Source organism: Macaca nemestrina, chromosome 3, assembly GCF_043159975.1.
Source record: "Macaca nemestrina isolate mMacNem1 chromosome 3, mMacNem.hap1, whole genome shotgun sequence".
NCBI lineage: Eukaryota > Metazoa > Chordata > Mammalia > Primates > Cercopithecidae > Macaca > Macaca nemestrina.
Genome location: NC_092127.1, coordinates 120,548,835 through 120,620,923, shown reverse-complemented (window position 1 = coordinate 120,620,923; position 72,089 = coordinate 120,548,835). Strand labels below are relative to the sequence as shown.

Below are 72,089 nucleotides of genomic sequence, written 5' to 3'. Positions count from 1 at the left end.
AAGCATATGTTACTTCTGTCAAATGTGAAGTGAACAAGCCTAATCATAATTACACTATCACATTTAGTTAATCTGAGAACATCATTCTAAAACAACATATCAGTAGTTCATCTGTCCATCTACTGTTTCCCAACATCTTGTACTTCTCAACATTGCAAGTGCTCCAAATTGAGCAGAGTGGTGACAAGCTACTGACACTGACATTTATGCCTTAAACATCTACACATATAAAATAGTTCTCCTGTTATTTTCTTAGAGATTCAAACATTCATGTCAATTTGCTTTCCTTAATTGCTTTTTTGCTTAGTTTTCAAGACTTTTAAAAGCTATTCATAGTATGAAGCAATGTTTGAAGACGTTTGTCATCTAAAATAGCTTTTATTCTCACTTAACACTTTGAAGCAGAAAGAATTTTTAACATATTAACTAAAACAGTGTGGCTTTAATATATTTAATTAAAAGAGATATTGGGTGAAGATGTAACCATTCACTCATTCATTCATTCATCTATCTGCGCAACAAACTTTTTGAGCACCTACTAGATACTATACTAAGATAATAAAACATGGTTCTGACTCTTACGGATTTCCAAATCTAGTAGGAAAAAATAAGTGAGCAATAATTACAATGAAGTCTGAGAATTGTTGTAATAGAGATTTACATATAGCATAGGAAATAGGAATAAAAAATTCCACCTGTGTGGGGTGAATGGTTAAGAGATTTGTAGACGTCGCAGCTTAACCTATGTATGGTGTGCTTTTTTTTCTCATATAAATTTATCTGTTTTTCAGAATAACTCAGGATTCAACTCTGTCTTTGGAAAATGAGATACTAAAAGAGACAATCATGAGAACAGTTATAGTGTCTAACATACCTTTTCCCAAGGAGGTTATTGCAAAAAACCATTCCATTTTACATTTTTGACTGTCCAAAATAATTTTTTCCTTAATTTAAATATTTAGGAGATAGCCTTACCATCAAGAAAAGAACCTCACAATTTAACTGGAGAGAAAGATTTCTGCACAACTAATCATAATATAAATATAAATAATTATAAAAAGCACAAGAGCAAAACACGACACTTTTCAGGATAAAAAGACAAAAGCAGTTAGGCACAGTGGCTCATACCTGTATAATCCCAGCACCTTGGGAGGCCAAGGCAGGAGGATTGCTTGAGCCTAGAAGTTTGAGACCAGCCTGGGCAACATAGTAAGACCCAGTCTCTAAAAAAAGTAAAAAAATATATATATATATAGGAAGGCATGGTGGCACATGCCTGCAGTCCCAGCTACTCAGAGGCTGAGGTGGGAGGATTGTTTGAGCCTAGATGATTGAGACTGCAGCAAGCTGTGATTGTGCCACTGCACTCCAGCCTGAGTGACAGAGCGAAACCCTGTTTTGAAAAAATAAATAAACAAAAGTCAAAAATGAGTATCTTGTAGGGGAAAAATACAGATTACATTAGGAGTAAAATTGAGAAATAGAGCTGGAAAAGCAGATTGGATGAGAGGTAGCATCTTGAACGAAAGGCTACGAAATTTACACTTTTTTCTGTAGTCATCTAGGAAATAATCAATTGTTTCTTAATTACAAAGGTAACATCATAGTATACTTTCAAAATATAATTTATGTAGAAGTTAGAGAATGAATTCAGGAATTAAGAGTTTCCTGTGAAAAGCACAGTAAGAAAACTCTTATTACAAAGAACTAAACTAGATAAATGGCAGGAAGGAATAGAAAATTTGATAAACATTCCTAGAGGGGTGAGGGCAGCTGGTGAAACTTGAGGATAATGCATCCTGAAAAATCAGGGATAGGAATAATTAAAGTAAACCATCATTTTGCAGAAGAGCTTCCCCTGTTGCAATGCTGCAGCAAGACTAATTCTCGAAATCTAATCTAAAGAAATTGCCAACACTTCATGGATTTAAGGAAGCATATAAATAATGATAGCTACAACCACTCTCCTGAATGCTTAAGATATCCTAGATAATATGCTAACTGCCTCATATATATATAGTCACATAAATATATTCACATATATATAGTCACATAAATATATTCACATATACCTATATATATAAATGAATGGGCAAGGGTGTGTTCTTATAAAATTTTATTTACAAAACAGGTGGTAGGCCAGATTTGGCCCTTGAGCCAACCCCTGCTTTAGAGTCAGACAAATCTAGTCTTTGAAACTAGCTCTATTGCATACCAGCCATAGAAATGGCATATATCATATAATCCTTATAACAACAGTGAAAAATAAATAACTACTTTCATTTTACAAATAAAAAAAACCTATGTACAGATAAATCACATGACCTTCTAAGAGTCCTATGACTGGCATGCAATAGAGGTAGTTTCAAAGCCTAGATTTGTCTGACTCTAAAGCACGGGTTGGTCCATGGGCCAAATCTGGCCTACCACCTGTTTTGTAAATAAAATTTTATAGGAGCACAGCCATGCCCATTCATTTACATATTGTCTATGTCTGTTTTCATGCTACCTCAACAGAGTTAAGTATTTGTAACAGAAACCAAATATTTGATTTCTAAAACATGTGCCTAAAATATTTACCATCTTTACCATGCCTTTAGAAGAAAAGTTTGCCAACCTCTGCTCTACAACTCTCACTCATAACCATTAAACAAATATGTATTGAGTACCTGTTATGTCCCAGGCACTGAGCCAGACACTGTTCCTTATAGCTACTCAGGCAAGCTCTAAGCAGTTAAAAATGGAGGTGACAACAAGAATGCTCCTAACTCTAAAACACTCACCACATTAATAAATAGCCCATCTTGACTTTGACGCTTCTCACCTTGAATGGCACTGCTAGGCAATCCAGACCATAAATAGAAGAGAGAGCAGTTTTTTCACTATCATTGCTTTCTTATCTGCCCCTAGATATACAGAAAGTCCTTGAGATTTGCAAGAAATGCTACCCAGTCCTTCACAGATCCTCAAATTATCAGATATAACTATAGAAAAAACTCAAGTCAAACAAAATTGAACATTCTACATGATTCCTGCAAATCAATAATGAGTCTATAAATACAAGATTAGCAATTATAAAGCTATTACACGAATTTATTAGCAAAATAAAGTTAATAAATTATATCCCATCTAATAGGATATTAAAATAAGACTCTACATTTCAATAAAAAGTACCAGCAATTGGGCAGCAAAGCAAGTGTGAGCAAACTTGCCAGAGCTGAATTTACAGAGAAATGTTTGGAGCATGTTTCTTGACTCTTGTGCTCTTCACTCTGGAGCCCTTCACCCACTTTAAGGGTCAAGAGAGGAAACCAGGGAAGAGGGACATTTGTGAGAAAAACTTCTTTGGAGATGACTGTGTTGTGGATCCCACTCTCTTCTTGGGTCATAGGAGTTGCCCCTAGAAAGTATCAAAAGGGAACCTCTAACAATGACTGAGAACAAGAGTCAATTTTAAACATTTACCAGGCCCAGAGACCATAAAAATACCTGAACTAACGAGTTCAAGTTCAGTACCAGTAAGAAAATCCTTGCCCTCTGTAATTATCTATTACAGCGTAATGACACCCTGAATTTAGCAACATAACACATCAGTTTTATTATGTTCATGGATTCTGTGAGTTGAATATTCCAACAGTGAACAGTGAGGATGGCGTTTTTGCTCCAAGGTATCAGGACCTTCTTCCAGGAAAACTGGAATGACTCGGGGTATTTCAAACAAATAGGAGCTGGGCAAGACCAGACCAGGATAAAGCAAGTAGGATGCCTAGGGAGCAAAATTTAAGGAGGCACCCCCTCTCACTTTCATGCAAGTGTCCACGTTACACTTGGAAGACTCTAAAAGTGAATCGCACCCTAAATTGTGTGCCTTTGGTGCCTCACTTTCCTGGACGTAGTCCTGGTCCTGGGGTCTCATTGGGCTGCTCAAAAGCTGGGTTTCGCTAGGACACTTAAGTGAAGCAATTACATTCAACCTTTTCATGTACCTTGGGTTTTTCTCATCACGATGACTATGTTCTGAGAGACAGCATTCTAAAGAATAATCTATCCCAAGAACACCAAGAAGACACCACACAGCCTCTTATGACCTAGCCTCACGAGTCCCATAATGTCACTTCCACTGTGCCCTCTTGGGAAAAACAGTCCCAAGTCCACCAAGATCATAAGGTACTGCAAACATATCCTGCCTCTGAATGAGAACAGCAAAGGATTTGTGTTCGTGTTTGGAAACCACTACCACACGTTCCTTTCCTCTCCTGTCTCCCCGTGTTTCCATCCCCAAGGAGTCTGAAACTGTCTTTACTCAGCTAGATTAGAAGGACTGAGGAGGGAAAGAGAAAAGGGCTGCCTTCCTTTCCTATTTTAAATGACCTGCCCATGTGGGCCTGATTGGGGGAGTGTAAAAGATTTGACTTTGAATCAAATTCAGGGTTTTACTATCAAGGACAGGGCATTCTAATTTCTTTTTCTTTAAGCTTCAGAACAGCTTGGAAGATTCTAATTTTTAATGCGAATAATCAGAGAGATTGTAAAACTAACTATTACTCAAGATAGACAAGAAAAGCCAGGGAAGTTGACCATATTTTCATCCAGGAATTTAATGGGGTAGTGAGAGATAAAAATAAATCTTGTTTTGATCATATTGCATAAGTATGCCTTTTCATCAAACTGGTTGCATACAACATTACTAGAATAATATTAACCATAAGCTTATCTGAACTACAAAATGGAAGCAATGGTGATGTGTCATGATGATAGCTGTTGTTTAGCACATGCAGTTTTTGAATGAGGAAGATCATGTTGAAATTCACCATACCTTCGTAGCAAGGTGAAATTAGGAGGCTGCAGTGCAACAAGGCCCCCTGATCCTGTGGTGAGTCACTGGTATCAGTGTTGGTAGAAAACGTAAAGCAAAGGACAGAGAAGTTACAGGAGCTCTCAGAGAGGCAGAGTGCCAAGGACCAGCCATGGGAGCACTAGGAAAGAACATGATGGCTGGCAACATTTTAACATTTTAACCTGCCTATGTCTATATGTCCCACTGGATGTTCTGGATGCATCCAATGGTTCTGGAAGTTTTGTGGACACTTGCATGAAAGTGAGAGGGAGTGCCTCCTTAAATCTGCTTTTTGTTTTAAAATTATCATCCTGACTTGCTATGTGGAGAACAGAAAAATAGAAGGGTGTGTGTGGGTGTGTGTGGGTGTATCTGTGTGCATTTATGTGTGCGTGTGAAAGAGAGAGAGAGAGAGAGAGTAGGGGTTGAGAAAGAGAGTGAGAAGTTGCAGAAGTAAGCAGGGGTGGGAACAATTAAGCTAGGAGATGGTTCAGGTGAAAGATAATGTTATTTGGGACTAGGATGTTAGCAGTGGACATAGTGAGAAGTGGTAAAAATTGGCATGTAGCAAAGTAGTCCAAATGTGGGTCCGTGTTGAAGAGAAAACTAAAAGCTAAAAGGACATATTGGTGGACAAATGGTGCATTGTCTGTGACACTGTTTATGAAAGCATTCTCTGTGGGATGAGCAACAAGTATTACTCTTCATTGTGTGAGATGAGTCTAACCATTTGCACATGTGAAAATCCTCAGATGGAGTTATTTAGTCACAGAAATTCATATCTTCATAGTAATTTTACAAGTTAGAGCAACACCATTACAGAAATCATTTCACTTGTTCTCTGAAATAACTCTGTCTATGCTCATTAAATTGATGCCAAATAAACAAGTTTAGTATTTGGTAAAGAATAAAGAAGGAGAGAAGGAATTATAAAGTTTTGCTTTTTCTCTGCCATCTTTTAACATAATGTTAGTTTTTCTGAGTTTGAGTCGATCTCTTTCTTGTTTCTTAGCTTGTTCCACATGCAGTTTTTAGGACTTTTGTGGTCATTAGCATTTCTCACAGTCTTTCTGGACTTTTAGGCTTGCTGACTCTACTTTTTAGATATGTGCCACTCTTTTGTGCTTGTCCTTGGCCATGTGCCTCTTTTATACGTGATCTTTTATGTCTGAGCTCAAAGAGCTCTCTATAAAGACACATTATGCTTTTTCTATCTTTCCTCGGCTCCCTTTCTGAGATTATCTATGATGGTACAGTCAAGACTCTTATTTAGGAGCCCTTCATTCCTATGTATTATATCTGTCCAAAGACACCTTCCAACATTTACTCCAAGCTTTTGGAAACTGCTTTCCTAAAGCTATGGGGTATTTTTTAGTCTTAGTAATGGATCATTGAATTATGTCACATATTGTTAACTCTTTGCAGGATTATATTTCCGTAAGGACACAATACAAGCACTTTTATTATTATACAAATATTTCTTTTTAATTTTTTTGAGACCGAGTCTTGCTCTGTCACCCAGGCTGGAGTGCAGTGGTGTGGTCTCGAGTCACTGCAACCTCCGCTTCCTGAGTTCAAGCGATTCCCCTGCCTCAGCCTCCTGAGTAGCTGGGATTACAGGCATGCACCACCACACCCCATTAATTTTTGTATTTTTAGTAGAATCGGGGTTTCTCCATGTTGGTCAGGCTGGTCTTAAACTCCTGACCTCGTGATCCACCCACCTCCGCCTCCCAAAGTGCTGGGATTACAGATGTGAGTCAACTTTGGTTTGCTATTTCAATTTGTTTCAGGTTATAACAGGGACTTGTGTTTCATGTAAAGGCTTTTAATTGAATTTGGTGGTAATTTACCATTGTCAGATTCTACGTTTGCAACTAGTACTGACATATAGAAAAAAAATAGCGCACACACACACACATGCACACAAACATGCATGCACAAAGTTAAAAAGTAAAGTTCTTACAGAAATGAGACTAATTCTCCAAAACCAGCAATATTATTAATAAGGATAACATTCAAATGTTTATAGTGTTTCTTCTTCCAGCCCCTGTTGCTATATGACAAAGTTTGCAGTTTTGTTTTTTAACAGAAATCATATTGAAAGCAGCATTCTACCCCCCTCCCCCGCAGGGTGTTAACAACAAGGACATCCGCCTTCACATTTCAATCCCATCTCAACTAATGCAGCTTTCACCACACTCATTCGACACTCAATTTTTAAAGTTTTCTTGTTATCAAGTTTCCTACACAAAAACTCCTGAAAAAAACTGTGACCAATAATGAGGATGTGCTCCATCTCCTTTACCTTCAAACAACATGAAACATCTTCATTGCTAGGTGACATGTTGTTAGGTTTTACCTCTATTTTTTTTTCATCCCTTTCTTTTTCAATTTCAATTATTTCCAATACTCTATATCATTCACATGTGTTACTGCTTGTCCTTTCTCCACAAATAAAATTTTTTAAATTGATTTCTTGAGTTCAAGAGGTTGAGATATCAAACCAATAAAACAAGTGAGATGCATTACTTTTCAAATGTTTTCCCTTTACTTTTCTTAAAAATATGTAAAAAGGTAGTTTTAAGCTTCTGTACTCTCCTCAGGCACAGCTCCAAAAGAAAACAATGTCATCTAAAAGAGAAAAAATTTTTAAAATCAATCTATCACACTTTAATATGCATTACACATATATCTGGCATATTATCACTTTGTGTTTCCAAGGTCTAGTATTAACACATTTGCCAGGTTTTTATTCCATTTATTTTAAGATACAGTCAAAATAATTTGACAGAGAAACTAAATGATTTTTTAAAATATACCTCCCACTTTTCCAGTTGCCTTGCCTTGAAGGTTATAGATAGATGAAACTTAATAACCAATAACTCAGAATATCTCTTCTCTTTCTGAAGCACAACTGTCATAAAAATATACTCTCCACTTAGGGTTACTATGAGTAATCGATTATAAATGACAAAGAGGAAAATGGATATACTCCCTAGCCAAACATTTTCATCATTAACAATAATAGAAATATTTCTTCCAACAAACCCTTGGGTATTGCTAATACTTAGAACCTGAAAGTCATTGCTTATAGATAGGGCTGGTCTGGCAGGGAAGCTTCCAGGACATTTTTTTTCTTAAAATAATGATTACATAAAATAGTTCAAATATTTCTCAGTAAAACATTTGTAAAAATGCTAGGTATAGCTACACTTCAGGGAAACTACTTTAGGAGAAAAGGTACTGTTTCAGGGGTGGAGGATCCAGGGGAAAGTAGTCTATTGTGGAAGTTCATGGTGTAAATCCTTTTGGACTAGTAATTGTCTAAAAAAGGTGATATCTGGGACTTATTTCATAGTAGCGTTCCATGTGCTACGGGTCAGCTGCTTGATAATTTGACTTCCATACAGGGCTTATTTTTAAAAATTTTAACTTTTATTTTAGATACAGGAAATCATCTGCAGATTTGTTACACAGGAATAGCGTGTAATGTTGAGGTTTAAAGTACAGATCTCATGACCCAAGTAATGAGCATAGTACCCAAGAGATAGTTTTTAGCCCACTCCTCCCCTCCCTCCACCCTGTAGTAGTCCTCAGAGTCTATTGTTCCATATTTATGGAGATGTGCGCTCGATGTTTAGCTCCCAATTATTATTGAGAAGATGCAGTATTTGGTTTTTCTGTTCCAGTGTTAATTTGCTTAGGATCTTGCCCTCCGGTTCCATCCACGTTGCTGCAAAGGACATGATTTCATTCTTTTTATGGCTATACAGTATTCCATGGTGTATATGTACCACATTTTCTTTTCTTTTCTTTTTTTTTTTTTTTTTTTTTTTTTTGAGACAGAGTCTCGCTCTGTTGCCCAGGCTGGAATAAAGTGGTGTGGTCTCAGCTCACTGCAACCTCTGCCTGCTGGGTTCAAGTGATTCTCCTGCCTCAGCCTCCAAAGTAGCTGGGATTACAGGTGCCTGCCACCATGCCCAGCTAATTTTTTGTATTTTTAGTAGGGACAGGGTTTCACCATGTTGGCCAGGTTGGTCTTGAACTCCTGACCTCGTGATCTGCCTGCGTTGGCCTCACATGTACCACATTTTCTTTATTCAGTCTACCATTGATGGGAACCTGGATTAGTTCCATGTCTTTGCTACTGTGAATAGTGCAGTGATGAATATATGAGTGCATGTGTCTTTTTGGTAAAATGAAATATTTTATTTTGGGTATACACCTTGCAGTGGGATTTTTGGAATGAATGGTAGTTCTGTTTTAAGTTATTTGAGAAATCTTCAGACTGCTTTCCACAGTGGCTGAAGTAACTTACATTCCCACCAGCGGTATATAAGCATTCCCTCTTCTCTGCAGCCTCGCCAACATATGATGTTTTTTGACTTTCTAATAATGGCCACTCTGACTGACTTGACATGGTAACTTATTGTGGCTTTGCTTGGCATTTCTCTGATGATTAGTGAAGCTGAGGGTTTCAGTATTTTTTCCTGTTTTTTGGCCACCTATATGTCTCGCTTTGTCACCCAGGCTGGAGTGCAGTGGTGCAATCTCAGCTCACTGCCACCTCTGCTTCCCAGGTTCAAGTGATTCTCCTGCCTCAGCCTCCTGAGTAACTGAGACTACAGGTGTGTGTCACCATGCCTGGCTAATTGTTCTGTATTTTTAGTAGTGACAGGGTTTCATCATGTTACCCAGGATGGTCTCAATCTCCTGACTTCGTGATCCACCTGCCTTGGCCTCCCAAACTGCTGGGATTACAGGTATGAGCCACGATGCCTGGCCCCATGTCTTCTATTGAGAAGTGTGTGTTCATGTCCTTTGCACATTTTTAATGGGGTTGTTTCTTACTTGTTAATTTCTTTGTTCTCTATAGATTCTGGATATTAGGTCTTTGTTGGATATATGGTTTGCAAACATCTTCTCTCATTCTGTAGGTTGTCTGTCTGCTCTGTTGATAGTTTCTTTTGCTGTGCAGAAGCTCCTTAGTTTAATTAGGTTCCACTTGTCTCTTTTTGCTTTGAGTAGGCAAAGCAATCCTAAGCAAGAGAACAAAGCCAGAGACATCACACTACTCGACTTCAAACTACACTATAAAGCCATAGTAACTAAAACAGCTTGATAGTGGTACAAAAACAGACACATAGACCAGTGGAATGGGAATAGAAAATTCAGAAGCAAATTGGCACACCTAAAACCATCTGATCTTTGACAAGGCCAACAAAATCAAGCAATGAGGAAAGGACTGTCTATTCAACAAATGGTGCTGGGATAACTGGAGGGTCATATGCAGAAGATTGAAATTGAATCTCTACCTCTCACCACATACAAAGATTAGCTCAAAATGGATTAAAGATTTAAATATAAGACTTCAAACTATAAAAATCCTGGAAGACAAGCAAGGAAACACTTTTCTCACATCATCATTGGCATAAAGGAATTTTAAACTGAGCCCACGCATTATCTCCAAGAAAAGAGAGAGTTGGCAGAGTGGGGAAGTACAAGGTGAGTTTCCAGCTACTTCTCTACCTGGAGTATTCTGCTAACTTGACCATGGCACCCTTAGTGACTTGGACTACTTTTTAGTACTCAAATAGTGAGACCAAGAGCGATAAGCACCGTGTTATTTCTCCTCTAAATGACAGCTGAAGTAAGATGAAGGCTTGGAGTGGAAATGTGGCTCCTGCTTGACTGAAGTTCCTTTATGTCATCTTTTTGGTTTCAAGACTTCTTCACACTCTTAAAAGCTATTGAGAACCCCAAAAAGCTTTCCTTTATGTGGATTGTATTTGTTGATATTTACATCCAAACTTAAAACTGATAATATTTTTTAATATTTATTAATTTTTTTAAAAAATAATGAAACCATCATATATCAATATAAATTTTGTATTTTATGAAAAATAACATGTTTTCCAAAAAGATACTTAAAAGAGTAGCAGCAGTTTATATATTTTTAGATCTCCTTAATGTATGGCTTAATAAATGACAATTGGATCCTGATAGTTGCTTCTGCATTCCATCTATTGGGTATAAACTCTACTTTATACTTGTGAGACAATCAGTGAACAAAAGGCAAAAAACATTTTATGGAGATAGTTTTGACCTCACAGGCCTCACCTCAACCCCCAAAAGATCACTGAGACTTTCAGGAGTAACTAAATCACATTTTGAGAACCACTACTCTACACAAAATTCAGCACCATGAAAATAAGGTTGAGAATTCAAAATGCTTATGATAAAATAAGGTAGTCAGAAATAAAATCTCTTCAGTTGAAGGATATATGGGAAAGATTAAAGCTTACCTACAGAAGTATAAGTTTACAAATAACTTACAACTTAAGTCTGGAGGATAATGATCAGGGACTCACAGAGGACCTGATGTTGAACTTTACATAACAGTAGAGACTTGCTTGAAGTGAAGACTCACACACACAAGGTTCAACAAGTTTATTGGAGACCAGTGACTCCAGTTGTAAAATATAAAAACATCTGAGCTACAAGGCTTCATAGAAGTCATCTATTACCATTTTTACTCTTTTCTATATGATAAAATTGAGGTTCATTCAGATTTCCTCAATCCCAATTAAGCATTCTTTACTCTGCACCAAGTTACAGAACTGAAAAGCAGCATTTCAAATATGCCCACCACAGGCTAATTTTATTTTTCATAACATTTGGAGGAAGGGGTAGTTAGTGATCCCTTTGAATGGTTAATGAAATCTAAGAATCTATTTGTTAGAAAAATATATAGATGCACATATACATAGGTCCCTGAAGCTCAAGTATGAACTATACATTCCCAGTGAAAATTGTTTATTGTCATCCAGAACATCTCAAATATGAGTTTTTTCTACTGGAATCTGAGGATCACGGCTATTCTCCAAAGGTAGTTTAAGAGATAATGGCATTTCCTGTCACCAAGATGATATAGATAAGAGACTAGCCTCATATCCTGAAGGTAAGAGGATGGATTACATACAGCCCTCTGAAAATTCACTTTCTGACATTGAGTCAGTAGTTCATAGCTTATTCTCTCCTATAAGAATATACTCATACATATTCTCCTCTGAGAAAATATATATAAATACTCAAATGAGAATACATACTCATACATCATTAATACATATCAATGATATACAGTGTAGCCAGCTTTCTTAGAGATTATTCTGAGTTTATCAAGTGCAGGAGTGATAGATTATGATCATATCAAATCCCCAATGTAAGGCACACCTTGGAAATGAAAGAACAATAGTAAATCTTAAACCACTAAGTTTGGAGTTCAACAACAATAAATTATGATGCTCTTTTGTTTGGTAATTTCAGAAGAGAAAATATTGCAGGCAAAGTCCACTAATGTACAACAGCTATGTAAGGTAATGAAAGAATAATAGTCTAGACAGATGATGGTTTTAGCTGCAGCAATACCACTGGATGCACTTTCTCTATTTCAAATAAATTCAGTTCAATAGATGTTTATGAGCCAAGATTGTATGCAAGGCACATACTCTAGTAAAATGATCTATTTTGAATCAAAATATTTAAGATGAGACATCGTCTAATCTGGTAATCACTTTTTTACAGATAAAGAAGCAGAAACAAGTGAGTTTGGTGATGTTTTGAACAAGGTTAGCCTAATTTACTGAAATGTGGGAACAACATCAAAAAGATGGTCAAACACTCTCACCATGGTATATGCCCACCAATATTTTTCACCCTTTCTGGGAAACCTTCCCTGACTATTCAAGTAAATCTGATCATTTATCTTCTGTGCCACAATTGGGCCAAGTACATAGATCCATCATTGTAATTACTCACAGTATTACAATTATTTACATCTCCCCATTTATCTGGAAAAGAGATTAAGAGTATGGACACTGAAGCTCCAATCTCAAACACTTACAAGCTGAACAACTTGGAAGAAGTCTCTTTAGCTCTCCATGCTTCAGTTCCTTTTTTAACTTTTTTTTTATTGTTTCTTTCTTTCTTTTTTTCATGCTTCGTTCTCTTTATCTGCAAAGTGGAGTGGATATGGTACCCAAATCATAGAGGTGTTAACGAGATTTAAATGAGAGAATCTATATAAAATGTTTAGCACAGTGCCTGGCACATGCTAAGAGCTGAAAAATGAGATGTCGTTATTTTTCTTATTTTTAAGGTATTTCTTGAGTGCCAACAATATTTCTGGTTCCAAGGATACCTTGGATGTTCAGTCAAAAAAAAAATTGTTGGGTATCTAATATATGCTAAGTGCTATGCCAAACACTGGATGTTCACAAAACAGTAAAATACAGTATTTTGCATGATAATAATTGTAATTGAAATGAAGTGATGTTATAATAGTAAACACAAATGAAAATACGATTAACAGCTAGGGAAGGTAGAGACAAATTGCATGGGGAAAGGAAATTCTCCTTATTATCCCCCTTCTTTTTTCTGTATTTCCTTTTGTTGTGGTAAGAAAAACTGAAATTTTCCCTACACTTCTGTAAGGGCTGGAGAGAAATCTAAAGCAAAGGAAAGTTATTTGGGCAGAGTGGCATGTGTTTTCAGCTAATATATATGAGCTTGTAATGCAATGCAGAGCAAGAAGGGACAAATGCACCATTAACATAAGGCCGGGAATATTGTTTCACAGAAAAAAATATAACCAGGTAATCAGAAGAACACAAATTACTCATGTAGATGAGAGAGGATGGTCTTTGGAAAATAACGTATATTATCACCAATCATTTGTGTCCTATTTCAAGAGGGAACTAAATAAAACCCACTGTGGAGACCCCATTTTCCTTTCCTCAACACACATCTATTTCCAGCTACAGATCAGAGAGTCCCTGTCTTGGGTCCCAGATACTTCATTCCCAAGAGCAATTAGACAAAGTTATCATATCTTCCCTTGGCCACCTGGATTACATGACTATTAAAACATAACTTCTATGATTTACAAAAATTTTGTTAGGCTTATATTCTTGTAACATGCCCAAAATATAATTATGGCATGAAGAACAATCCTTGGAAGCAATTCCAAATAATTGCATGACAATATGAATATCAGACTAATTATCAGTGATCACATCCAAAAAGAAGTCATAAAAATTTTTAACCAAGGTATATCATTGAACACCAAAAAAAAGTACAGTGGTAGATTTTATGACATGTGTATCTGCTCAGTTGAAGGTGAGAAAATGCAATTAACTCCTTTTTCATAGGCCAGTGTATTTTTCCCATGATCATTACTTAGCTAAGCTACTTAAGGATAACTGTCCTTTAGCGAAAGGACTCTGATTCTCATTAACTAGATTTCTGACCCATAGAGGAGTTTTAGCATTTATTTTCAGGTACTTTATTTTTTTCAATTAAGCACTTCATCAAAATTTAAAGTAGTAGTGTGATTTTGTATTATTTTATCAAAAGTCCTTATTAATAAATCCAATCAGACCATTGGATTAAGTCCAAAAAATAAAGGTCAAGCTTCTTGGCATTGCTGTTCTTCAAAAATGTATTAAAACATATTCTGAAATATTCTCCAAAGTAGGTTTGCTTTGAGACAGGTTGACTTTGAAATTTCGAAATCAGAATAACCAATAATCATCAGAGCTTCTACAAAATAAGCAAAAAAGTCAGTTAAAGTCATGTAAGCATGTCATAGACATTATTAATAATCCAATGTGAAAGAGAACCATGATACAGTATACATAATTATAGATAATAGATCCAAGAATACTGTATTTGAGATCATCAAAGAGTGGATTAATAAAGAATGACTGGCATTTACACTCTCTGCTCTTTCAGAGAGAATACAGTAATTGTAGTTTTGGTCAAATCTTTAATAGTGTGCCTTTCAAATTTATTAGCACAATATTTTCAAAATAAAAAATACACATTTGAAGAATGTCTCATATCTTTCCTACAACTTAAAAGAATTTAATGAACTAAAATTCTGTTATATTGTAGATCTTTCATATTTACTTTAAAATCTATTATGTGTACATTTCAAATGCTATTCGTTCAAGTGATTGGGTCCCCACACCCACACCAAAAGGAAAAGAGTAAATGGCAGGGAAGGCAAAAGAAGGAAATGGTCTCTCCTGTATGCTCTTTAGAAATGAAAGTGTTATGGGTGAGTTACTGCATTTTGTCTTTGTTTGCAGCTTTCCAGATCCCTACCTAGTAAAAAAAAAAGTTGCTATTAAAGTCTGTGTTGACGCAGGGAGAAAAAGATCGGAGGCACATTTGCAAAGGTCCAGAGGTGAGAAAGGCAGAGAAGAGCTATATTCGTGGAATGCCAAGCTGTTCAGAATGTAGGAAGTGCCTGTTGAAAAGAGGGCAGTAAGAACAGGAGGTGAGACTGAGAGGCTGCATGCCTAAAGAGCATCCTGTGATGGCTGAGGAGCCTGGGCTTCATACTACAGCAAATGGGAGCCATTTTAATTTTCATTAAAAGAATTTTCAGTTCTGTGCTCTGAAAAGATCTCTCAGGCTGCAGTGTGGACAAGATAAAGGAAACAATATTGGAGGAAGGCAGAGCAATTGGGTGGGGCTATTGCAATAATTTAGGGGAAGATTAACTTGTTATGAACAAAGTTTATGACAGTGAGGATGGAGAGAAGCAGCTGGCTGTGAGAGATATTAAGGAGGTAGAAGCTGCCAGACCTGATGATTGATCAGGCAACAATGAGGTGGAGGCACTAGAATGAACTCAGGGCACTCGAGCTTTTCCCTCCAGCAACGGGATAAATAATACTGCTTTAGTTTCCTTTGGAACATTCAGTAGTGATATCTACAAAGCAGACTGACACACAGATCAAATGCTCAGAAGAATGATCTGGGCGGGAGCTAAAGACCCCTATGGAAGATGCATTTCTTCTGTACTTCTAGAGCAAATTGTATCTATTTCTATTGTTACATTAATCCTGTTACTGAAATTATATGTTTACTCCCTGTCTCCTGTGCTAGACTGTGCATTCATTGGAACGGAGATCATTTATATTCATCTTTTTTTCTCCAGTGCCTAACAAGCAATTATTATAATAGCTAACTATGATTGAGAGCTTTTTATTTGCAAGGCAATGTTCTTACATACATTAATTAATTCAATCCTCACAACAACCTATGAGGTAGTAGTATTATTACTCCCATATTAAGGTGAAGAAACTGAGACTGAGAGTCAATAAATAAATTTACCAAAGTCATGCTGCTAGTAAAACACTGAACATAGATTGTCTGGTCAACAGTCCATGCTATGTCACCTTGGACACACACATAGTAGGCTCTTACCTGTTTATTAAAATAAGTTAACCCAATGATGATATGGAAAATGTGTTAACTAAAGCAATGGAAGAAACGAGATAAGGGAGCATTGTCAGTGCTTAGAGCTCCTGAGAAGAAAGGAGGTGATAGCAAAAGATGTTAGATAAAATGAATGCCTCTACTGTTACCTAAGTGCAGTGATGGTCAGGACAGCTGGGTTGCTTGGGGTGACTCCCTTTCCCCAGTTATCAAGCTACTACTTTCAGGCTAGAGAGAACAAGCACTAAGTGGAGCATCTCCATTGACTTCTGTGAGCAATAAGGGTTGGCCCACTTCTATTACCTCCTACAACCTGAGCCCCACCCAACGTCTGCTCAGTTATTAGGAAGTTCTCACTAACTTGCCTTCACTTGTCAGCCTTTCTCCAGCTTCCTGTTTTCTTCTAAACACCTCATATGACTTCCCTTGTTTGTGCACAAGATGCCAAAGTGCCTGTCACTTCTGATCATCCATAGAAAGGAGGAATCTTTCTTTGCCTGGTTGTTTCTCTGCCTACTACTCCAAAGCCTATTCCAGTCCACTGCATAGTCATAACCATGTTTCAAACATACAAAGCTGATCACATCATTCCCTCGTTATATCCTTCAGTGGCTTGTTATTACTCTTAGAACAAGGATTTAAATCCCCCAAAGGCCTACAAAACCCTGCATACTATGGCCCCTGGTTACCTTGGTGCATTCTAGGTCCTAAAAAATTAAATACTATCTGACTTTTGCTCAGTCCTCTTTATTGCTAGATACAAACTTCTGGAATTTCATAGGGTCAGGCTTCATAAGTTGCATATTGTGTGAAGGTTTCTCAAGCTTGGCACTGTTGACTTTTGAACTAGATAATTCTTTGTTGGAGGAAGGCAGTCCTACACTTCTCAGGGTTTTTAGCAGCATCTCTGGCCTCTACCCACTAGAGGCCAGTAACATTGACTCCTCCAAGTCATGGCAATCAAAACTGTCTCCAGTCATTGCCAGCTGTCTCATGGTAGGGGGAGCAAAATTACCCCAGGATAACAACTGTCTCAGGGGCTGAAGTGAGAAACTGGTCAGGGAAAAAGAAGAAGATTTGCTTTAAAAGAGACAGAATCCCCTTGCAATCTTCTTGATTTTTTTTTTTTGTCGAGATAAATGAATGTTTTCATTCCCTATGTGCCAAGCCTTTGACGTTCCTCAATGTTGTCAGTTAACCTCAAAACTATTGTCTTCTCATGTACTGAATTAACTTCTTAATCATATGTCAATGTCTCTCTCTGTCTTTCTCTTTCTCTCCACCCTCCTCACCTGTTTGTATGTGTGTTTGTGTTTGTCCCTCTCTCTTTCTCCCCGTCTCCCTCACTCTCATTTCCCCCCAGATGCTAACATTAGCTAGGATCTTTCTCTTCAGCCTGCAATTACCCATATTATTAGTTATCTAATGTCACTTCATTGCTGCATCATAAACCACACCAGAATTCAGTGGCTGAAAATCATCGGAGGGATGGCTGCTCCTAACTGGGCTTGTCAGGTGTGGTCTGGCTCTCTACCCTCCTATCTCTCATCCTTCTGGGATTACAGAACTAACCAAGACATGTTCTTCTCATGGTGAGTGCAGAGTATAGCAAGTCCAATTGAGCAAGCACTTTTCAAGCTTTTGGCCACGTCACACCTGCTAACATGCAATTGATCAAAGCAAATCATATGAACAAACTCAAATAAGGGTAGGAAGAAACTGCAAAGCCACATGGTAAAAGGTGTGGTTACAAAGAAGAATGAGAAACTGAGGCCATTGTAATCTACTGCATGCTCCATTCAAATTATTATTATTATTTCCAATATTTTAATCAATCCCCTCAGTCTCATACTTGTGCTTTATTTCTCTCCAAAATTATGAGTAGTCCTGATTGTGCCAGCAAATGTTACGATAAAATAATAGCCCAGTCCTCAGCCACTAAGTCATACATCGTAATACTCAGTGCAGGTGCTAAAGGCTTACCTATCAACTTTTGATTTATAAATAAAACAGATTTGTCCCTTGATGCCACTGTGCAATTTCACTCAATTTTCAGAATAGATGGTGCTACATGAGAGGAGTAATTATCACTATTTTTAACCTTTGGCTCTTCTAAAATTAGTCATTTTCTACAAATGAGATGATTAGGAATGGCTAAAATATAATAATCGAACACCTAAGGAAGAGAGTGTTTCATCTGCAGTTTCTCTTTTAAAGACAAGAGATTTGTAAAACATATGTCAATGAAAAGGAGAAGGAAATCTCAAGCAATCCTTTATGTAGAATAGGTAAGATATCGCTACACCACATAATTGTGTTTGTGTCACAACATGCCCAAATATTAATTGTATTTAGCACCAATAAAACCAAATAGCGTATTTCTCTCCAGATTTGGCCTTCATTCTCCTACTGGAATTCTGGATTATCCAAGTTAAAATTCTCATCTTTTGCCTTGTATTTTGAAATTGGAAAACCTGAGCTGGCGAGGCCTATTCCCAGTCTAGCAGTCCCTGTGAGGAGTTAGGCATGCACTTGGTAAAACAGCTGTCCATCTTCCCAAGAAAGAGCAATGGAAGGATTGAAATTAGCAGCCCACAAGGCTTTGGCCCTCTTCTTGCGTGCCTGTTCCTTCTTATGCTTCATCCGTTCATCACACTGTCCAAACAATAGTACTGGCTTTATAGCAGCCTGGAAAATTACAAAGCTAACCCAGACCCTTAAGCCTTGAGTACTTAACATCTCCATCTCCACATATCACAGGAACATAAACATGATCATATCCAAGTCAAACTTGCTCTTCTTTCTGTGTTGTCTATTTCAACAAATAGGTCTACAACCACCCAGCTGCTCCAGAGTAACATCTTTGAACGATTCCTTTTCCCTTAACCCCTGTCTATATCCAAGTTTCTCCAAATACATTGAGTTCCTTCTCCCAAGTATTACGTGATCACCTTTCCTCTCTATCTTTGCCATCATCCTTAGTCCAATCCACTGTAAACCTTCAGTGGAAAATTACAGTACTTTCCACCTTATCTCTTCGTATTAAATCTCATCCTCCTCTAATCCATTCTATAGGCTATGGGGCCTTGTTAAAAAGTAAATCTAAGCATTTCTCTTCCTGTCTTAAAATTCCACAAAGCCTTTCCTCTGTCCATAGGAGGCAGTTCAAAATCCTTTATCTAGACTTTTGACTCATTTCACAAGGTAACTGCAGGGATAGTAAAATAGAAGTTTACTAAAGAAATTTATGGCAGCACAAGTGACTTCGTTGGTCTCCCCACATAAGTCAAAAGTTGTCTCAAGTTGTCCACCTCTAGGAAGAGGAAAGCTCTGCTCTTTAGGCTGCCTTCCTAATAGGAGCTGAGTGACAAGAAAGCATTTGTAGATTCGTAGGAAACTGGAGAAGACAGGTATTCTAATCTACCTCCCATTACAGTACCTGATACTTAATAGGTATCCAATAAATGTTTAATTAATTAAAAGTGTTGTAACAATGATGTTATTATTCTTGCATTAGGAGAAAAGAAAATTAAGGTCGGTTAAGTTCCTTGACAAAGACTGGAGAGCTTGCAAATGAGTGAGCCAGCAGATCTCAGAGGCAGCATCTGCAAGGTTCAGTCGGTGTATAGAAACACACATCCCTTCTCTGTTACCTTACTCCACAGAACACTGGAAAGTGCAACCAGCAAGAGGGTTATATTCTGACATTATGGAGCTAACTGTGATGTATTTGAACCTAGAAAATATTGGGGGATTTAAAAGAAACCTCAAAGAAGTAAAATATTCCAATTCAATACAACAACATCTTCTATAAGCTGAAGTTAAGAAAGACAATGGTATGGAGCATGGAGCTCACACTCTACTAGAAAAGATAGGCATGTAAACAAATGACTGTAATAAAATATCATAAAATAATAAACAAATGACTAAGATAAATATCATGAGATAACGTGACCCATTCCTCCATCCTCTGCAGAGTTGGAGCGCTTTAAAAATCTGGCCTGTTGGCCGGGCGCGGTGGCTCAAGCCTGTAATCCCAGCACTTTGGGAGGCCGAGATGGGCGGATCATGAGGTCAGGAGATCGAGACCATCCTGGCTAACACAATGAAACCCCGTCTCCACTAAAAATACAAAAAAATTAGCCGGGCGTGGTGGCGGCGCCTGTAGTCCCAGCTACTCGGGAGGCTGAGGCAGGAGAATGGCGGGAACCCGGGAGGCGGAGCTTGCAGTGAGCCGAGATCGCGCCACTGCACTCCAGCCTGGGCGACAGAGCGAGACTCCGCCTCAAAAAAAAAAAAAAAAAAAAAAAATCTGGCCTGCAAATATCAAAAATTCTGTAGCTCACTTGGGAAATACGTATTTGCCCAAAGAAGACCAATCCTGGGTAAGTTGTGAGGTATTGAAGAACAGTGAAAGGTCTCATTAAGCCCCATTTCTACACTGAGACCTCTCAAAAGGTATCTCCAGCTCAGATTTTCCTACTGAGCTACAGACCAGTACATACTCCTGGATGTCCCACAGGTAAGAAAGTTAAGTTCTCTATGGAAATTATAATCTTCTCTCCCAAGTCTGTTTCTCTTCCTGCATTTGCATTTGCAATGCTGGTGTGGAGCAGCCGTATCCACTCTGGGAGGCATTCTGGACATGGCCTATAGTAAAGCTAGCTTACCTCTGTAAAATCAAACTGATCCCATTAATCACCAGGGGGAAAAAAGTCCATCCCTGATTCCATTTTTCTTCAATATACATTCCAGACACCTTCGAATTCCTTGGTTCTACTTGCACCACTACCTGGCACCGAGCCCTAGTCAGTTTCCTCCGATCACTTCCATTGCCTCCTTCACATGCCTCTCTCCAAGGAGCGCCACAGTTTTGTGGTCATCTTCTTATCCTCCAACTTTTATAGCACCACGACTAGGGCTTCATACAGGTCTAGTGGCAATAGTTATGTATTAGTCAAATGAATGAAGGAATGAAAGTCAAAGTTTTAGGGTCATTGTTTACTGACTGTGAAATCTTGGACAGGTAATCACCTAACCTCTCTTTATGTTAAGTCTCTCATCTCTAAAATGGCAATTGTATCCATCCTCCTAAGCCACTGTGAGGATTTTAAAAATGTTACATAAGTGAATGGACTTTGTAACAAATAAAGTGCCATGTAGCATAAGTTGCTATTTTAATTTTGGTACTTTATTAGGTAATCCTATCATTTTGAGACTGGTAAAAAAAAAAAAAAAAAAAAAAAAAAAAAAAAAAATCCAGTATCTGTTTAACTTCAAGAATAAGCCTTCAAAATTTCTTGGTGAACAGAATTTTAGGACATAAAGTTGTCCATGCCAGTGTTATCAGTGCCCTTAATTACAGAGACACTAGAAGTGGCTGAGTTGTCAGGGTTCTAAGAGTACAATTTCTCCCCACTCCACCACTCTATTTACATAGAGAGTTCTCATGTACTTGCAGTTTGGTAGGGGAAGAGAAGTGGAAAATGATACAAGGTATTATAATAAAGTCCACTTTTAAATAATTATAACAAGTTAATTACATTGACATTTCTCAGCAAGGATTAAGTAAATCAGAAGGAAAAAGCGGATGAGAAAGTAAAAAGCAAGGGATGGACTACAAGAGCAACTCTTTTGTCTTTCATTCAGGAGTATAATTAAATTAAGTAGGATTGATTGAGTGTCAAACATCTGTGGGAGTCATTTCCTAACTTCATTAATGCTATTGTGCCTGAAGACGCCTCGGTGGTAATTTCTCTCACAAGTATCTAATGAGAGTCTAGCAATGTGATAGGAAAGCATGACACCCAGACACTGTGTCCTATGCGGCTGCCTGTCTGTAGGTGAGGAATTTATTAGGAATGTGGCCTGGCAACAGCAAAGCTTACATTATCCACCTCAGCAGTGGGAGTGGGGCAGCAGGCAGCAGAGAGCGGGGGTAATGGAGTCATAAAGTTGAGAGTTTAGACAGCAAGCATAACAGAATAAAAACAGAACTGCTAAGGAGAACTAAACGGTCATAAAATAGATCATATATAATGAGGTACAGCAGATAATGAGGTGCATTTATATGGAAAACACTAAATAAAAATTATGACCATTCTCTCTTTAACCCCACAACCATCAGAGCTTCTCTCAGCAGCTGGGTTTGCAAGGTAAACTAGGGAGAGTGAATTAATTGGAAGGAGAAAAATATATATTGGCCAGCTTAGATCATTATTGCAAGCATTGCTAATTACACAGTGGGCCCCAGTAGAATACTTGGCACTGGGAAAAACATTATGAAAAATCTTTAATTCCTATCCTTTTTGTAGAATTATGATAAAAATATTATAATACTGCTATATAAAGCAATTAAATAGGGATAAATGTAAGTTTGCTTCTGTTTTATTCATTTTACCATTGCGATTAGAAGTTGCCTGCTTCCAAGCTTTGTTCATTCATTCATTTATCAGTTAATGAGCATTTACTATGTAGTGGGAGTTCTGGCCGGCTCTAAGGATGCCAAGTTGTGAAAGAACAGTCTCTGCCTTTGAGGAGCTTTTAGTCCCATGCAGAAAACTTACAAGCAATCAAATCACTAAAATAAAAATGTAAATGGACAAATAGAGGTAAGCACCGAGTCCCTTGGGAGCACAGAGAATGCAACACTTGGAAGGACACAGAGTACTAAAAAATGAAGTCAGCTTGATTTGAGATGTCTTGGTAGACAAAGGAGAGGAGAAGAGGAGGATAGGTTTCAACTTGAGAAAACAGCATTTATAAAGACACCCGGGTGTGACATGGCAAGACAAGATTAAGGAAGAACCAGGAAAATTTAAAAAAAAAAAAAAAAAAAGGACCAATATAAGGGGAAAACCTGAGTTCTGAGGTTAGAGAACCCAGCTATGAAGCAGAGCAAAGATTTCTATCTTGCTATCTCTCCCCTTCTCTCTCACATCCCCCACAACATAAATGGACATCTCCCAACATAGCATATGCCCCTCTGGCAAGGTAATCTACACTTGCAGAACTAAAGCTAGAAATGTATCAATTTCACTGAATTTTCAGTAATCTCTAGGCACTAGTACCATCTGAAAGTTTCTTTGATATATGATACTAATGATATACGGTACTAACATGAACAGAGCAGCTCTGCAGTTTTATAAAGTTTTCCTCATTTAAGATTTCACCAGCCGGGCGCGGTGGCTCATGCCTGTAATCCCAGCATTTTGGAAGGCTGAAGCAGGCAGATCACAAGGTCAGGAGATCGAGACCATCCTGGCAAGCATGGTGAAACCCCGTCTCTACTAAAATACAAAAAATTAGCCAGGCGTGACGGTGTGTGCCTGTAGTTCCAGCTACTCAAGAGGCTGAGGCAGGAGAACAGCTCGATCCCGGGAGGCAGAGCTTGCAGTGAGCCGAGATCATGCCACTGCACTCCAGCCTGGGAGACAGAGCAAGACACCATCTCAAAAAAAAAAAAAAAAAAAAAAAAAAGAAAAGATTTTCAAAAATTCAATTTCATGCCAGGCACGGTGGCTTGTGCCTGTAATCCCAGCACTTTGGGAGGCCAAGGCTGGTGGATCACCTGCGGTCAGGAGTTCAAGACCAGCCTGACCAATGTGGTGAAACTCCGTCTCCACTAAATACAAAAAATTAGCCAGGAGTGTTGGTCTCCCTGTAATCCCAGCTACTTGGGAGGCTGAAGCAGGAGAATCTCCGGAACCTGGGAGACGGAGGCTGCAGTCAGCAGAGATTGTGCCATTGCACTCCAGCCTGCGCAACAAGAGCGAAACTTGGTCTCAAAAAAAAAAAAAAAAAATTCCATTTTATTTTTCTCAGGGGCTAGAATGGCAAAGATGAAACCAAGAATGCAAATATCTTACCCAGAAAAATATATGGCATGAGGCCTACTTGTCTGCACTAAGTGCCTCAAATGGTATGGCTTAGTCAGACCACAACTCCATGGAACTTAATGAAGCAGAACACTTTAGTGAAAAGGGAAAAGAAGAAAGAAAATAAAGAAGGAAGGAAAAGGGGAGCAAGGTAAGAAATGGCCTCTTGGTTTTATGCAGCTAACTAGAGCCAGGATTAACCCTCCTTCTTAAATCTATGTGCACTCTGGCTCCACAGGAGAACAGCCTGCGCTCCTCAGGACTTGCGAAATATTAAAATGTCACTCACTGTGACTTAAAGCCAGTCTTCCTCCGCATTCATGGACGCCAATAAAGCAAATCACTGAAGATGGGCATCACAAGAAATTGTTACTAATTCTCTAAATTAGAAAATGTGAACATGTTGGCAGATTGATAATCAAAACTGACAGAATAATTGAGCCACTAAGAGAAGAGACTGGTAGAGCAGTGAGAACATCTATTTAATCACAAAAGGAACTTAAGGGGAATGGCACAGATCAGTCAGAAACTATTCTTCTGAAGAATTTTCTAATATGAATTTTAAAAAGCCCTACAAGTCAGCAAACTAAAACAATGAGGCTTCCATAAATCAAATACCTAACTTCTTTATTTCAGTATTCACAAACCAAATGTTAGGGGAATAAAAAGCAGAACATGTTTGAGGCATATGTTAAACAAAGGTGTTAAACATATGGATTTTGACATATTTAAATCTGAACTAAAAGAACGACCACTTGTAATACATCCAGCTTCTGGAATTACTAAATTCAGAATGACAATTTCTGTGTTTATGTGTGTGTGTTGGAGTGTATGTGTGTATGTATGCGTATACATTTTTTTCATAACATCTTAAATTTTTTAAATTATTTAACCATTTTAACTAACCCACAAAATATAACAAATCTCTCATACTCACTACTGGCAATGAAGTGATACATCACAATACAAGCCAGGGTCATTAATTTTAGCCATGCAGTAACAGCTTGTAGAATGATCTTTAGATGATATTTACTATGACAGCCAGGGATTTTCATCTCAGTCTCCCCTAACTCGAATCTGCTGGCCTATAGTAATTTGCCTAGCTGCATACGTGCTTCTCAACCCAAGGTTCTTTCCAGAAACCAACTCTTACTCACTCCTTACTACCGTTCTTTTAGTCACCTAGGCTAGGAAAGATTGTGTTATCATTAATTTTTTTCTCTCCTTTACTTTCCACATTCATCTAAAGCAAGACTGGAATTTCTCTAGCACTTTTCCCTTCTCTTCTTATTCCACTTTACAAACTAGCCTTCTCTTTCATTCCACTAAATAAAAAGAGATGCTTTAACACACCTCTATAAAGTGTCTGACATGTAAGAGAAGTTGGATCATGTGAGTTCCCTTATCTGGCTTTCCCTTCCACTTTCTGGCCTGAGCTCTAAACCATCTAAAGTACAACTCTGATCAGATTATCCTCCTGCTCAAACACCTCCAGGGCACCTCTTTGCTGAAGTATGGCTCATTCAGCGGAGAATTCAACTTTCTGGTTGCCATTCGTCCTTTCAATTCTCTTTCTCACTGCTGTCTTATATACAACCCTTATGCACAGTCAAATCAAACAATCACCCAGGGGCCAACACAAATATAGCAGAGCTTTAGCCCTAACTAGCCAAGCTCCCACTGGAAATAATTAAATAACCGATTATTTAACTGTAAAAAAAAAGTGGAGACTGAGCTTAGTTATCTTAAAATTAAATGTATTGCTTTGTATAGTTGATGTCTCTTAAAGAGAATAAACATCAACAATGAATATGTTACATACTTGTACCCCAATAAACCAGAACATTTATCTATACCGTGGGTCAGCAAAGTATGACCCACAGGCCAAATCTGCTGTTTTTGTATAGCCTGCACACTAAGAATGGGTTTTACATTTTTTAATTATTTTTGGTTTGTTTGGTTGATTGGTGGGTTGTTTGTTTGTTAGTCTGTTTTGAGACAGGGTCTCGCTCTGTTTCTCAGGGTGGAGTGCCGCGGAGTAATCACCACCCACCGCAGCCTGGAAATCCCAGGTTCAAGTGATCCTCCTGCCTCAGCCTTTTAAGTAGCTGAGACTACAGGCACATGCCACCATGCCCACCTAGTTTATTATTATTATTATTTGCAACTAGTATTTTTTTATTTTTAGTAGATTTTATTTGTTGACACTATACTGTCTAGGCTGATCTCAAACTCCTGTGCTCAAGCGATCCTCTCACTTCAGCCTCACAAAGTACTGGAATTACGGTTATGAGCCAACATGCTCAGCCTAAATTGTTTAAAAAAAAAAACACTAATACATCACGACACATGAATAATATATGAATTTCAAATTTTAATGCTCACAAAGTTTTATTAGAACACTACCATACTCATTCAACTACAAGAGAGTTCAGTACTTGCAACATACACCATAGGCTCTCTGTCTACTAGCTGACCCTTTAAAAACAAAAAATTTGTTAACCCTTGATCTATACCATTAATTACTTAACTCATACTTCTTAGAATTAATATTTTTGCTTGTATATATTTCCTATTCCACCAACTTCCTTTCAGCCCTTCAAAAATATAAACCTTCCTGCTACCTTTTAATATTCTGGTCTAGCACATGCATTTTCCATAGTTGATATTCAAAAGATGTTTGCTCATGAGTTTGAGCCTAGTCTACAAATAGGTATAGATGAGAACATGGATGGATTCTTCTGGGCCAACTGGGGAAAAGGAAACAAGCAGCAGGCTTATTAACTATAGTCTTGATTGTAGAATATGGTGCTGATTCTCTTATTTTAAAAAATAGTTGGCTATTTGCTAATACCCATTTGAGTGTTTCCCAGAAATGCTTTCTCATCTTCCTTGTACTGTTGCACTTAGAGGTAACACAATGCCATTTTGATATCTTAGCTTTTATGGCCATCATTTTTACTAAATTTCAACTTTGACCTAATTACCGTTGACCAAAAACTGTAAGTCTGGAACACAGCTCTTGGAAGAGTAAAAGTCTAAAACCCAAATATGTCACAGAAGAGGGAATAATGTTCCTAAATGACACCAAAATAAGTGACCAGTTGGATTGTTTCAGTTCAATGACACAGTGATTCTTCAGGGAAAAAAATAAAATTGATCATTTGGCTGAATTTGCTTAATTCTATCCAAATACTCTACTTGGCAGCGCTGTGTAGAAAATATATCTTGATTATTCAAATGACAATGCCCCTCCATCAAGTACAATGTATGTGTGTGCAAATATATGTGTATCTTATGTTTACATACACTTATACACACATATATGTGTATCTTAAGATGACCAGAAAAAGAGCAATATTTAATCCAAAACATCACCATGAAGTATATTTTACACTTTTGAGCCCATGCAGACTTTGCCAGTGATTTTCTATTCTTTCTTCCCCTGAATCTCCAGAATCTGTCTGAGCTGTCAGCAATGCTATGCCAATTGTTTACAAAACCGATCTCATTCACAGGGGAGATAGAAGCTTGATCCAGTACTCAGAGAAGCTGAGAAAGAAAAACAAAAAAGAAACACTGACAGATTTTTATTTGAAGTAGTAAAATCTAAAGAATATATAAGATATCAGCAGAATTTCTCTTTTTTTGGTTATAGGCTTATACTAAGAAATAATGTCACAATATTCTTTAGCCCGAGAAACACTTTCCATAGCAGGATTCTTGAGATAATACAAATTGATACATAATGAATTGTAAAACCTCAGCATCTGTTGTAATTTCCTTTTCTTTCCTCCACTGTACTTTGTTGTCTCTTCTGTACTTCTCAAAATTTTGCCAGCAGTTTTAATGTAAGACCATGTCAAAATCACTCAAAATATTTCAAAAGTTTCAAATGATCTCTGCTGGTCTTTTCATGTTGGTTGTAAAGAGAATTATAAACACACATTTTCAACACTTGTTCCAAATATATCATATACATGAAGTTTGATGATTGCATTGCCCTCAGTAAATCTAATATGGAGTGGAGTTGTGCAGTGGAGTATATTTAGAAAAATTTTAATTCCAAGGAAGTTGGTAGAAGCTGATGTTTACTATATAACTTTATTACTTAGGTACCTTGGTCTTGTGAAATATCGGCTTTCTTCCTAAACATACTTTCAGGAGAAAATACTTTAGGGGCAGAGAAAACAACTATTGTTTCTGATTCCCAAGAATCCATTCATCCTACTTTGTATGCAGCACGCTCATCTTTATATGGGGACTCACCCTTCCTTCATTCACAAACCACATGGCTGCTATGAAGCTAAGCCCACTTCCAGTTTCTGGAGTAGCATGTGATCCCAACTTGACCCATCAGATCACCTCCTTCCTCTAGAGACAGGAATTGGTTCAGCTTTGAGCACACGGTTTGAGTTGAGTCAGTCATGTCCAAGCAGTGCCAGCCTTGTGCCCTGACTAATGGCGTGCTTACTCTAAGAAACTGTGAGGCTGATGTTGCACCCTAACGGGAACCTATCAGTGAATGGAGTCAATGCCAAAAAGGTTGTGTGGAGAAATAAAGAGAGATCTTGTCCTGGTGGAAATCATTTGAGTCCTATGTTGCCCAAAGAAACTTATTCCCAGACATTTTGATTTTATGAGAAAAAAAAAAAAAAAAAAAAACCTTCACATTATTCTGAGTTGAGCATTCTGTCACTGCTATTTTAAAAGTCCCAATACAGAAATTAGGGTCCTTGCTTTTTCCTGATCCCATAATAAGTAAAAACTCTTGTGCTTTTTTACACCTCCACCTAGGATATCAGGTTCTCGTTCCCATGATTTAGGATGCTTCCAAGAACAAACAGAGATCCCTATTCCTGAAATATTTTTGACTAGCTTTTGTCTACCACTTTCCTAACCTTTGGGAAAGGATAAGGAAGGATGTTGGTTCCCTCAGAAGACTCATACTCAAATTCTTCAAGATCAGTCATCATGTAAAGGGAATGGTATTTTGTGAGAACACACTAAAATGAAGAAGACTTTTGAGGAATAGAGACGGGGAATTAACATTCAGTCCTTTCTCATACATGGATATTTGGTCTTTATTTTTAGTCTGAAAGAAGCAACAGCTTTGATACTGGATTTTAAAGGAGGCAGTGAATTTCTATGCATTAGGTAGTGCTTGATGGAATTGGTCCACTAACTCCACCTGTTAAATGGGATTGTGAAAAAGAAGCACTGGACTGGTCTGGGCATAGTGAGGAGACTTTGAAAAATATTAAAAATGAAAGAAACTAGTCTTAATAAAATAACTCAAATATTGGGTTTCCTTTGAATGAGCAAGTCTAAAATGTTTCCATTCCTGCTCTAAAATTTAAAAATATCTAAGAATGGATTTAGAAACTCACCAAAAGGTTTTAATGCTGGGGTTTAGGGTTTGGGGTTTGGGAATGTGTGTGCTGAAGCAACTTCTGAGTCTCAGTGAACCTTCTAGAGGGCAGAGAAGCCCCTAGTGCTGAGAAAAGGATGTGACAACCAGTTAGAGGCAGACTAGAGATCCAGCTGGCCATGCCAGGGGCTCACCAAAACTCAGCGATCACTTGAACGAGAAGCCATCCTCACAGTCCTTTCAACACAAACATGAATACCCTTAAAGGTGATTTGAAGGAGAGAAGCTATTTCTAATTCATGGCTTAAGAAGTTCTCACTCTGCTTCACAGAAGCCTATCTGTCAAAAATCACACTTAATTTCCAAAAGAGCTACTACATTCAAAGACGCTTTGGAAAACTGTGGAATGCAATTTGAAAAACACGTTTCAGCCCCTGTGGCCACTGAACAAGCAGAGGGAAGATGTAATACACTTTCTGGTGATTTGTTGCAGTTGAAGATGAAGGCTTTTTCTTTTGCTCACACATTGGCCGTGAACCCAGTCCCAGCTTTATTTTACAGAAAGCTGGTCAAATACATGAAACGTCTTCTTTTTAAAATACTTTGCCTTGTTCATTTTTAACCCAGCTTTTCTTCAACTTAATGCATTAATATTTTTATTAAATTTAGTTTTTTAAAGAAACATTCTTTACAAATTCAAAATAGATCAACTTCCTTATTTTTCACATTCCACCTAATACATACTATTTTATTAAACTATAAATTATAAAGTGTAAAGTTATTCCTGAAGAAAATAAAACATTTTCATTACGTGTAGAAATCTCAAGCATGTTACCAAACACTAACATAATATGCATTGTAATTTAAATCTTCAGGCCTTACAAAAGTAGTTTTAAAAATGGAGTGAAATAACCACAATTTGCCATATTTTGACTAAAAATAAATTAGTGTACAAAAGTATTAAAGTCCCCCAAATTGGAGAGATTAAACTTAGAAAAGATACATTACAGAGAAACATTTGTCTCTACAATATGCAAAAGATACATAAGATGCATACTATCTAGTAAATTATGTATATGTATATAAACAGGATATATATATATAAAAAATATATGAAATCAATCAGACCACATTCTTTAAAACAGGGACTTGCATCTTATATTCACTATGTATTCGTTTCTTTTAAAGTTTTGTCAGCACTATTAAAAACACAGCACTTACAAGCCAAAACTAAAAACCAGCTGGATGTCAACTGGTGAAATTTTCCCCATCTTACTCAGGAAACCAAACATGTTTTTCCTGCTAATTTACACTTTACTTCACGGTTAAAGGTACCTTTAAAGTGTTAAAGATAACAGTATTTCTGTGATCTGATCAAACTTGAAAGGGCACTGTCTTTCTTCTCCTCATGCACAGAGACATTTGAGAAAGGCATTTCAAACTAAGAAATTCACAGGAGCTTTTTATAAGAAAAGGATTTCACTTCCAACACTGGCTGCACTATTTGCATAGATTGCAAGGCAGTTGTGTTTAAGTGATGTCTGTGAAATACAACCATATGCGAAGGACTGAGCACAGTGCCAGCAGCTAAGTGCTCATTAGAGTCTCTTCAATCATCAGAGACTCTGGTCCCAAACCATCTCATGACCCAGGGCACCTGAGACAGAAACTCCTCAATGAATTTCAGCTCTCAGGAAAATCCTGCTTCATCTTGTATTCCCAAGCCACAGAGAGGCTGTTGGAACCTCTGAGATGTCTCATGGAGTACCCAGCATCATGGAAAACTTCATCTTCTTATTCCCAGTCCTAAAAGATCAAGGGCACAAGATGATACTGCAAGAGGGAAGGAGGACAGACACATAGATCCAAGGAATACATACTTACCATCTCTCTCTGGCACCGTTTTATAACTATGTGCAAAATCAAACAAAAACATCATCTGACCTGTGATTGCTTAAGATTAAAATTTCTGGAGAGTGTTATAAATATTCCTTCTCCTTTTTTTCCTTCCTTGAGGCAGCAGTGTATTAACCAGTCCTAGTTTTTCACTGTTGTAATTCAGATGTAAGTTTTACACACAAATACATTGGTCTTATTGGATGCCGCCTGATCGAATTGTTTCTGTTCTCTTCTCCTATTGCCCCCACCCCACCTTCTGTCAAAATACCATATCACTGTAATCTCCAAGTTCCCTCCATAATCTAGTTTATCAAGTTTGAGTTATTTCATATTGCTTTCTTAGCTCTTCTTCACACAACTTCCCACAAACACTGAATTATGTTATTTTAATCTACCCTTTTCTCTCTGCTCCCGTAGACACCCAGTCCAGGGTCCATTTAAGGTCAGAACTGTATTGCAGTGATGGCTTCCAAGCAGGTATCTCTGTCTCCAGTCTCTTTCACCACATCCCACCTACTCGCTGATGCTCAAATGATTTTCCTCTGACTTTATTTTCTTCAGGTGTCTTCCCTGCTCAGCAATCTCCAAGGCTTCAATGTTACTTATCATGCACATCCCAAGCCTTATCTGGCCTTCAGAGCTTTCCACTAATATGACAGCCCCCAGGATCCCATCCCACCTCCATTTCTCATTACCTCTCACCATAGCCTCTCTACTCCCACCAGCAATATCTGCTGGCCATCTCCCACATGTGATTTGCTCATTTTCATCTCTGTATCTTTCCTCATGCAAACTCCCCCACCCACTGACCTACAAATTCATTTCTTGCTCTTTTCATCAATATCTTGCTTCTCTTCAAAATTCTACTCATCACTCATCCTTCAGAAATTTCTTCTTAATTAATTGCAATCAAATATGGGATTCATTTTGTCTTTCATCCCCTCAAAACAGAGTAATCCTCTGGAGTTATTGAGGGTGAGGATGTGAAAACATAAAGAGATTCAAGATAATGCATATATAATTTGAGTGCCAAACCTCACAAATGGTTTGATCTAAATTAAGAACAAAGAAAATATCTTGCAGATAAAGAAAATGATCACAGGTCCAAACAAACAAAGCTGTCTTACTCATAGAGGCTTTTATAAGAGAAATATCTATGTAAAATAGCAATAGCTGTCATGTATTAAGGACTTTTAAATTTCTGCCAGGGACCACATATACATTGACTCATTTAATTTTTATTTTACACAACATTGGTATTGGTATAGTCATGTTACACTGAACAAAATCAATGGCCAGAGAAATAAAATTACTTGCCCAAGATCACACAGCTAAGAAGAAATAAAAGCAGAATTTCAAAACAGAATTTGAGATTTGTCTTCTCCCCAGAATCTGTGTTATAATCCACCTGAGTTCCTGTCACTTATTCTGAACAGCATTCATAGCACCTAGTCTAGTAGTTACTTGAAAAAAAAAGTTTACACCTGAGCTGACTAGTTTTGTTTTACCAATTGGCACTTAATACTGCCCACATTTTTTTCACTATTTTTATACAGTTTCTACTTTCTATCACACTAACCCTCTCTTAATGAACCTGCCTCTCACTAGAACTAGAAAATTGGAGTCATGAGATTAAAACCTCTCCTTCTAAAAACAGATTGAACATAACCCTTCTTCTCTCCCATTATGTTGTCTCCCTCTAACAGGTCAAGCCATTTCATTGTGCTTTGGTGCCAATCTCTTCTTTTCTTTTCAAAGCCTTTATTCATCAATAACCCCAAATCTCCTGCATTATCAGTCTTTTTACTTCTATTGTAACATTGCCTCCAAATAGTATAAGGCAGCTGCTGTGATTTTTAAGGTAAATAAATAATGTGTAAGTAATTTAATACATATTAAATAAAATAATTGTTTTTTAAAAACAATTTCCCATGACCCATATATTGGTTTAAATATGTCCTGATTTCTTTGCTCCACTTCATGGTCAAACTCCCTGAAAGAGTTGTCTTCATAACATTCTCCACTTCCTCACCTCCTCACTTCCTGTTCGTCATGAGATTCTTTACAGACTGGTTTCTTCCTCTTGTTCCACAGGAAGTGCTCCAGTCAAGACTCCGAGGACCTCCATGGATGTGAAATCCATGTTGCTAAATTCAAGGAGAATGTTCTTTCTTTATCTCAGTTTGTAAGAGTAGAATCCTCACGAATGGAATTAGTGCCCTTATAAGAAGAAACACAAGTGAAATGATCTCTCTCTGGACCATATGAGGATACAGTGTTAAGACAGCCCTCTGCAAGAGAGCCGTCACTGAGAAATGAACCTGCTGCCAACCTGATCTTGGACTGGCCAGCTTCAGAAATGTGAAAAATAAAGGTTTCTTGTTTAAGCTACCCAGACTATGGTATGTGTTATGGCACCCTAAGCTGACTAAGGACAGTTTTCTACCTCAATGTCATTCGTGGGTCCTCAGGATTATGAGTAGGATATTTTTCATCAGCATGCTGATATAATGCCTTTGATTAATTTTATGTGTCTCGAATTTTTAGCTCTAGGTCCAGCACTTGCCTTTGGTTTCATTTTTGTGTGTATTGTATCTGTCTCACCATATATCAACAGGTATTGCAAAATTCAGCACCTTCTCAAGCTTCTGAAAGAAATACACTGACATGAAGCATGTGTGGGATATCACAAAGATCAACCGTATTATGCAACACACAGCATTCTGGCAGCTTACTAATTCTTATTATTCTCTCCCCTCACTAACTATTTTATGGAAGCAAAAAATTATTCTTATCTCATTCCCAGAAAATGAGGGGCTATTCTCTTATTACCATCTACAAAATTGCTTTATCAAAGTACTTCTCTCAGACAATGCTCACCCCAGGAGAAACTATAGTAAATAAATTTTTCTATTACAAAATCCTTACATGCTAATGAAAATATATTTGAGTTTTCATTTTGTCCTTACAGCCTGGCCTTTTCTATCACTATTGAAGATGGGAAAACAATCCCCACTTATGTTTATTAACAAAGCAGCTCAAGAATGCCTATATTTTGACCAATATGAGCATGATATTCACAGTTCTATGAAATATAGTTGTTAAGAGATTAAAAATAAATTCTTAAGGGTGTTTTTAAATTACTGCCTAATAATAGTCTAATAAATCATGTTTTTTAAAATGATAGTGGTAAATTTAGTATTTCTGAAATAGCTAGTGTGATGTTTGCGGGAGAAAGAAAGAAAGATTGAAGGTTTAATAAATGCTTCCAAAGTTCACGAGAATTTGGTTTTCTTAATAAAACAGCTTCAATATTTTCAGAATAACATAGTCCAACTCTTTCAGAAGGATGTGTCTTTCAAATGTCTGGTGGAATGTTTTAGCCCAGTATTAAGAAAGGTTATACTGGTTATTTACACTCTGGTGATTATATCTTTAAATGCAAAGCACTAATCAATGAGTATTAAAGATTTATGAAGGAACAAGTTAATAATTTTCCACTCAATTCCTTCCTACTAAAGATTTTTCACCATTAATCTTTGTCCTTTAGCATTTAATCTGAAGTAATGTTTGTCTTTTAGCTTTAAAATTGATTTTAAATAACATCTTTAATCTTGGCATAAAGAACTGTTTTCACAATTGCCTTTCAGGTTAAATTAAGAAATCTCTAAAAGTCTCCTATTTAATTTTACATATAAAATGTCATTTGCATTAATCTGATGATTTTAAACTACACATTTGGCCCACAATATCTAATTAATTTGGCAAGAGAATTATGGAAATAATAAAAATTACTTCGAAATTTCAAGGACCACTTCAGTTTTTAAATGTCTTATTAAATATATCTTTGTAATAAAAGAAATCATTCAGAAGAAATGTAATAGTATTTTAATTTCCAAGTAATAGGTATGCTGAATGTTAATTTATCCTACATTTGGCATCCACAGGAGACAAAAGCATCATATTCTCAATGCCAAAAACAAGAAATTCATTAATACAACCTGAAAAATACAATGAAATCAAAGTTATTTGGCAGAGAATACAAAGATGTGAGTTGAAAATTTGAGTGCTTCATTAAAAAAAAAAAAAACTAGTTGGCATAGAGTCATTATTTTTTAGTTTTTCTTGCATTTCAATCAAGAGACCAGTGAAGAGTAATGATATTTATGAAGATCAGCACCTTAGTTACTTGCTTCTTCATCTACGTATTTTATAAAGCTGCTTTGTGCTGATGGATAGTGCTTCTAACTGACCTTAAGAATAGTCCAAAAATGTTCTAGCTCTATTGTGTTAACAGTAAGTTTAGATAAAGAGGAAAATGGATTCCACTTCTTTTCAAGAGTGTTTGCAGCTCTCCAGCCCTTTCTTTTTTTTTTTTTTTTTTTCATTTTATTGCAAATATGAAAATCAACTTACACTCTGGTTTTCCAGTGAATAGGTCTGTATAATCAACCTATATTCTTCTTTCTCTAATTATGTAATTTTGTACTCTTTGCTTCTCTATTAAAGTAAGTTCAAAGTCATCTCATTTCCCTTTTCTCCAACTTTCAAGCTCAACAGCATTTTAAAACTATACTAACAATATACCCTGTGCCACAAGTACAAGACAAAATTTGAGAAATTTGTAATTTTTCTAACACTACAGATGTATACTAAATAAATGCACCCAGTAACCTACAATGTATTTGTAATCAACTTATCTGAAAATCATTGTTCCTTGCTGTATTTTATATTCACATATAAAGAGCTTTTGACTCATGTTTCAAATTTTATTCTTCAGAGAAGACAGGAAACACTCCAAACCCCGAAGCAGAATCAAACTATGTCATTTAGAGACATCTTCATTTATTTTGCATTATCAGAGGACTATATTCTCCATGCCTTGCATGCCAGACATGCTCTATGTATCATTGGTTAATATTAGGCTTCAGCCCCTGCAGGTTCCCAAGTAAATGAAAGGTCAATAATGCATGCTACCTGCTGGCTCCAGGCTGGCAGCTTTGCCTACCAATTCAGCATTGCCCATAGTACCATTGCTATAGTTACAGTGGCCCCAAAAGTACTTACAGCTCATTTCATATTCACTCTAGCGTAATCCTCTCACTTGCTGACCATTAGCAGTGTAATTAATGAGCATTTTCTGATCGATGTACCCTTGCAGATAAGTATTATAATAAAGGGTGATTACAGTGAAGAATAATATAGTTGAAAATCAGTACCTACTCGTCACCACTCATTGACAGTGCCATAACAGAATCAGTGAGATCAGACTGCATAGAAATTATATCAAATAAAGTAATTCCTTTAATTTATTGCACTTTTAATTATTCCATCTTTAATTTAAAGAACTATCTTGCCCCCATACAATGTAGTCTTGAAGCTAAAGAGAATTAATCTAAGGATAACTAATATTCACTTCCCCCAGCACATTTGAAATCAATTTTACCTTAAGCAAAATGTTTTATGAGCCTTTAGTTTACCCTGGGCATTATGCATCTTCATAATTTTCTAATGAGCTTAAGATATCCATGAGCAGAAGCCATGAATCATATTTTTGGTGGCCCTTAAAAACAATTTTTTTCTAACTCTGCTGTAAATTAAGAGATGTGAGAAGATGAGAATAAAATCTCATTACCACTGACAACCTCACAGCTCAATAAACCTGTTTTAAATCTTATTAAAGGGTCCGTTATTTGTCATTTTTAGTAACCTTCATCGTCACAGCCAATACCATGCCATCTAATCTTTCTTTAAAATATAAGGGTACAGAGGTCACACAAAGAGCTGGGGCCATGGAAATCATCCCTGAGAGTGAGTATAAGAAATTGGACCTCCTTCCAGAGGCTTCAGTTTATTGACAGGCACTGAGCTGTCGTCAGGGACAGCTCAGAAGGGGTCAGGGACAAAGGTCTACACAATAAGTCTTAATAAGACCATGCCATGCCTTCTCTAGGGTTTCCTGAACACTAGAAGCTGAGGGGACATAATGGTCATTTTGCAGGTAAGTCAGAAGGAACACCTAACCAAAGTGAGGCCCGCTGTTTAATCACTGCTTATTGGATAAAGATAAAAGAAAAAAAAAAATCTCAAGTAGCCACAGGCTTTATGTATAACAAATGTTCTACATGCAAATTAAAGTCATTGTGTATTTTCCTAGGCTGCATTTAATCACAACAGATCAGCTTCTATCACTGGGCAGCAGGCTCTGAAGCTGGTTCCTTTTCCCTGGCCTGGGTATGTTCATGGAAAGATAGAGACTTTGGTTACAATATAAACAAATTGGATTAAAGAGATAGATATGCTACCTAAAATAAAGACAGCAAAGAGCCTTTCCAATAATTCAAGCAAAATTAAAGTGATTTTTAAAAATTCTATGACTGGCTTAGCCGCAAAGATTTTTTCCCATTTGTAAGTATTAGAGAACCATAAATAGAAGTAAGCCTCCAGCTTTAAAACCTGAGATTCATCTTGATTTCCCCTTATGATAAGATAGTCTGTGTGCTGTTGGCAGGGGTTAAATGGAAAATTTAAGTGGAGAAATGTCTGTGCCCTAGAAGGAATGTCAAAAGACTGTTCTTTGGTTTGTCACAGGGCAAGCAGGGATCCCCACAAAATTACTCTATGAGCACTTCTTACTCCTTCTGTCCTTCAGTTTTGCCCCTTGTCATCACGTTTGAGGTACTCAAACCCCTCCCTCAACTAAAATTCACAGGTTCTAAATAAGAGGGAGGAGGTTAATAACAACATCAAAGGCACTAAATACTTACAATTTTGCTTACAGTCTATTCGCTATAATTATCAATTGTTTCAGGAGCTTGCTACTCTGATTTCATTCATTTTGAGAATGTAGATCCCAGCTTGAGATTTATTTTTAATTATTTCAAATAACTGATAGCAACATTTTTCATTCTCCTATAGCTTACCTCTGAGGATGTTCTAATGTCAACAAAGTTCGCTATATACCAATCTGCATTGATTTTCCTGTCACCTAATGGCCATGTTGAGACCTTATGTATTTGTCTGGTAAGACTGCCATAACAAAATATCACAGACTGGGTGGCTTAAACAACAGAATTTAATTGTATCCCAGTTCTGCAGAGTACCATTATGGTCAGTTTCTGGTGAGTGCTCTCTTCCTGGCTTGCAGACACCCACCTTCTCACTGTATGGCACAGAGAAAGAACTGTGGTGTCTCTTCCTCTTCCTCTCCATAATCTGCTAGAGCGTCGACTCTAGCAGATTATGACCCCGCCCTTATGACTTTATTTAACACTTATCACCTCCTCACAGGACCCATCCTCGAATACAGTCACCTTGGAGGTTAGAGTATCAACATATAAATTTGTATGGTATACAATTCAGTCCATAACATTCCTCTCTTAGTCCACAAAAATTCATGTCCCCATGCAAAACATACTCATTATATTCCAATAGCCCCAAAGTCTTAACTCATTCCAGCACCAGTTCTAAAATACGAAGTCTTGGTTAAATATCATCTAAATCAGATACGGGTTGAGACTCAAGGAATGATTCATCCCTAGGCAAAATTTATCTGCATCTGTGAACCTGTGAAAGCAGACGAGTTATCTTCTTCCAAAATGCAATAATGGGACAAGCTACAGATAGACATTATCACTCCAAAAGGGATAAATTGGAAAAATGAAAGGGGTAATGGGTCCCAAGCAACTCCAAAACCTAGCAAGGCAAATTCTGAGGCTTGAGAATAATCCTCTTTGGTTTGATACTCAGCTTCCCAGACCCACTGTGAACAGCAGTGTCACCTCCACGGCTCTAGGCAGGAGTCCGGCCCTCAAAGCTTTGCTGAGTGGTTTCACCCCTATACCTCTGCAGAGTGAACCCCTCCCACCATGGCTTCAGATAGAGGGTGCCCAGCCTGTAAAAACCAAAATGGTGGCCCTAGTCATCTCTGAATCATTTTCAGAGTCACTTTTTCTTCTTTTTGAAGAGTAGCACACATTCACAGCCAAATGGCTTGGTCATCCTATGCAGTCAATGCAAGAAATCTGACAGCCTTTCTGCATTTTGTCTCATTATCATCCCTTTTAGTTGAGACTGGTGGTGTTTCTGCCTATATCATTACATAAATTTTTTATTGAGTAATAGTCTAGCCTAGCCACTGCCTTGGTGTTCTCTGCAGAATATGTTTCTCTTTTTATTATGACTATTATACTTTAAGTTCTAGGGTACATGTGCACAATGTGCAGGTTTGTTACATATGTAAACATGTGCCATGTTGGTGTGCTGCACCCATTAACTAGTCATTTACATTAGGTATATCTCCTAATGCTATCCCTGCCCACTCCCCCCTCCCCACAACAGGCCCCAGTGTGTGATGTTCCCTACCCTGTGTCCAAGTGTTCTCTTTGTTCAGTTCTCACCTATGAGTGAGAACATGTGGTGTTTGGTTTTCTGTCCTTGTGATAGTTTGCTCAGAATGATGGTTTCCAGCTGCATCCATGTCCCTACAAAGGACACAAACTCATCCTTTTTTATGGCTGCATAGTATTCCATGGCATACATGTGCCACATTTTCTTAATCCAGTCTATCATTGATGGACATTTGAGTTGGTTCCAAGTCTTTGCTATTGTGAATAGTGCCGCAATAAACATATGTGTGCATGTGTCTTTATAGCAGCATGATTTATAATCCTTTGGGTATATACCCAGTAATGGGATGGCTGAGTCAAATGGTATTTCTAGTTCTAGATCCTTGAGGAATCACCACACTGTCCTCCACAATGGTTGAACTAGTTTACAGTCCCACCAATGGTATAAAAGTGTTCCTATTTCTCCACATCCTCTGCAGCACATGTTGTTTCCTGACTTTTTAATGATTGCCATTCTAACTGGTGTGAGATGGTATCTCATTGTGGTTTTAATTTGCATTTCTCTGATGACCAGTGATGATGAGCATTTTTTCGTGTGTCTGTTGGCTGCATAAATGTCTTCTTTTGAGAAGCACGTGTTCATATCCTTTGCCCACTTTTTGATGGGGTTTTGTATTTTTTCTTGTAAATTTTTTGAAGTTCTTTGTAGATTCTGGATATTAGCCCTTTGTCGGATGGGCAGATTGCAAAAGTTTTCTCCCATTCTGTAGGTTGCCTGTGCACTCTGATGGTAGTTTCGTTTGCTGTGTGGAAGCTCTTTAGTTTAATTAGATCCCATTTGTCAATTTTGGCTTTTGTTGCCATTGTTTTTGGCATTTTAGACATGAAGTCCTTGCGCATGTCTATGGATTTTTCAATATGAGTAGGCTCAGAGGTTCCCAAATCTTTAAGCTCTGTTTCCTCTTTTGTTAACAATACTTTATCTCTCTACTTTCACATTTTACTCTAAGGAGTCAGGAGAAACCAAGCCACTCCCATCCCATTGACACTTTGCTTAGAAATCTCCTCAGCGATCTATCCAAGTTCATCACTCACAAGTTCTACCTTCCACAAAACACCATAACACAGTTCAAGCCAAGTTCTGTTACTTTTTAATAATAAATCGGTTTCCAATAGTCTGTTCCATATTTCCATTTGATAAAGATGGAATGGCCGCCAGAATGGCCTGTAACATCCGTATTTCTACCATTCTGTTTATGATTATTTATGTATTCTCTAGGAAGTTGGAGGCTTTCTCTATAGCTCTCTGCCTTTCTTCCTCAGTTCTCAATAGAATCACCCTTTACTTCTATATTTCCATGAACAGCTCTTTTCACAGCAATCTTGGCCTTTTCTAGCATGCACCTTGAAACTCCTCTAGTCTCCACCCATTGCTCCATTCTAAAACTGCTTCCACACTTTTAGGTATTTGTTACAGCAGAGCTTCACTTCTCAGTACCAGAATCCGTATTAGTCTTTCAGGATGCTGTAACAAAATATCGTAGACCGAATTGAATGACTTAAACAACAGAAATGTATTTTCTCTCAGCTCTAAAGGCTAGAAATTCCAAGATCAAGGTTCCGACAGAGCTCAGTTTCTGGTGAGGGCTCTCTTCTTGACTACCAGATGGCCACCTTCTCACTGTGTCCTCATATGGCAGAGAGAGAAATCCGTGTTGTCTCTTTCTCTTCTTATAAGGGCACCAACCCTAGTGGATTAGAACCATATCCTGATGACTTCATTTAACCTTTATTACCTCCGTACAAGCCCTATCTCAAAATATAGTCAGATTGGGGGCTAAGGCTTTCACATATTAATTGGGGGGTGGGGAATGCCACAGTTCAGCCCTAGCACTTTATATAAACAAAAATGTCACATTTCTTTCATAATGTTATTTTAGATTGTCTGTATAGGATACGAAGACAAGCAGCCAGTGCCAGGAAGAAGAGTGAAGCTGGATCTTTTGAATAGCATATGTAATGGATATACTATTTTGAGCTATAACTTTATTTTCCTCTATTAATATTTGTTCCCATTTCTGTCTGGTAGCAAAAGGGCAGATAGAGTCACTTCAGAGATTCTTCCCTCTCTTTCATTTCCTTGGAGCAGCATAAACATCCTGTCAAATTCAGACAAGATCAAGACATGGGCAGTCTGGGTAGGGGAATCTGATCCTTGGTTAGCCTTTATCCACACAAACTCCTCATACTCTCAGGTTCTCAGTTCTGATGCAAACCTCTCTGGTACGTAGGCTTGAAGAAGAGAATGGGGAAAAGGAGGACTACGGGGAGCAAACATATCTTAAATATTTAATATCTTAACATGTCTTAATATCTCAAATATTTAATATCTTAAAATATCTTAAATATCTAAAAAAATCTTAAATATTATCTTAATATTATCTTAAAATATTATCTTAAATATCTAAAAATATCTTAATATCTTAAATATTTAATATCTTAAAATATTATCTTGCCACATGAAACATAGGTGACAAGCTTAACCCTTTTGATTCATCAAAGTGGAGGTTTGCAAAGGCTCATAGGTATTTCCTACATTATTGTCATAATTTTGCAAATGAAGACATGAAGCCCCAAGAGATGGCATAATTCATGTTAGGTCCCATAACAATGTAATGGTGGATTACAGTCTAGAAGCCAGATATTTTCATGACCTCCTGCTGCCTCTTAAAAACATAATTCAATTTAACTAATACCACACAAGTGCCTACTGAGTGTAAGACACTATGCCAGGCCCAGCAAGCATCCTGAGAGGAGTGAAGAAAAAAAATTATATCTAAAGTTTTAAACATCCTCTGGGGCCCAAGGAAATGAGGCCTCCTGATGTTATTATTGCTTCTTGCTGACCTGTATTCAAAAATGTCTACTGAAGAGCAAAACAGAAAGGTGATTTAGTAGTCTGAAGATACTCTAAAAGCTTTTTGTTTATAATATTTTGATTAATAAAAAAATTATACTCTTTTCTCCCAGTTTCAAGTCACCTAGGGTAAAACAGCACTCCTGGACATGTAATGAAATCTTCTTAAACACTTTGTTCTGTCAGCTCTTCTAAGACGAGCCATGCCTCTGAATCAAGGACACTTTGAAGTGAAAGGAGAGGGATCTCTAATTTCACTTTTATAGGAAAACTCTTGTCAAAATTCTGTCTTGAAGAAGATGATTTTCTTTCTCTGAATCATCTAATTTAACTTTCAAAATATAGTTAGACTCTGTCAATTTCTCAGCATTTCCTCTCTATCACCCCCGCCTAAGACACTATCTCACCTTCCCTGAATTACTGCAATAACTTCTAACTGGTTTTCCAGTCTCTGCCATTTTTGCACCTGACCCTAGCACCCCACCCATTATATACACCAAGCAATAACCACATGATCCTTTAAAAATGTAAGTCAGGTCGTGTCACTTCTGTACTCTTAACCTTCCAATGGCCTTCCCTATAACAGAATAGAGAAAAAAAATTCCTTACAGGAGCCTCAACACCCTGCGCAATCTACCCAACTCACATAACCTTTCTGTCCTTCCTCCTCCTGTTCTCCATAGTCTAGTCTCACTGATCTTTTTCCTGGTCTTAGAAAATGCATGGCAGAGTGCTGCCCCGGGGCTTTGTATTTGCTCTTATTTCCACTAACACTCTTCACCCAAATGGGCTGTGACTTGCAGCTTGCTCCTTTGCCTCCTTAGGTCATTGCTTACAGGTCACTTTCTCAGTCAATTTCCTGATTTCATTTACAATTATTACTCTTGTTGGAATTCTCCCCCCCTCTCTCTGTCTCTCTCTTTCTCTCCCTTTTTTTTTATTTTCCTCCATATTGATTGCCACTATCAGAAATATATGTCAGATAGTATATACTTATAGTATATTCATTAGTTAGTTATGATTCCTTATTTTGCAAGTAATGAAAGCACAACTAAAATCAGATTAAACAAAAGGGAATCTATTTACCCAGGTAACTAGAAATTTCAGAAGTATGGAAAGCTTTGAAAGAAAATAGTTAATCACAGTTTCTGCTTCCTGTCATTCATTTTACTCTTTTCACCCCTGTATACTAGCTTTATCTGCAGACTGTCCTCTTCCATGGAAGTCAAAAAGCTAGCTGGGCACGGCGGCTCATGCCTGTAACCCCAGCAATTTGGGAGGCCAAGGTAGGTGGATCACCTGAGGTCAGGAATTCAAGACCAGCCTGGCCAACATGGTGAAACCCCATCTCTACTAAAAATGCAAAATTAGCCGAGTGTGATGGTGCGCACCTGTAATCCCAGCTACTCGGGAGGCTGAGACAGGAGAATCGCTTACAACCTCGGAGGTGGAGATTGCAGTGAGCTGAGATCATGTCACTGCACTCCAGCCTGGATGACAGAGGGAGACTCTGTCTCAGAAAGAAAGAAAAAGAAAGAAAGAAGGGAAGGAAGGGAGGGAGGGAGGGAGGGAGGGAGGGAGAGAGAGAGAGAGAGAGAGAGAGAGAGAGAGACAGAAAGAAAGACGAAAGAAAGAAAGAAAGAAAGAAAGAAAGAAAGAAAGAAAGAAAGAAAGAAAGAAAGAAAGAAAGAAAGAAAGAAAGAAAGAAAGAAAGAAAGAGGCCGGGCGCGGTGGCTCACGCCTGTAATCCCAGCACTTTGGGAGGCCGAGGCGGGCGGATCACAAGGTCAGGAGATCGAGACCACGGTGAAACCCCGTCTCTACTAAAAATACAAAAAAAATTAGCCGGGCGCGGTTGTGGGCGCCTGTAGTCCCAGCTACTCGGGAGGCTGAGGCAGGAGAATGGCGTGAACCCGGGAGGCGGAGCTTGCAGTGAGCCGAGATCGCGCCACTGCACTCCAGCCTGGGCGACAGAGCAAGACTCCGTCTCAAAAAAAAAAAGAAAGAAAGAAAGAAAGAAAGAAAGAAAGAAAGAAAGAAAGAAAGAAAGAAAGAAAGAAAGAAAGAAAGAAAGAAAGAAAGAAAGAAAAAAGGTACTACAGATTCCCAGACTCTTCACCTTCAAACCGTGAACACAGCAAGTGAAAGTATGCATTTTGTGCCAATGACCTGCACTTACTCTGACTGGGTCAGCCTTAAAACAGTCACAGAAGCCAGTGCAATGTTATGCACTGATTGGCTTAGGCCCAGGTCACTGATCATCCTTTTGTCATTCTCTGTGGGAAGGACTATGATTCCTTCACATCAAATAGAACCCATGCATGGAACTTAGGGATGACGTCAAGCCTACTTCCAAGAAACAAAATAAATACCAGAGAAACAATGGCCATTATAGCTGCTATGCTATCCTGTGTATACAATCAGAGAAAACTGAATCTCAAAGGTTAAGGCGACATAGCCAGTAAGTGATAGAGTCTGCATTCCAATCAAGGTCTGCCTAAATCCAAAGCCAATACTATTGACCATCTGCTATATTTTGGGGGTGGTTCATCCCTCCCAAAACTCATGTTGAGGTTTAAGTGCCAGTGTAGTAGTGTTGAAAGGTGGGGTTTAGTGAGAGGTATTTGGGTCTTGAGAATTCCACCCTTATTGGTGCATTGGTGCAGTTCTTGCAGGAGTGAGTTGAGGTGCCAGTCTCTTGAGACTGGATTAGTTCTTGTGGGAATGAATTAGTTCCTGTGATAGTAGGTTGTTAAAAAGTGTTATAAAGTAAGGATGCTCTTTCTCGTTGGCTCCTTCACATGAATTTGCTTCTCTTTTGGCTCTCTGCCATGATATGCTGCAGCAGGAAACCCTCACTGGAAACCATCCTCATGCCCTTGACCTTCCAAGCCTGCAGAACCATGAGCCAAAGAAACTTACTTTTTAAATAGATTACTTAGCCTCAGGTATTTTGTTACAGCATCACAGAACGGACTAAGGCAAAAATTGGTACTACATGAATACGTTAAAATGTAAAAACACCTTGGAACTCGGTTGTAGGTAGGGACTGGAAGGATTTCTAGGAGCAAATCAGAAAAAGACAAAAAGATAAGGAAAGGTTTGGAATGTCATGACTGGATAAGTGATCGTGATCAAAATACTAATAGAAATATGAACAGTAAAGGCCATTCTCATGAGGTCTCATTTCCAGTGGAAATGAGGACCAAGGTGTTGGGAACTGTTAGATCATAGCAAATAACTTGGCTGCATTGTATCCGTGCCCATACGTGATTTTACAGGCTCAGACCTAGAAGGAACTTGCATTGAATCTCAGATGAGATCATGATATTTTAAGTTTCTACTGGAACAAGTTAAGACTTTTGGTACTATTAGAATGGAATAATGTTTTGGTTTTTTGTTGTTTTGTTTTGTTCTGCTTTTGGTTTTTCTTTGAGACTGTCTCTTTCTGTTGCCTAGGCTCGGTTGCAGTGGCATGATCTTGGCTCACTGCAGGCTCCGCCTGTCGGGTTCAAGTGATTCTCGTGCCTCCGCCTCCCGAGTAGCTGGTATTACAGGTGCATGCCACCACACCCAGTTAATTTTTGTATTTTCAGTAGACACAAGGTTTCACCACATTGATCAGGCTGGTCTCGAACTCCTGAGTTCAAGTGATCCACTTGCCATGCCCTCCCAAAGTGCTGGGATTACAGGCGTGAGCCACCACACCCAGCCAGAATGATGGTATTTTTTATGTGAGAAGGACAAGAGTTTTGGAGGCAAGAGGTGAAATTATTAGTTTGTATGTGGTTTTTCCCAGCCAACACTAATGTTGAAGTTTAATGGCCAGTCAGGCAGTATTGGGAGGTGGGGCCTAGTAAGAACTGTTTGGGTCATATAGGTTCCAATTTTGAGGATGAATTGATGCCATTCTCACAGTAGTGAGTGAATTCTCACTCTCAAGAGACTGGATTAGTTCTCGTAGGAATAAATTAATTCCCATGAGAGGAGGTTGTTATAAAGTGAGGATGCCCTTCATGTGTGGCCCCTTTGCGTGTGTCTGCTTCCCCTTTGACTTTCTGCCATACTATGACACAGCAGAAAATCTCTCACCAGAAGCCAGCACCATGTCCTTTAACTTCCCAGCCTGCAGAACCATGAGTAGAATAAAATTATTTTTTAAATAAATTACTCAACCTCAAGTATTCTGCTATAGCAATATAAAACATACCAAGACACCATCCTTCTACCACATATCTCCATAAGCTGCTCAGGAATCCCTGACTTTTATCTCTATCAAAGACAACTCTTATCTAAATGATTCAAACAAAATGAATGTTCATGCAATGAAATAAACATTAAAAGAATTCATAAGAACATAAGAGTGGAATAGGATTCATTCCTCTCTCACACTTTTTACTACTTTCTCTGTAAGAGAAAGCATGCCTTTTAGCATAGCAACACATCAAATTTCTGCTTTGAAAGAGAGTAAAATTTACTAAGAGGAGAGTTGATTTATCTCATAGGTATGCTATTCCATTAAAATTAAAAAATCTAAGTCTGCTAGGTGAAATCTGCCTTTGCCTTCGAGCACAGTTTTGAACTTAAGACCTTGCAAACATGGATGCAGGACCTACAGATGTAGACAGAGAATCAAAAAGACAATGGAGACAACCAAAATGAGGTGAATACCTGGTGTATCTGACACTGCTTCTATATGGACTGGTGGGTACCACAGTATCATATGTTCCACGGACCATTCTTTGATTTTATTTGTAGGTGCTAGGAAACAGCTTAACTGCCCTAGCACCTACAAATAAAATCAATATTGAGATCAGAAGCTTAGGTAAGCTTTTATGTTTACAAGTTTTCATTAAGCTTTGCATACGTAGATCATGGAGATTCAAGTGCATCAGTAGAAGTTAGGCCATGTTCTTGCCATCTATTGCACGCTAGAGTGAACTACTTCAGGCCAAACAGCCAAAATGGTTCACTGAAGAATAAATGAGAATATGCACCAAAGGTTCAGAGCATAGCAAAGTGAACTAAAGTTCTTGCCAAGTCAACCTTTGCAAAAGAGAAATGGAGAAGGAAGTATGATGGTGGTAAATAGCTCTATCAACAAGCTTTTAGAAAGGAAGTTAATGAATTTGCTATAGTAAATAATGTATAATAAAGCAGGCTATTTGACCTTCTCCAATGATTTTAGTTGAAGAATTGTAATCCTAGGGGATAATGCTCAGGGCAAATTATCCATCAAATTTTGGTATTCATTATACTCACCAACGAGTGTTTGGGGCCTGAATAGATCACGACATACACAACGAAGATCCCACAGCCTCCTTTCCTAGAACAAAAACTGGTTAGTTTTAAAACTAAATTGGTAGAAGGTACAATGATAGCTACAATTTTGAGATACAGGGATAGTTTATAAGTACCTCAAGCAAGTTGTTACATATATATTATAGTATATGTGTTATTTATGTGTAATATGGAATCTGTATGTGTTTATGGACATGTACATATAGAGGTACACATCACACACACACACACACTCACACACACACTATACATGTTTTTCTCCTTTCATTTTCTCCCATCCTCCCTTTATTCTATAGTTCCTATAAAACTTCAAGCTGGCTGTTATTAATAGAAGCTACTATTTTTAATTATTCAGAAAATTCTCATCTTTAATGAGATTGTTTCAAATGATTCTGCATAGACTATGCACTGTAGTAATTAAAAAGCACTTTAGAGCTTTACAGACATGGTTTTGAGTCTATGCCCCAAAACAGAATAGTTGTGAGATCTTATTCAAGTTATTTAAATTCTTAAGATTCAGTTTTCTCTTCTGAAGAATACACTTGCTGTGAATATTAAATTATATGTTATTTTAAAGTATGTAGCAGAGTTTTGAACATATAGTAAGTGTTCCAAAGTGGTAGCTAGTATCAAGTTCTGGCTGTTGTGAACATTAACCCCATCTAGTATTGGCAAAGGATATGTACTATTCTGTCATCTTCTCAAATGTTTCTGCACAGGTATGTTTAATGACAGACAGCAGTAGCTTGTGTACCATCACTTAGACTCACAAGACATGTGAGTCCATGGGCCTAAACACCCAAAGAATTCAAGTGAGTATTATCCAAACTTTTCTATGTATTTAAGAATATATGCTTGTTTGCTTTCATATAAAAATGTTTCCGAATTACTTGCACAAAAGAAATTATTGGTTGAAGAAGATACCAGCCAGAGAATAACCTACTGTGATAAGCAAAACAAATTTCAGAAGCCTGTACTGGGTCATACAATCAGTTTGTAGTCAACTTCCTTTCACTATGAGCTTGGAATATTACTCTTTGGGTATGTTCTGTAATTTCTTAACCATAAACACTCACCAAATACTGTTCCAACTTTGCTCACAGTGCTTGGCTAAAGCTAATTGGAGCTTTGCTCAAGAAGGGTTTTGTGAAAGGGGTGGTGAGTTGAAATAACTTCACAAGAAGCAGAATAAAAATTATAGTCAAGAAGAGAAAAAGGACAGTCAAATGAGAGCCTTGAGTCAAACATAAAATATTGAGGTCAAAAGTGAAGTTAAGTGCACCAAGAAATAAATCAAGGCAGACAATTCAGCAATAAAACTGAGAATGACAGATTTCCACTGACAGTGTGAAGTGGAAACAGGTAAGCCAGGGAAATGCTTACCATGAACATGAGATTATGCTAGGTACATAATTGATAAAGGTAAGGTCTTTATCCCTCAAAAGAAAATAATTTTAAATAGACAATAAAGGCAACACAAATATTTTGATTTTTCTTCTTTTTCAGAGCATTATATTAAAAGAGCTGACACCTCCTCTACAACTAGCTGGTGTCAGGCTCTGTTCTAAACACTTCACATGAACTAGCTCATTTAATACTCACAAAATCCCCGAAAAGTGGATACAACTAATTCCCTCATTTTATTTCTATAGAAATAAGCTCAAAGAGGTTAAGCAACTTGCCTAAGATTACACAGCTAATAAGTAGAGGAGCCAAGATTCAAACTCAAACTCATTTGTCTTCAGTGCACCTGTATTTAACCACCAAACTGTCATGTGATTAGGAAATGAAATAGTACTTAGGCTTTCATAGTAGGCATTACCTCAGTGGATTCTCAAATATTTACTGATGGCTCCGTGAAAAGAGCTTAGATATGGGGAGATGGATAGAGTATTGTGTCAAAGGGTAGTTGCTGATGTCAAGGCTAAATTGTGAAGCTTCTGGAATGTCTGTATTATTTATATCTTATAAAGCTGGTTTTGAAGAAGTGAAATATTAGACATTAATAGTTCTTAACGTAGATCTCCAAAGAGATGACAGCAAGCGAGAGGCCATCTTCTGGCAAGAGTGAAAGGAAAGCGAATCATTTTAGAAAGCAAGTAATGTGTGGAAAATGCTTTTTCCAAGAAAAAGGAATGAGGTAAGGGGGATTGGTGGCCAAAACATCCTGGAAAAGATTGATATGGGCCGGGTGCGGTGGCTCACGCCTGCAATCCCAGCAATTTGGGAGGCCAAGGCGGGTGGATCATGAGGTCAGGAGATCAAGACCATCCTGGCTAACACGGTGAAACCCCATCTCTACTAAAAATACAAAAAAAAAAAAAAATTTAGCTGGGTGTGGTGGCAGGCGCCTGTAGTCCCAGCTACTCAGGAGGCTGCGGCAGGAGAACGGCATGAACCCGGGAGGTGGAGTTTGCAGTGAGCCAAGATCATGTCACTGCACTCCAGCCTGGGCGACAGAGCAAGACTCCATGTCACAAAAAAACAAAACAAACAAACAAACAAAAAAGACTAGTGTGTTTGTGAGTACATGTTCAGGTTAAAGGGAAGAGAAACAACTAAAAATAGTATAAGCAGCAAACACTGAATTAGTTACTGGAGCTGATGAGTTCAGAGGTTACTAGATTCAGACACATTGGAATCGAGTAATACACCTGATGCTCTCTCTCACCTGCCCTAACTCTCAACCTTGATTTTCTTTGTGTACTACTCTATGTTATCACAAAATGATCAGTATATTTCCTCAATGCAACCAAGAAATTTGAACAGAAGCAACTCAAAAAGCCCTACCTTAAAAACCCACTGAAAAGATACTGTCCCTCTCTACCATCCATATATACATCCCAGGGAAGGATTATTTGATTGGCTCTGCTTGGATCCTCACCGGAAAGGTTATTCTGACCAGAACTAAGTTTGGTCAGGCCTAAGTTATACTTATAGGGAGATAGCTGGGTCTGTTCAAAAATAGGATGAGGGGAGAGGAATATGAAATAAAGTTACCTTTTAGCCAGAAACAATAGCTGCTAGAGTCCATGACAAATGGCATATGAAATTTGTTGGTGTTGAGTCGTGGGAGAATATGGCAGGCCTAGTAAGCTGGTAGAGCTGATACAGGCAATTAACTTTCAAACTGGCCCTAGGAACAAACATAGTGATTTCAAGAGTAAACAATCGTGCACCACCTTCAGATTGAAAAAGCATTTCCGCACATTACTTACTTTCTAAAATGATTCACTTTCCTTTCACTCTTGCCAGAAGATGGTCTCTTGCCTGCTGTCGTCTCTTTGGAGATCTACTTTAAGAACTATTGATGTCTAATATTTCAATTCTCCAAAACCAGTTCTATAGGGTAGAAATAATACAGACATTTCAGAAGCTTCACAATTTAGCCTTGACATCAGCAACTACCCTTTGACACAATACTCTACCCACTCCCCCATATCTAAGCTCTTCTCACTGAGCCATCAGTAAATATTTGAGAATCCACTGGGGTAATGCCCTACTACGAAAGCCTAAGTACAATTTTCTAATGTCTGCAATGGGACCCGTTAGTCTCACTATATAAATTTATGCATGCTATAAATGTGAAGTTGAGACTATAAAAAAAGTGTTGATGTCAAAACTGTTTTGAATTTATAACATGGACATGAAGTGTCTCAACACAGAAAATGAAAATAAACTACAGGCATAGATATGAGCAAAATGTTCAAAAAGTTTGGGGTAGTTAACATAAATTAACAACACGAGTAAAATAATATATTTAGTTCGTTTAGTAACAATCTTTTTTGAGTGTCTGCCATGAGCCAGACACTGCATTACTAGCTATAGAAACATAAACAATATAATCTCTGTATTTGAGGAGCTTAAAATCTAGATGAGAAGAACATCACATACAGATAAAGGCAATATAATAGGGCCTTTCCTGAGCTACACGTGTACCTGGGGAACTAAGGGATCAAAAGAAAAAGAAAATTGATCCAATTTTGGGGTTGAGAATAAGCTTGCTAGAGAAATGCCTGAGTTCAATTCTAACAATATGCATGTGATGAATGGGAGTGTGGGCATTCAAGGTAGAAGAAAAAACATGAACAAATATACAAAGTATGGAACAGTATGAGGTTTGTTGAGACAAACGCATGGTTGCAAATTTCCTAAGTGTAAATTATAATGCATGATAAGCACTAAATTGGAGGACATAAAGAAGAAGAGGTATTGCTATGGACTGAATATTTGTATCCCTTCAAAATTCATATGTTGAATCCCTAATCCCCAGTGTAATGGTATTAGGAGGTAGGACCTTTGGGAGATAATTAGGTCATGAGGGTGGAGTTCTCTCTGACGTATGAGGAGACAGCAAGAGGGTAGCCATCTGTAAACCATGAAGCAAGTCCTCACCAGAACTTGACCTTGTTGGCACCCTGATCAAGGTTAGAGACTTCCAACCTCTAAAATACTGAGAGGTAAATGTCTATTGTTTAAGCTGCCCAGTCTATGGTATTTGGTTATAGCCTAATATATTAGTTATGGCTCCCCAGAGGGACAGAACCAGTAGGATATCTGTATATATGAAAGGGAGTCTATTAGAAAGAACTGGCTCACATGATTCCAAGGCAAAATCCCATGATAGGCCATCTGCCAGCTGGGGAAGAGAGAAGCCAGAAGTGGCTCCAAGTCCAAAAGCCTCAAGATCTGGGAAGTCGACAGTGCAGACTTCAGTCTGCAGCCAAAGGTCTGAGGGCCTCCCGGAAGCTCCTGGTGCAAGGCCCAGAGTTCAAAGACTGAAGATTTTTGAGTCCAGTGTCCACAGGTAGGAGGAATGGAAGTAGGCATCCAGCATGGAAAGAAGAAAAACAGAGCCAGAAGACTCAGCAAACAAAGTTATCCCACTTGCTTCTGCCTGCTTTATTCTAACTACGCTGGCAGCTAATTGGATGGTGCCCACCCACAATTAGGGTAGGCCTTCCTCTCCCAGGCCACTGACTCAAAGTCAGTCTTCTCTGGCAACACCCTCACAGACATACCCAGAACAATACTATACAAGCTAACTAGGCATCCATCAATCCAATCAAGTTGACCCCTAATATTAACCATCACACCTAAGTAGACTGAGACAGGTAGGTAGGTAGGAATCTGTTCATGGAAGTCCTCAAGTGTCTTGTTGAGGAGCTTCTATTTCACTTTGTAAACAGTCAGAAGTTTGAAGGCTTGTAAGCAGAGGTGAAGGTCAGAGTTCTAGTTAGATGAATAACCAGCAACTTTGCTAAGAGTGCAAGTCAAGTAGCAGAATCATCCACGAGGAGGTTGTTACAGTAGTCAAGGAGAGAGGGGTTTACAGTTTATAGCAGTTAAACAAGAAGAGACAAAAATTCAACAAATTTGTAGGCAAACATAGAAATAATCAGATTATGGTCCTAAGAGTATATGAGCAATGAGGGGTACAGAGAAGCCACGAGTGAGACCTAGTGTTAGCCCTAGATAAATGATAGATGGCAGTAGAAATAAAGAATAGCTGGAATACAGGCAAAGGAGCAGGGTACAGGTCAAAGACGGGAGGAAGACATGTTTTTGACAAGTGGTGTTTAACCTGCCTATGGAACATCCAAGTAAATCCCACAGAAAAGTTGTTTTGGAGCTTCATTCTTAGCAGAGAGTCAAGAATGCACACTTGTAGAACATGGGAGACAAAGAGGAGATTTCACAAATTTCTAGAGAAGAAAGAAGAAAACTTGTATGTAAAGAATTGGGAATCACAGTGGCTTTAAAACACTTTAAAACAACACTCAAAGTCCATAGACAATGGACTTTAAGACTATGATCCCGGCCGGGCGCGGTGGCTCAAGCCTGTAATCCCAGCACTTTGGGAGGCCGAGACGGGCGGATCACGAGGTCAGGAGATCGAGACCATCCTGGCTAATATGGTGAAACCCCGTCTCTACTAAAAATACAAAAAACTAGCCGGGCGAGGTGGTGGGCGCCTGTAGTCCCAGCTACTCCGGAGGCTGAGGCAGGAGAATGGCGTAAACCCCGGAGGCGGAGCTTGCAGTGAGCTGAGATCCGGCCACTGCACTCCAGCCTGGGCGACAAAGCGAGACTCCGTCTCAAAAAAAAAAAAAAAAAAAAAAAAAAAAAGACTATGATCCCACACAAGCCTGATATGCTAGAACCTGTAAACTGTCTCTAGAGAGACAGGCAGGTCTTCAAAATAATTGTGCATGTAGTTTTTTCATGCATAAGAAAATGGAATAAAATACATAAAAATTCATTCTAGTGTTTGTGAATGCTGACTATTCAAGAGAGCCACACTCTAACCTAAAAGTGCATGAGCCTGTTCAAGATGTAAAAGGACCTCAAGGGCCTCAACTTTCTAGAGGCAAGAAGCAAGCTGAGAAGGCCATTGGGGCACAGGAAATGGTGTATTTAATGATCTCTTCAGAAATAGCCAAGGACAGAGACGGAAAAGAAAGAATGACTCAGAAGGCAGAGAAAATCTCATAGAAGTAGAGTTAAAAAAAAAAAAAGTGGAAAATAGAACATAAAATATTTAAAAATTAGAAAAAAAAGGTATACTGTAATAAGAGTTCCAGGAAAGAAAATTGGATAAAAATGGAAAAAAGGAAATCATTGAATAAATAATTCAAGAAAATTTTTCAGAACTCGAGACATGAGTCTCCAAAACTCAAAGGGCCCACAATCCACACAAATAGATTCACATAGAGGCACATATAAAATTTCAGAACATTGGAAGAGAAGAGAAGATTCCACAAGCTTTCTGAGAGGAAGAACAACTCATACGAAAAGAATAGAAATCAGAATGGCTCAGATCTCTCACGGCAATACTGGACACTAAAAAATAGTAGAAAATGTCATCAAAATTATGAAGAACAATTATTTCCAATCTATATTCTATCTTGAACAAACTGTCAATTAAATATGAGAGTAGAATAAAATTATTCCTGGATAATCAATATCTGAGATATATTTATTTCTCATGCATCATTTCTTGAGAAGCTACTGAAAGATGCCCCACTAAACAGAGGGAATAATCTGAGAAAAAGGAAGTTATGGAATATAGAAAAGGAAACCTCAACAAAGAGAGAAGCAAAGGGAATTTTCAGGATAGTGGTGAAGGAAGACTCAAGGAAGACAGCTGCCTTAGAGAGTATCCAGACCAGGTCCGAGGCATGCACGCAGAAGTTACTGAGTATTGTGCAGTCATTACTAGGATGACTTGATGGGCCATGCACTAAGATGACTTGATGGAACATGTGCTGGTGAAGTTCCTGCCCTTTTCTTCCTTCCCTTCTGACTGGATCACCTGAGAACATTCATGGAACCCTCAGAGAAGTTCTGCTTTGGCACACTTCTGAGACCTAGAAGCTGGCTCAAGTAAACTTCACATCAGAAAACGCAGAACAGCCCACAACCCCTGACTGTATTCCTTCTAAATAACTAGTAGCTGGATCAATACAACCCTAGATAACCCATTGTGGTGAGCCTACATCTCCCAGGACTAATTTGTAACCCTGTCCACTTACCTTCCCAAAACGAGTGCCTGGAAACTCAAGGAAGATAAAGTCAGACTATGACCTGGAAACTCCATTCAGCTTTTCTTCTTCTGAAAGCCTGCATCTATCAGCAGCAATATTATCTTCTCTTTCACAGCTTTGTACTTATTATTTTTTTTCTAATATTACCACACTTCACTTTCTTTGTATATAGAAATAACCATTTAGAAAAAATCACAAAATATCAAATTGGAAATAAAAATAGAAAGAAAACTATGTGTACAGGTGTAAGTCAATATGATTGTGGAGGTATATCTGTCAGAGTTCAGTCAGGACTTGTAGAAAAAATAATTTATTACATTGCAAACAGAGGAGATTTAACACAAGAATTAGAGGACTGGGAGAATACATCAGAAACACTGAGGGAAACCAGAGAAAGTAACTTCAGGAAAGAGCTACCATCCTAGGTCTGGGAAAACAAAAAGGAAAACGCAGGGTTACAGGAATCTAGACATATAAAGGAGGCCCCAGAGGAGTGTGCTCAGACATTTGTGGAGGGAGCCCCACCTGTTTCAGCTGCACTTCTGAGGATTCCCTAAGGAAGGTTCTGGGGTTGCGAAAAGGACATAGAGACTGGGGCAAATTCCACTGGTGAGACTAACACTGAAAGGAATGGGAAAAAGCTGGGAAGTCCCTTCTCCCCTCCTCCCACTTCCTGCTGGAAAAAACCTTCCAGGAAGCCATCTGGTAAAGCAATCTCGGGATATTGTTGGCGGAGTCACAGCCCATCTGCACATCAAAAGCAGAGTAAGGGGAGGTGGATTAGTTGCTGAGGAATCTAGATTAATAACTGGCTCAGGTGGCTGCTTCTGGAGATGGGACTAAAAATGGGAGAGGATTTTGCTTTTTCTATGTCATTTGAATCTTTTACAATAATATATCTATATTTTACTTGCAAATTTAAAATAAAAGAATTTGAAAGAGATACTTTTGGTTGATTATCAAATGAACTATCTGTACATTTGTCCAAGTATTCATGAAAGGAACAAAATTATCTTAGGAAAGACAGCACTTTCTTCTATACTATATAGAGGATAGTACAGTGTTGTATAGTGTAATTTCTGAATTATTCTAATTTAAAATGGAAACTTTTATATTCAAGTATGTTTTGCAGCGAATAACTAAAAGTGGAAAATGCAAAGTCCCAATATGGAGAAATTGGTCAAAAGACTGGAAATTTGGTAAACACTAGGCACAGGAGACAATGCCAAGATACAGAGCCAGAAAGACCTGGGCTTCAATCTCTGTTTCGTCACTTTCTAGTTGTTATGTCTGGGATCAATTGCTTCATCTTTTTAAGGCTCAGTTTCCTCATCTATAAGACAAAGAAAACATCTCCAGATGAACCTATGACAGCATCTTAAGCGAGAATATATTATGTCATTGTCATTAAAGAAGGCACAAAATATCAGAACTGTAAAAAACATTGGAAAAGGTTAAAAATTATTTAAACAGACGAAAAATGTTTCCACTAAGATGTGTATTTCTCTATATCTAGGTTGATATTACAGCTTTTCCTAAATTGAGCATACAAATAGTGGCAATAGATGATTTGTTCATTAGAGGTTTGATGCTGATATTTAAATATGTATATCTATTTTATAGAAAGTACAATATGCTGGATGCTGTGTTAATCTGACTGGGAGAAGCCAGGCTGGATGGCTCACACAATTATAAACCCAAGACACCACCAGCATACACATAAGCAAAGTGTGTTCTTGGCTTTGGGACTGCCATTGCTATTTGCAGAGCCTAGTGGTGTTCATCTGATTCTGAGACAACAGGAATTACTTCAGTCTTTGTTTAAATTTCATTTTAGATTGCTTTACATCAAGATTTTTAGTTTGTTGACATTGTTTTCCAATCATGCACAACCCTATCATGTCATCTGAGGGTGGGCTTCCATTTATCCTTGCATTTTCAATTCCATTTTGTAGCTACTCAATGCATTCTCTGATGCCTACCTTAGTTGGTGTGTATCCTTAAATATCGCTATAAATATGGGTAAACCCAGGCAGGTGTTAATCATTCACTTATTCATTCTTTAACTCAAACATTTATTGAGTGTCTTCTATGTATCAAGCTCAATGATTAATGCTGTCAATAAAAAAATGAGTAAGACAGGATATTTGCCCTTAAATATGTCTAGAAAACAAGAGAGATACAAAAATAGAAAATTAAAATATAGTGAAAAGACTTTTAAAAAGAGACTTCAGAGAGTCAGGAAAGAGAGAGAGAGATTCCTGGAGGAACTCAATTTTATATTCATAACAAATCCAGAAATTGTAACAGTATAAATGTTAGATGCTATCTACGCCAGGATTTAAATGTCCCTAGCTAATTTTACATTGTCTCTGAAAGTCTCACTCTAACTCCATTGACTTTCATGTGTATGGCTATGTGTTTATTTGTATGTGTAAGTGTCTGTATGTGAGTTTTTGCATTTTTGATATTATTATTGTGTTGTTTCCATTAATATTTTCGTTTTTGTTCTTTGATGCATAGAAATGTAAATTTGGTAACTGCTCTACTCCTTTGAATGCCAAATAAATCTTTGGTTATGTGAAAATCTCCACTGAACCAGATTGATGTCCTTTTTCACCATCTTACAATTAACATTCTACTATTAATTCAGTGAACAATACAATTCACAATCTTTTTGAAATACATAGTTTAAAAATAAACTGAATTTGAAACATGAAGAGGTTTGATAACCTAATTCAGGGTTTCTCAACCTCAGCACCACTGAAATTTTGGGCTAGGTAATTCTTCGTTGTAGTAGGCGGTACTGTGCATCATAGGATGTTTAACAGCACCACTTACTTCTACCCACTAGATGCCATTAGCTTACTGCCCCACAAATCATGATTATCAAAAATGCCTCCCAAACATTGCCAAATGTCCAGTTGAAGGCAAAACCACTATCCTCAAAGTATTTATTTCAGTGACTCCCAGAACAACTGTGACTTGTAGATTATAGAGATACTTGGATAGCTTTGGAGGTCTTCCAAATTCTTGATATAGTTCCTAATCATGAATGGATCTGTGATGCGGACCCGTACTAATAACCAAAATTATAGATTATAGTGATAAATTATTGAGTATCTGAAATTTGGCTGATGTACATTATTTACATGATAATAGCAGCTGATTTACATGATAATATAATGCACTGAGCAATTATTATGTGTTAAGTAAATAAGTGTTTTAAATTTGTTATCTCATTTAATCTTCATGACAACCGTACAATGTAGATGCCGTCTTTATCTCAGTATTACAGATAAGAAAACTGAGGTTGATTAAGATTAAATAAGAACATTTGTCAAGATGGTAGGCTGAGCTGACATAGAAAACCAACATCTCTACTACTACAAAAACAGAAATTCTAGATTTGAAAAAAGAAAGCAGTTTCAAATATTTATGTTTTAGTTTTTATATATGTATATATCATGAAATGGATAAATCAAGTTAATTACCATACATATTACCTTACACACTTACCTTTTTGGGGTGGGAACACTTAAAATCTACTGTCTTAGCTATTGTTAAGCATAAATCATATTGTTATTAACCATAGTCACCCGATGATGTATAACAGGTCTCTTGAACTTATTTCTCCTATCCAACTGAAATTGTGTATCCTTTGGCCAAAGGTCAAAAATCTAGGTTTCATTTTAAAAAGTAAATAAATAGTAAAGGTCAAAATCAAGAAACATAATTATTCTGCAGGTACCAGAAATAAAAAGCAGATACACAGTTGTTACCAGAAATAAAAAGCAGATACACAGTTGTAACAGGGTATCGAAGTCAGATTAGTATAATGGAATTGTTAGTGTCTACTATATTTGACTGCATTCCCCAAAGTTTATGTGTTAGAAACTTAAACCCCAGTGCAACAGTGTTGGGAGATATGGCCCAGTAAGAGGTGATTAGGTCATTAGGGCTCTGCCCACATGAAAGGATTAATGTCATTATTGCAAGAGTAGATTATCACAGGGAGGGCTGTTATAAAAGTGAGCTAGGCCTTCTTTCTCTCTTGCTCTCACCCTTTCTTGTCCTTACACCTCTGCCATGAGATCATGCAGCCCAAAAGCCCTTGCCAGATGCTGGCACCATGCTCTTGGACTTCTCAGCCTCCAGAACAGTGAGCCAGATAAATTTCTGTTAATTGTAAATTACCTAGTCTGTGGTATTCTGTTATAACAACACAAAGCAGACTAAGACAGTGTCGGAGGTATTAATATACAAATAAGAAATTGATATTAGGGTCTCTGAATAAAATCAGAAGTCAAATAGGTAAATATCTTTGAAAAAGACTCATGTTTAAGGAAATAACACAAAAATGAGCTATCTACCCTGAGCCTTGAATGCAAAAAATCTAACTCAGGAAATAATATCTCCCAGCTTACATCTCATAAGTGTGTGAGACACAAATTCTTTCATTACTTGCATGGAGGCCTTGAGCTAAAAAACTAACATAAAACACATCGAGAATGAGTGGATATATAAGTCTACCTCAGAAGTAACTATGTAATTATTAATAGGGACAACTCTATATATAAAACCACAAAAGTAAATAATCCCATCAAAAATGAGCTGACAAAAATTATAAAGTACATAAGAAAATACATTGTCATAAATAGTCAGCAGAGACCGGGGGTGTTCCAAGATGACTGAATGGGAACAGCTCTGGTCTGCAGCTCCCAGCATGATTGATGCAGAAAACAGGTGATTTCTGCATTTCCAACTGAGGTACCTGGTTAATCTTACTGGGACTGGTTGGACAGTGGGTGCTGCCCATGGAGGTCAAGCTGAAGCGGGGCGGGGCATTGCCTCATCCAGGAAGTGCAAGGTGTCAGGGGATTTCCCTTTCCTAGCAAAGGGAAGCCATGACAGACTATACCTGGAAAAACGGGACACTCTTGCCCAAATACTGCACTTTTCCCAAGGTCTTAGCAACCAGCAAACAAGGTGATTCTCTCCCGTGCCTGGCTCAGTGGGTCCCACACCCATGGAGCCTTGCTCACTGCTAGCACAGCAGTTTAAGATCGAACTGTGAGGTGGCAGCCTGGCTGGGGGAGGTGTGTCTGCCATTGCTGAGGCTTGAGTAGGTAAACAAAGTGGCTGAGAAGCTCTAACTGGGCAGTGCCCACCGCAGCTCAACAAGGCCTACTGCCTCTAGACTCTACCTCTGTGGGCAGGGCATAGCTGAACAAAGGGCAGCAGACAACTTCTACAGACTTAAACGTCCCTGGCTGACAGCTCTGAAGAGACCAGTGGTTCTCGCAGCACAGCGTTTGAGCTCTGAGAACAGACAGACTGCCTCCTCAAGTGGGTCCCTAACCCCTGTGTCACCTAACTAGGAGACACCTCCAAGTAGGGGCCAATGGACACCTCACATAGGCGGCTGCCCCTCTGGGATGAAGCTTCCAGAGGAAAGATCAGGCAGCAATATTTGCTGTTCTGAAATATTTGCTGTTCTGCAGCCTCTGCTGGTGATACCCAGGCAAACAGGATCTGAAGTGGACCTCCAGCAAACTCCAACAGACCTGAAGCTGAGGGACCTGACTGTTAGAAGGAAAACTAACAAACAGAAAGGATTATCATCAACATCAAAAAAAAAAGGTCATCTACGCCAAAACCTCATCTGTAGGTCACCAACATCAAAGACAAAAGGTAGATAAAACCACAAAGATGGGGAGAAACCAGAGCAGAAAAGCTGAAAATTCTAAAAACCAGAGAGCCTCTTCTCCTCCAAAGAACTGCGGCTCCATGCCAACAATGGAACAAAGCTGGATGGAGAATGATGTTGATGACTTGACAGAAGTAGGCTTCAGAAGGTCAGTAACAACAAACATCTCCTAGCTACAGGAGGATGTTTGAACCTATCGCAAGGAAGCTAAAAACCTTGAAAAAAGATTAGATGAATGGTTAACTAGAATAAACAGTGTAGAGATGACCTTAAATGACCCTATGGAGCTGAAAACCATGACATGAGAACTTTATGATGCATACACAAGCTTCAATAGCCGATTCGATCAAATGGAAGAAAGGGTATCAGTGATTGAAGATCAAATTAATAAAATAAAGCAAGAAGAGAAGTTTAGAGAAAAAAGAGTAAAAAGAAATGAACGAAGACTCCAAGAAATATGGTACTATGTGAAAAGACCAAATCTACATTTGATTGGTGTACCTGAAAGTGATGGGGAGAATGGAACCAAGTTGGAAAACACTCTTCAGTATATTACCCAGGAGAACTTCCCCAACCTAGCAAAGCATGCCAACATTCAAATTCAGGAAATACAGAGAACACCACAAAGATACTCCTTGAGAAGAGCAACCCCAAGACACATAATTGTCAGATTCACCAAGGTTAAAATGAAGGAAAAAGTGGTAAGGGCAGCCAGAGAGAAAGCTCAAGTTACTTACAAAGGGAAGCCCATCAAACTAACAGCGGATCTCTCGGCAGAAACTCTACAAGCCAGAAGAGAGTGGGGGCCAATATTCAACATTCTTAAAGAAAAGAATTTTCCACCCAGAATTTCATATCCAGCCAAACTAAGCTTCATAAGTGAAAGAGAAATAACATCCTTTACAGACAAGCAAATGTTGAGAGATTTTTGTCACCACTAGGCCTGCCTTACAAGAGCTACTGAAGGAAGCACTAAACATGGAAAGAAACAACCAGTACCAGCCACTGGAAAAACATGCCAAATTGTAAAGACCATCAATGTTAGGAAGAAACTGCATCAATTAACAGGCAAAATAACCAGCGAACATCATAATGACAGGATCAAATTCACACATAACAATATTAACCTTAAATGTAAATGAGCTAAATGTCCCAATAAAAAGACACAGACTGGCAAATTGGATAGAGTCAAGACCCATCAATATGCTGTATTCAGGAGACCCATCTCACATGCAAAGATGCACATAGGCTCAAAATAAAGGGATGGAGGAAGTCCTACCAAGCAAATGGAAAGCAAAAATAAGGAGGGGTTGCAATCCTAGTCTCTGATAAAACAGACTTTAAACCAACAAACATCAAAAGAGACAAAGAAGGCCATTACGTAATCATAAAGGGGTCAATTCAACAAGAAGAGCTAACTATCCTAAATATATATCTACCCAATGCAGGACCACCCAGATTCATAAAGCAAGTCCTTAGAGCCCTACAAAGAGACTGAGAATCCCACACAATAATAATGGGAAGCTTATAACACCTCACTGTCAAGATTAGACACATCAACGAGACAGAAGGTTAACAAGGATATCCAGCACCTGAACTCAGCTCTGCAACAAGCAGACCTAATAGACATCTAAAGAACTCTCCACCCCAAATCAACAGAATATACATTCTTCTCAGCACCACATCGCACTTATTCTAAAATTGACCACATAATTAGAAGTAAAGCACTCCTCAGCAAATGTGAAAGAACAGAAATCACAACAAACTGTCTCTAAGACCACAGTGCAATCAAATTGGAAATCAGGATTAAGAATCTGACTCAAAACCACAGAACTACATGGAAACTGAACAACTTGCTCCTGAATGACTACTGGGCAAATAACGAAATAACGAAATGAAGGCAGAAATAAAGATGTACTTTGAAACCAATGAGAACAAAGACACAACGTACCAGAATCTCTGGGACACATTTAATGCAGTGTGTAGTGGGAAATTTATAGCGCTAAATGCCCACAAGAGAAAGCAGGAAAGATCTAAAATGAACACCCTAACATCACAATTAAAAGAACTAGAGAAACAAGAGCAAACAAATTCAAAAGCTAGCAGAAGGCAAGAAATAATTAAGATCAGAGCAGAACTGAAGGAGATAGAGACAAAAAAAACCTTCAAAAAAATCAATGAATCCAGGAGCTGGTTTTTTGAAAAGATCAATAAAACTGATAGACCACTAGCAAGACTAATAAAGAAGCAAAGAGAGAACAATCAAATAGATGCAATAAAAAATGATAAAGGGGATATCACCACCAATCCCATAGAAATACAAACTACCGTCAGAGAGTATTATAAATACTTCTATGCAAATAAACTGGAAAATTTAGAAGAAATTGATAAATCCCTGGACACATACACTCTTCCAAGACTAAACCAGGAAGAAATTGAATCTCTGAATAGACCAATAGCAGGCTCTGAAATTGAGCCAATAATTAATAGCCTACCAACCAAAGAAAGTCCAGGACCAGACGGATTCACAGCCAAATTCTACCAGAGGTGCAAAAGGAGCTGGTACCATTCCTTCTGAAACTATTCCAATCAATAGAAAAAGAGGGAATCCTCCCTAACTCATTTTGGGAGGCCAACATCATCCTGATACCAAAGCCTGGCAGAGACACAATAAAAAAAAGAGAATTTTCGCCAATGTTCCTGATGAACAGCAATGCGAAAATCCTCAATAAAATAATGGTAAACTGAATCCAGCAGCACATCAAAAAGCTTTTCCACCACGATCAAGCAGGCTTCATCCCTGGGATGCAAGGCTGGTTCAACATACACAAATCAATAAACGTAATCCATCACATAAACAGAACCAATGACAAAAACCACATGATTATCTCAATAGATGCAGAAAAGGCCTTCGACAAAATTCAACAGCACTTCGTGCTAAAAACTCTCAATAAACTAGGTATTGATGGAACATATCTCAACATAATAAGAGCTATTTATGACAAACCCACAGCCAATATCATACTGAATGGGCAAAAACTGGAAGCATTCCCTTTGAAAACCGGAACGAGACAAGGAATCCCTCTCTCACCGCCCCTATTCAACATAGTGTTGGAAGTTCTGGCCAGGGCAATCAGGCAAGAGAAAGAAAGAAAGGGCATTCAATTAGAAAATGAGAAATTGCCCCTGTTTGCAGATGACATGATTGTGTATTTAGAAAACCTCATTGTCTCAGTCCAAAATCTCCTTAAGCTGATAAACAACTTCAACAAAGTCTCAGGTTACAGTATTAATGTGCAAAAATCACAAGCATTCCTATACAACAATAACAAAGAGAGAGCCAAATCATGAGTGAACTCCCATTCATAATTGCTACAAAGAGAATAAAGTTCCTAGGAATCCAGCTTACAAGGGATGTGAAGGACCTCTTCAAGAAGAACTACAAACCACTGCTCAACGAAATAAAAGAGGACACAAACAAATGGAACAATATTCCATGCTCATGGATAGGAATAATCAATATTGTGAAAATAGCCATACTGCCTAAAGGAATTTATAGATTCAATGCCATCCCCATCAAGCTGCCAATGACTTTCTTCACAGAATTGGAAAAAATGACTTTAAAGTTCATATGGAACCAAAAAAGACCCTGCATTGCCAAGATAATCCTAAGCAAAAAGAACAAAGCTAGAAGCATCACACTACCTGACTTCAAATTATACTACAAGCTGCAGTAACCAAAACAGCATGGTACTTGTACCAAAACAGAGATATAGACCAATGGAACAGAACAGAGGCCTCAGAAATAGTACCACACATCTACAACCATCTGATCTTTGACAAACCTGACAAAAACAAGAAATGGGGAAAGGATTCCCTATTTAATAAATTTTGCTAGGCAAACTGGTTAGCCATATATAGAAAGCTGAAACTGGATATCTTCCTTACACCTTATATAAAAATTAATTCAAGATGGATAAAGACTTACATGTTAGACCCAAAACCATAAAAACCCTAGAAGAAAACCTAGGCAATACCATTCAGGACATAGGCATGGGCAAGGACTTCATGACTGAAACACCAAAAGCAATGACAACAAAAGCCAAAATAGCCACATGGGATCTAATTAGACTAAAGAGCTTCTGCACAGCAAAAGAAACTACCATCAGAGTGAACAGGCAACCTACAGAATGGGAGACAATTTTTGCAATCTACCCATCTAACAAAGGGCTAATATCCAGAATCTACAAAGAACTCAAACAAATTTACAAGAAAAAAAACAAACAACTCCAGCAAAAAGTGGGCAAAGACATGAACAGTCACTTCTCAAAAGAAGACATTTATGCAGCCAACAGGCACATGAAAAAATGTTCATCATCACTGGTCATCAGAGTAACGCAAATCAAAACCACAATGAGATACCACCTCACACCAGTTAGAATGGCAATCATTAAAATGTTAGGAATCAATAGATGCTGGAGAGAAAGTGGAGAAATGGGAACGCTTTTACACTGTTGGTGGGAGTGTAAATTGGTTCAACCATTGTAGAAGACAGTGTGGGCATTCCTCAAGGATCTAGAACTAAAAATACCATTTGACCCAGCAATCCCATTACTGGGTATATACCCAAAGGATTACAAATGATGCTACTATAAAGACACATGTACACTTATGTTTATTACGGCAACATTCACAATAGCAAAGACTTGGAACTAATCCAAATGTCCATCAATGATAGACTGGATTAAGAAAATGTGGCACATATACCCCACGGAATACTATGCTGCCATAAAAAAGGATGAGTTCATGTCCTTTGCAGGGACATGGATGAAGCTGGAAACCATCATTCTGAGCAAACTATCACAAAGACAGAAAACCAAACACTGCATGTTCTCACTCATAGGTGGCAACTGAACAATGAGATCACCTGGACACAGGGCGGGAAACATCACACACTGGGACCTGTCAGGGGGTCAGGGGCTGGGGAAGGGATAGCATTAGGAGAAATACCTAACGTAAATGATGAGTTGATGGGTGCAGGAAACCAACATGGCACATGTATACCTATGTATCAAACCTGCACATTGTGCACATGTACCCTAGAACTTAAAGTATAATAAATTAATTAATTAATTTTAAAAAACAGCAGAGACTGAGGGATCATCAACAACAGAGTAATCTAAAAGACTAAAATATTATTGTTATTTTATAATATCCAAAGAAGGGAATAAAAATTAAGCAACATTAGAAAGAAAAGAAAGAATATTAAAGAAGGCAGATGTGGAAAACAACCAAATTTTTAAAATAAAAATTATATTCATTGCAATTAAAAAAACTTACTCAGCTAAGATAAAAGAATTCCCTGAGACGAGAACCCCTAAATGGAAAAGAGCTTGACAGAAATCATTCAGAACACAATATGGTGGGATACAGAGAAAGATATGTGAGGTTAAGCAGTATGGGAGACACACAAAAAATTTCAACATTCATTTAATTGGCATACTAGAGAGAAATATTGACAGAATAGAAGACAATAAATGTTTGAAAAATGTTGGCTGAGAAATTTTCTGAATCGAAAAAAGGAATGGGAAAACACAGGTCATTAGAGACATTATTTGGCTGTATCTGTTAACCACTATGCTGCATGCAATATACTCACAAAACCTTATCATGCCTAACTACCAGTTATTTGTCAACTACTATGAGCACAACACTTCACATCAATGCTTCTCAACCCCTCAAAGACATTTAACCATGTCTGGAGACAGGTTTCAGTTGTCACAACTGGTTAGGGGCCAGAGATGAGTTGCTACCGGCATCTAAATGGGTAGAAGTCAGAGAAGCTTGTAAACAACCTACAACACACAACATGGACAGCCTTCACGATGAAGAATTATCTGGCCCAAATATCAGTAGCACTGAGGTTGGGAAACACTGCTTTATGTATATTCACATTAATACTCACAAGCCAGCAGTGGGTATTATTCCTCATTAAAAAATGAACTTTTCCAGCAGGGCCTGGTGGCTCATGCCTGTAATCCCAGCACTTTGGGAGGCCGAGGTGGGTGGATCACGAGGTTAGGAGCTCGAGACCAGCCTGACCAACAGGGTGAAACCTCGTCTCTACTAAAAATACAAAAATTAGCCGGGTGTGGTCGTGGCGCACACCTGTTATCCCAGCTACTCAGGAGGCTGAGGCAGGAGATTCACTTGAACCCAGGAGGCAGAGGTTGCAGTGAGCCGAGATAGTGCCACTGCACTCCAGTCTGAGCGACAGAGTGAGACTCCGTCTCAAAAAAAAAAAAAAAAAACTAACTTTTCTTTTCCAAGGCCAGGCAGTGAGGAAAGCGTGGAGTCCGGATTCAAATCCATGCTGGTCTCACTCCAAAACCTATCTTTACAAGAGTTCAAATCAGCAAAGACTGCTGTTGTGAATGTTTAAAGTAGGCGTGGCAGCACAGAATGCACAGAAACTGACCACTCTGGTCAAACAATAGCTCCCTGACATTGTAGACCTCCAGATGAACCCACCAGATTTGTTTCTCTTATCACTTATCCCGCTCCAGCTTTCTGTGTATTCACGTTCCAGGATGGGAGAGAGGTGGAGGTAATTTTCTGCTTATTTAAAATACCAATGCACAGAATAAATGCTTGCCACCACACTAATGCCCCCTGCTGATATGCTTACTGCTGGTGGCCTAAAATTTGGAACATACCGTGCTTTTAAGAACTCTCTGGGTACCCTAGATTTAAATCCACTCTTTAGTGAGACTATATTGGATAGTGAATATTTTGTACTCACATTCTTACATCAAAAGGGCCCTCCAGATGGTCTATTTCTTGTTGGCTCAGCCCAAACACACATGCATAAATCAGCAGCAAATTTGGTAATAGGACATAACATTTGGAATCAAAATGATCCACTGACACCACCATGCCGTGTTTCCCGGCCATGCTTTGATCTCTTAAATCATAGCAAAACTCACTTCGAAATAAAAACATGTTTAAATATGCCATTGCAATTGCGTTTTTAAAATTAGATTCTTGAACACTTTTCAATCAAACATGTATTTTATTATTCTGTATAGACATTGCATATGTTATTGTTATGAATAGCTCATCATTCTCATAAGAAATCTAAGCTCATCCCAATGTGATTCTTTTAAAATTAGAAATATTCTTCATAATTGGTGGGGCTGCTGTTATCTTTTCCAAATCTCTTTCAAATGCAGTTTATCTTATTCCACTATTTTTCTTATTACTGTTTTTAAACATAGGTTTCCTTGGAAACTGGACTTCTAATGAACTTTAGCTACAGATAGGCTAAAAAATTGTCTTTATTCATTTATCATTTCATTGTAATTAAATCTTCTATATGATGTGGCCTATTCTCATGTATGGTATTTTGTTTCTATGGTAACAGAGATTTTTCTACTATCCATAGTTTGAAATGCCTTCACAGTATTTCTTGATTAACTCATGCACCCAAAATTGCATTTTGTAAACTTACATGCAGTGGAACTCATAAAGAAATGGCTGCAAAAAAACCTTATCTTGTTTTCTATTTTTTTGAAATTTGTTTTGTTTTTATGATTCTTTTTCCTGATATGCTTCCCTCCTAGAGCAACATGATTTGGGCCTCTAGGAAAAGCAGATTTCACCACTAAGTTTAGCAAACCCTATCATTTTTGTAGTTGGATTGCCATCTACAGTTTTTAAGATCCAGTGACTGAGAAAAAAATCCACTATGATATTTCTATAAAATGAATAGAGAAAAAAGGATCTTAGTCACAATTTTTCTTTCTTTATGCTAATAATTTTAATAATCTATTGTTATCATTAATCTACTAACAAAAGGAATATCACATCTTCATTTTTTTGTTCTTAACACAGGACTTTGTTTATTCCAAGAGTTTCAGAACAGTTCAGAGGGGCTGCAGTTACTGATCATATAAATAATATTGAAATAAAATTGTTAATCTATAAATTCCATTTTTATTTTAAAGGCATTTTTAAATTAACAAATCTCTTATTCTTGCTGTAGAGTAATAATAAATAACAAGTGAACTGTATTTAGAACTATTCAATCATTCAATAAATATTTATCAGTCACACCCCTTCCATAGCCAATGCTGTTTTAATCTAGGCTCCTGACAGTCTTAAATCCTAATAGCATCCAATTTTAAAAACTTATGATTTTAAAGACTCTCTTAGCCTGGAGTGTTGTAAGAGCTAAGGGAAAGTAATATGTACATGGAAAAGTTATTTCTGAAACCACAGACTGAAGTAATTCGAGACTAATCTTCATAAGACTAATTCTTATGAAGAATGGGTGGCAAGAACTTGTCCTGGATTGAACTATCCTAGTCAATCCCATTTATGAGCACTTTATTAGGACTTCAAACCATAGAAGGATCATGTGCATTACCCTGCAAGTTTTATCTTATTCCCTGAAAATATGGGTATAACCAATATACACTTTGGAGTCTCTATTAAAATTAGAAATCCCTTAGGGTTTTCACTGTGGAGCCAGATTGTAAGAAATCAAACTATCTAAGGAAGATATATTCTTTGAGAAAGACCCTTCATCTCTTTAAATCTCAGTTTTGTAACAATATAGAAAGGGAAAACAGGCTCATAGTACTTACTTTATAAGGCTGTCATAATAAATACTAGGATAAAATAGGAAGATGGATTTTATTAACTATAAAAACATAAGTGTTTGGTATTAATACTATTAGGGTTATTGGTGATATGTAGGGGCAACCAGGGTTTGAATCTGCCTGAAATTTAATATGGGGAGCCAGGAATCTGCGTTGAAGACCAAGGGAAGTCAAATTGCAGCAGTAGATAAGCCTTGCTCTGGCTTTTGTAAACCTGCTGCTACTGTATCAGGGTATTTCATTTTTTGCTAGAATCTCAAGATGATGCTTCATTCACCTCTACAACCACTAATGCAATACAGTTGTGCCTCAGTATCTATAGGGGATTGCTTCCAGGACTCCTATGTATACCAAAATCCATGGATGCCCAGGTCCCTTATAAAAAAATGGCATAATATTTGTATATCATCTATATAAATCCTCCTGTATACTTTAAATCATCTCTAAATTATTTATGATACCTTATATAATGCCTACATATAACTTCATTCTCATGGATTCAACATAATAGTTGCTATGAGGCAAATTTAAATTTTGCTTTTTGGAACTTTGTGGAATTTTTTTTCCCAAATATTTTCTATCTGCAGTTGGTTGAATTGAATACGAAGGACTGACTGTATTGTTCTTTCACTTCATCCTTTCCTCTGCATCTGAGTAGGCCTTAAAAGCGCAATGTTGCTGATTGCAAACAAAATGAAGATCCAAAGGAAAACTTGATAGTTTGGGCCCTTTCCAGAAACTGAACAATAAAAATTAACTGTGTGAATGAGAAAAATCTCCACTGGCAGTCAAATGTAAAATCATTCTACTCTGTCATACATGTAAGCAATCTTTCAGGAATCCTTAAAAAAGAAAAGAAAAGATAAATCTTCGGTCTGTTGGTTAATAATCAAATAAGGAACAATCAACAACAACAATAACAAAATTCAACTGTAGAGATACATCCAGCAGGAACTGATAGGAAACAAAACTTGAAATGTTCAGTGGTCATTTTCTACCCTATCCTTCAGAGGAAAAATCTGAAAAAAATACCTTTAAAAGAAAGCAAATATACAATGACAAAAAATGGAGAGAAAATCTAAAATACAAATTTTAAAATGTTCAATTATTTTCATTTGAAAATTAATGATTTCTGTTACCATTCTGCAGAAGCAGAGATGGGCCTTTAGGCAGAAAGCAAGCGGGGGATCCTTCCAAAGGGTGAGAAATATTCTATATTTTAATCAGGATGGGAGGGAGATTGTAAAAATTCATCAAGCTATACCTCTAAGATTAAAGGTTACCTAAATTATGTCTCGATGTTTCAAAACTGGAAAAAAAATGTTTTCTCATTCAGCATCAAGGGACGTAACACCGGTCATGTGGAATCCATAGTTTATCTCAATGATTTGCTTAAATAAGCACTGAAATGGATATTTACAAGAAAAAAATGTGATATTATAGAAATCTGCAACATAACAACCTTTGAATTCCCACCATACAATTGAAGATAAGATTTATTTGCTCAAATCCATACAGAGATGTTTCATTGTTAAACTTATGTGCCTATCTTTTACTATAATAATCAATTGGGATATTTGGCTCTTTTTCTTCTCCAGATACATGTATTATTTATTTATTTAATAATCTATGTTTATGACTGCCTATGACTATGACTGAAACCAGAAATCGATCACAGAGCCCAAAAGACTTAGATACTGCAGCAATGACAACATGGGTTAGGGTAGGAGAAATGGACCAAATGTAGAGGTTTGCTCATTGATGAAAGCAGATGACTAATGAAACCAGAAAGCTGGGTGCGGTGGCTTACACCTGTAATCCCAGCACTTTGGGAGGCTGAGGCGGGCAGATCACTTGAACCCAGGGGTTCGAGACCAGCCTGGGCAACACGGCAAAACCCCATCTCTACAAAAAATACAAAAATTAGCTGGACGTGGTGGCATACACCTATAATCCCAGTTACTAGGGAGGCTGAGTAGGAGGATCCCTTTAGCCTGGGAGATGGAGGCTGCAGTGAGCTGAGATAGTACCACTGCACTCCAGCCCCAGCAACAGAGCAAGACCATGTCCAAAATAAAATTAAAATAAAATAAAATAAAAAGAGTACAGTGGGATGGGGTAGGTTGGGGTGGGGTGGGGAGTTTACAAAAAGCATGTCTAAGGAAAGTCCACTCAATATGAACCCTGTTTAAGGTAATTCCAACATGGTCTAAAGGAAATGTATGGTCTTTCCTGAGCATGACTAGACCCCAAAAGATTTTGTATTGGCATAAACCGAGTTAATAATGTGAGACTAATTTTAATATCAATAACCCATGCCTTAGGCC

At 37.9% G+C, this 72,089-nt stretch overlaps 1 long non-coding RNA gene across 1 annotated transcript; it reads right to left on the bottom strand.

Moving 5' to 3' along the window:
- Positions 1-26,397: 26,397 nt before the first annotated feature.
- LOC105463573 (uncharacterized) lies at positions 26,398-51,178 on the bottom strand. The gene is made up of 4 exons (XR_011620578.1): positions 51,061-51,178; positions 50,843-50,978; positions 47,804-47,867; positions 26,398-27,558 (listed from the first exon to the last, which is right to left on the bottom strand). It is a non-coding gene; the product is annotated as an uncharacterized lncRNA (long non-coding RNA).
- Positions 51,179-72,089: the final 20,911 nt, after the last annotated feature.